The sequence below is a fragment of the Aythya marila genome (genome assembly GCF_965140915.1).
Source record: "Aythya marila genome assembly, chromosome: 1".
NCBI classification, from domain to species: domain Eukaryota; kingdom Metazoa; phylum Chordata; class Aves; order Anseriformes; family Anatidae; genus Aythya; species Aythya marila.
The window spans coordinates 14,723,351-14,774,669 of record NC_139042.1 but is presented as its reverse complement, the minus strand read 5'-3'; the positions used below and the strand labels follow the sequence as shown (position 1 = coordinate 14,774,669).

General features: G+C 39.1%; 1 protein-coding gene across 1 annotated transcript; it reads left to right on the top strand.

The window, feature by feature from the left end:
* The first annotated feature begins 23,786 nt into the window (after nt 1-23,786).
* LOC309891014 (matrilysin-like) lies at nt 23,787-27,754 on the top strand. Its single transcript, XM_082784487.1, has 6 exons — nt 23,787-23,916; nt 24,439-24,662; nt 24,769-24,917; nt 26,230-26,355; nt 26,904-27,065; nt 27,631-27,754. Exons 1-6 carry the CDS (start codon nt 23,797-23,799, stop codon nt 27,651-27,653), a joined length of 804 nt encoding a protein of 267 aa, XP_082640613.1. The 5' UTR covers nt 23,787-23,796; the 3' UTR covers nt 27,654-27,754.
* Nucleotides 27,755-51,319: the final 23,565 nt, after the last annotated feature.

The window sequence follows — 51,319 nt, the reverse complement described above, 5'->3', positions numbered from 1 at the left end:
ATAAGCACTATTTGTTTGGAGCAGTATACTTTAATTGAAATCTCTCAGGAGTAGAAATGCACATATGCACATTGGATAATGAATAAATTGATTTGCTTTGATGCTCAAATTGCACAATTTCATAAGTGTCTTGTGTTAGTCAAACAAAATATTTTGCTTGACTTGAAGTGTTTCATTTGTGTTTTTTAAATTTTAAAAATAAGTTCAGGTAAATGTAGCTTTGAAGCATCATTTTGTAACAAGAATAAAAGTTTTTATGTATATAAAAGTTTATATATATATGTACTTTTTATCTAAAAGTTGTACAAAAAAAAAAAAAAAACATTTGGGAAGGGATGAAATTCTTTAATGAATTCGGGCTGAACTCACAAATTGTTCTATTCAACATGAAAATGAATTATTTTAGTGGATAATTTACTTACCTGGAAAAGTTCCCTCAATTCTATTTCTGTGAGTGTTTGAAATGTATTAGCAAAATGCACCTCTCTATGTTTATGCATTGTACTTGCATTTGCTGAAGATGTATCCGCACATTAGCAGGTTTTAATGGTAAGATTACAAAAGGGGGAAATATGACTGGACAAAATCATGGTTTTGAGTTAGTCACCACCTGTAATGTGCAAGTGCTTTGTTCATCAACATTAAAGCATATTCACAATGTTCTTCCAAAAGTATGTGATCCATCTATTACCTTGTTGTCGTCTCCATAATAATCTTGGGCTCAGGGATAGATTTTAAGCTCTGTAAAATATAAGTAGTTATGAATCACTCACAAGTTTGAATCACATCCACAGAGCCAGAGAAAAGCAGCAAACTGGTTGTGAGAAGTTCAGCTAGAAGATATGAAACTTAGTAGGCCAGCTTTTTTGTTTGTTTGTTTGTTTGTTTTGTTTTGTTTTGTTTTCAGAGCTGTATTTTTGCATAACTGCAAAACAAACCCAAAGGAATAACTCATCATGATTTTCCCTCAGCCAAGGTAACTGCAGACCATTTCACAGACACTGTAAGTGAAGAAGGAAAGATTTCTGGGTCACACGTGTGAGGTGTCAGCTCTGAGGACTGCTACAGACTTTTTGGTCCAGATTCATCTCTCATTCCCTTGACAAAGCTGCAGGACTCTACAGATAGACCACCAAGCTGTTGGGAAAAGTATTGCCAGCAAGAGCTGATGCCTCTTGTGAGGCAATAGCTGTAGTCCTTGCTGAGATAAATCAGATTGAAAGAAGAAGTTGTCTGTTGGAGGGGCCTACATGAGCTCTCAGGAATTAACCTGATTCCAGTGGGTTATTTTGGTTAACTAAAAAAGTAGTTGAAGTCCATATAAGATGAAGTACATGACTGGTATGCTGAAATGAAAAAGCAAAACAAATACCATGTGTGTCAGCTTCAGACTGAACCACCAGAGCAGTAAGACAAGTACTTCTGACATCCTTTTAAATGTCATGGTTTGACTTTGGAATAATCTTTGATAATGTGTCAGCTCAGACTGAACAACCACAACAGTAAGAAGAATACTTCTTGTCATCCTTTGAAATGTCATGGTTTGATGTTGAATTGGCCTTTGATAAATATTTTTGTTTTTTGTTTGTTTGTTTGCTTCATTGTTTCCAGGATTAATGTTTGATATTGCAGAAGCATATAAGAGACTGGGCCTTACCATCATTTAGATGTTAGTAATGCCCTCACTTCTGTCTGAGTGCGAGGTTTCCTCTGTTCTCCAACTTCTGTTACCGGCAATTTCCTGCATGCCACGTTCCTGCATGCCACATTACTTACTCATCTTTCCTCAGTCAGTGCCAATGCAAAGTAGAAATGACAAAGCATGTTATTCTGAAGCTTTTATTATTTATTTATTTATTGGCCTAAAATGTCAATATTCTTAGGTTTTCTTTCAGATGTTAGATATATTACCTCTTGTTCCTACTGTCATATTCCTGACCTGAACAGCTTCTGATCCTGTCACTTTCATATAGAAATATTTGCAACACTTTCATAACATGTACTACAGCTCTTCAGGGAAAGCAAATAGATATGTTCAATGTGTCAGAAAACAGCCTGAGCAACACTTCCTGCACTGTGAAGACACATGTTCCTTTTAACACATTATAATTGAAATATATCTTTTTACTTTCAGAAGTGCTTGTCAGAGGAGAGATGAAATTCTAATGATGTCTCTATTCACATCGTCATGATGAAGACATAATGTGGTGACACCATTCAAAACATTCACAAAGTGACAGAAGTCACAGCTAGACTATTTTACAGAATGGGCTGAACAATAAAATACCACTGAATGTAATCCAAAAGCAAGAACCATTTTGCTCTGTAAATTAGAACAATGTTATTATCATAATTCAAACTAAGTATATGAAATAAATTTGATTATTTTGCTTCTAGATATAGAATAATGAGAGATATGGAATGTGAGCATTTTTAGAAAAAAATAAATTCTAACAATTCAATTTTTAAAAATTTCCTGAAGCCATGTAGTCAGTCAAAATCCTTCTTTGGTCAACTTCAAATGATTGGAGTAATTAGACCACTAAGAATTGTTATTTTAAAATATATAGGTTCATGGTCTCTCCAGAACAGGAGCAGGATTTAAAAAGATGCAGCCAGAAGCCTTTTTTGTTTTGTTTTGTTTTTCCTCATATTAATCAGAGTGCAACCTTTTCTCTCTGATGTGGATAGACTTTGAGCAGTAGTCAATATCTTTGTCTCCTTGATTTTAGGTTGAAATGCACCATTACCTTCAGACAATGAATTCATATTAGAGGGAAAATTAGAGAAAACGTTGTGTCATTTTGTTTAAACAATACTTAAAAGCAGATTACAGTAACTCTTCAGGATCTGCTGAAGGAGGGAAAATACTTGCAGCTTCCTTATGTCTGCAGGCAATTCTTCACACAAAAAGGGAATTTCCAGAGTCAGTCTCTCAAACAAAATATTTGTATATTAATGCAGGTATTTTTGGAACTTTCCTTATGTGCAATGATATAGAACTGCACAAGGAAGAGGTGACTCAAATAGTCAAAACATCTCTAAGAAATTCAGGTGATGTCACACTCTGAACTTTGCGTAGCTGCAGAATGGAGATGCTGGTATCAGGATAACCACTGCTTCTGAGGGTGTTTGCTTTTCCTATGTGTTCTTGTAAATCCCCTGGCCAAAAGGCATTTTGAAGGGATATGTTTCCTTCTAAGAAGAGCAATAAGAATTTTCACGTTCTAATGCAAATGCTGATGAATAAGGAAATCTTGTTTCAGTGCAAGCCCCAAATGAACTTCAAGTGCTGCCTATGGCAAAATACCAAAGCCTAAATCAAAGTAATCTAAAAAAACTCTGTGCAAATGTGCTTAGTGTATGCTACAGTTTCCTCGGGTACTCAAATATACCTCGTATTCCATGTGAATTTTGTATTGTGAGTCTGATGCACGGTACATAAGTATGCCTTTGAGTCAAGCAGTTCCCACTCCTGAAACACTGTCTCCAGTGTGAAAACACAAATCTTGGCTCTCTTCTCCCTCTGGTTGCTGCCATCTTTCCTGCTGTGTCCTGCAGAGCAGGGAGGTCTGCAAAACAGCCAGTGGATGCTCTGCCCTCAGGTCCTTCAGATACACAGTTCAGCTTTCACCCCCAACAGAGGAGAAAGAATGGTTTGGACTTTATACAGTATTACAACATCAAAAGTGCAATTCTACCATGATAGAAAGGAACCTTTATACAAAGTATCACAGAATCATAGAATCATAAAGTTTGGAAGAGACCTTCAAGATCATCTGGTCCAACCATCACCCTACCACCAATGTCACCCACTAAATCATGTCCCTAAACACCACAACCAACCTTTCCTTAAACATTCCCAGGGATGGTGGCACCACCACTTCACTTCCCTAGGCAACTTGTTCCAACGCCTGACTGCTCTTTCTGAGAAGAAATGTCTCCTAAATTCCAACCTAAAACTCCCCTGGTGCAACTTGAGGCCATTCCCTCTAGTCCTATCACTAGTTACCTGCGAGAAGAGGCCAATCTCCAGCTCCCCACACCTTCCTTTCAGGCAGCTGCAGAGAGCAATGACGTCTCCCCTGAGCCTCCTCTTCTCCAGACTAAACACCACCATTTCCCTCAGCTGCTCCTAACAGGACTTGTGTTCCAGGCCATTCACCAGCCCTTCTCTGGACATGCTCGAGCACCTCAATGTCATTTTTGTAGTGAGGAGCACAAAGCTGAGCACAGTACTCAAGGTGCAGCGTCACCAGAGCTGAGTACAGGGAGACAATCACTTCCCTAGTCCTGCTGACCACGCTGTTTCTTATATAAGTTAGGATGCTGTTGGCCTTCTTGGCCACCTGGGCACACTACCAGCCCATGTTCAGGCAAGCATCAATCAGCACTCCCAGATCCTTTTCTACCTCTTCCCATTGACCCATCCTGTCCAGGTCCCTCTGCAGGACCTTTCTACCCTCCAGCAGATCGACACTTCCCCCCAGCTTGGTGTCATCTGCAAATTTACTGAGGGTACACTCAATTCCCTCATCCAAGTCATCAATAAAGATATTACAAAGGATGGGTCACAACACCAGCCCCGGGGAACACCACCGGTGACCAGTCGCCAGCTGGGTTTCAATCCATTCACCGCCACTCTGCATACAGTCAGCCAGCCTGTTTTTAACCCAGCAAAGTGTGTACCTGTCCAAGCCATGGGCTGCCAGTTTCTCCAGGAGAATGCTTTGGGAGACTGTCAAAGGCCTTGCTGAAGTCTAGGTGGACTACATCAACTTTCCCTCATCCTCCAGGTGGGTCACCCGGTCACAGAAGGAGATGAGGTTGGTCAGGCAGGACTTGCCTTTCATGATCCCATGCTGGCTGGGCCTAACCCCCCGGTGTCCCATATACATTGCTTGATTCCATTCAAGATGACCTATTCCATCACCTTTCCTGGCACCAAAGTCAGGCTGACAGGCCTGTATTCCACCAGGTCCTCTTTATGATCCTTCTTATAGACGAGTGTCACGTTAGCAAGTCTCCAGTCATCCAGGACCTCTCTGGATGACCAAGACTGCTGATAGATGAAGTAAAGTGTCACAGCAAACACATCTGCCAGCTCTCTCAGCACACTCTTACGGATCCCATATGGCCCCATGGACTTGTGACAGTTCAGGTGGACCAGCAAGTCTCACACTGTTTGAACCTGAATTGTAGGGGGTTCTTCTGCACCTTGTCCCAGACTTCCAGGTAGTTTAATGGGAAGGCATTTAAATTAGTTACCTAATTCTTGGAACATGCAAAAACTGCTTGCAGTATGTGCTATACATATGAAAGAAAACCTTTTCATAGGAGAAATTCTTACTGAATGTCAATCAGTCATCTCACTCAGGTCTAGGCATGTAAAAGTTTGGTGTCTAGCCTAGACTTCATCAATGGCCAATAGAGAGAGAACAAGATGGAGAGGATCCTTCATCCCACCTTGTGTTGGGTCTGTCTGAGCTGGAGTCACCTTTTCCCTGTAGCAGCCCACACAGTGCTGTACTCTGCACTCATAGCTGGAACAGCACTGATATCACTCCAGTGTTGTGTCTATTGCTGCATAGTGCTGGCACAGCATCAGGACTCCTTCCAAGCCCCCAAGAGCCAGCAGGCTGGGGGTGGGCAAGTGATGGGGAGGGGACATTGCTGGGGCAGCTGACCTAAACCAACCAAAGGGATATTCCATAACACCTGATGTCACACTCAGCAATAAAAGGGGGGGCTCTCGTGGGGGAGGGGGCTGTTCCTCCTGAACAACCACTACGCGTTTGAGGCCCTGCTTCCCAGGACGTGGCCGAACACCGCTCGCTGATGGGAAGTAGAGAATAATTTTTCCTCTCTCTGTGCTTCCGCGCGGACTGATTGCTTCTTTTGTCTCTGTTTTTTCCTCCCATTCCCTTTCCCTTTAATTAAACCTTTCTTATCTCAAACCTCGAGTTCTCTGTGTTGTATTTTCTCCCCCTTCCTCTTTGAGGAGAGGGGGAGTGAGAGAGCGGTTGTGGTGGAGCTCGGCTGCCCACCTGAGTAAAACCACCACAGTCCTTTTTGGCGCCCAACGTGGTGCTTGAGGGTTGAGATAACAATAGCATTGATCGAAGTATTTACAACTAACATATTGGTAGTCATAATGCTCAGTTTTCTGGTAACACTTTTCTGTATAGATATGTTGTATATAGCCCACTCTCTGTTTTCTTTTTTCCTTTACATCCGATCGGAGAAAGTGTTGAAGTCTGTGCTTGTTTTTTTTTATCATGTTGTGCTGTAACATACTGGCCTTCAGTTTTGTTTGGTATTCAAGCCCGGCATTGTTATCCTCCTGGTCTCCTGGAGATTATCTTATTGAAAATATTAAGAATTACAGTGCCTTCTACTTTTCTCCCTGTGGGCTAATTGCAGCAGCCTTTCAGTATCTTGGATACCCCTGGTCAGATATTATCCTCCTATTACTAGGTCTAGTGTTTGTCATCTTCCCCAAAGTAAAGCAATTTATTAAGAATATTATTCAATGACCTGTCCCCAGACAAAGTTGTGGGTGGCAAGGTGTGTGGGGTGATTTGGGCAGGTACCTATCACGGTTTTCTCCTCCAATGGTTCTAAATTTCACCCCTGAACAAGTACAAAATCCAAGAAAACTGGTGGAATGTTTGAAAGATGTATGCCCTGACCCTGGCAATACTAGAGAACTCCACCAGCTGGCTGCACTCTGCTGGGGTCTGGCTTACGCCTATCAGATGTCAATTAACATTGCCCAGCACCCTCAAGGGGATAAGGAGGTTCCTGAATTTGATGATGAGACAGCACACACTGTGACCACCCTAGAGGACCGACCATCTATGGTATCAGTCGCCCCTGTAGTAAAGACGAAACAGTGGAAACAGAGATCAGGTTGTTTATTAAGGGAAGAAGCTCCTTCTACGGATGAGGGAGAAGAGGAAAAGGCAGGCAGCTCTAAAGCAGCCTTATCACGGCAACATCACGAAGAAGAGACTGAAATCATAGATGAATCAGAAACTACTCGGTCTCTATCTCTGAGTGAGCTGCGAGAAATACGAAAAGACTTCAGTCGCCATCCAGGTGAGCACATCATGGGAAGTGTCCCTTTCCTCAATCATCTGCCTCTTACCAGTGAAATCTTTCTGCTGATCTCCATGAGATTTGGATCCCGACCAGGAAAATGATGTGGCAAACAAGGAAGTGCGAAAATCCAAAACCTCTTGCATGCAGCAGCTAACTGTGCAATTCAGCAAGAATATTCACATCAACCATTAGTCAAAACTGTTAGTTTTTTTTGTTGCTTTTTCACCAAGAGTTTTGTACTTTGACATATGCCAAAGGGTTGAAGATCAATCAGTTTACAAGAATCATTTTAGGAATGATTTTTTCTGTTTCCTTCTGTTTCCTAGCTCTGGTCAGAAACAGATTTATCTACTTGTGAGGTTAAAAGCTATGGCACATATTCTCTCTGTCATTTACCCCTCTCAGCTTCCCATCCACACTGCATCTGACCAAAAATATACATTACTTTTGAAGTGCTCACTATTGAAACATATCCCTCCTCTCAATCCCTTCTGCAGATGTGCTCCTGATTTCAGGACAAATTTGACTTTTCCCAAGGAAATAACTACAGGGCTGGTACCCTAGGAAACCACAGACAAAACCATAACAGAATTCAGTGACAATAGTTAAAGACATATTTATTTCAAAACTGATTTTTTCCTTTATGTTGATTTGTGGTGGTGGTGGTGGTTGTTGTTGTTGATGATGATCCAGCAGTAGGATATCATACTGTGTTGTGCACAAAGATTCTCCATAATGTAAGTACTTCAAATGAGAATAAAAAATTAAAAAAAAAAAAAAAAGTTGTAAATAAGATGGTTTAAAAGAAAGGCAAAACATATGTAATTAACTTTGTAAATCCTGAGCAAATACTTCTTTTTTTTTTTTTTAACACTATGAGAAAATTCAAAATAGCTGATTACTGTACCTTCTGCTCTAAAAATCCCAAGGTCCACATGACTGATTTATTGCAATACATCACAGAAGACTCAAATTAACCATCTGTCAAATAATAAACTGTAAATTTATTATTAAACCTGAAATATACTTTCAAATTTGATGTTAAGCCTAATGGATCTTTTTTTCTATAGTTAGGACATGATCTGTTCATTGGGATGTGACTGCTCATGAATTTGACAGTTCTCTTGGACAAGGGCACTCCAGAAATGCAGACTGTCTCATGTTCATAGCATAGAAAATTTTCAGCTCTTATTACTTGTCACTCTGCAGTATTCTGGAACAAATCCAAGCATTTTGGTTCCATTTCAGGATTTAGAGAAGTGAGGGGCAATGCAGTGTTTTCAAATATGTGCACACTTTCCCTAAATATGTAAGTAAGGGCTTTTTTCATTGGAAGTATTTGGCTTCAGTGAAAAATAAATAAATAATAAATTTAAAGTGTGTACAAAATACAAAACAGCCATCTTTTGAATGGCGGTGATGGCGGGAGCAAGAGAGGCAAGAATGGTTTAACATTTCAGTACTTGAGTCACACAGGTTGGTAAATCCAGAACTGTGATGGTCCATTAAATGACACTGCACGCAGACCTATTACTGCTGGTAGTTTTTGAGGGATCTTCATTCATCCTTGCAGCCAGTGAGAGAGTAAAGTGGATCATAGTCCATAGCACTGGGTTAGCATTTTTTCAATATTCCTTATAGCTCCTGCAATGGCATAGTTAATGACAATGAGCTTTTAAGCAAGGCTTCCTTGACCTGGACACATTGCTTAATTGTGTATTTGCTTGGTAAATATCTCTTTTGAACATTTTATTTCAGTATTTAAACCCTGAAGGCACGGATGCTTTCAAGCAAAAGAGCAGACTGATTATACAATTTATATTCTAATGGTCTCCAAGTTTTATTTTAAGATTAAATGGGATCATCTTTATATGATGAGTAAAGCACATTCAAGAATTGTGTTGCTTTTCTGTAACACATGTTAGAAATATAGATTAATTCAGTGTCATGCCTTGTTTATTTCATATGCTTTGCAGGTGTAAGTATTCCTTAGAGAACACAGCCTTGAAAATGAGACAATATATTCCAAAATCTGTCTCTGGGTAAAAAGAATGAAGAAAAACTTATGTCCCTGATTGTGAAAAAAAAAAAAAAAAAAAAAAAAAAAAAAAAAAAAACAACCACAAAACACTAGCAGGTTATACTTTAGTTTAAATTCTTTGTTTTTAAAATTTTCCAGTTTCTCCAGAGAAGAAAACTGAGAAACAAAGCTACTTCATAACATTTGACTATTTTTGGAAATGATCTTTTTCTCAAGATATGTAAAAGTTTATTTTCACAGTATGCAACACTTAGTTATCCAAAACCATTTTCTATGCCCTAGATTGCCACCTAAATGTTTGAAGCATTCACCAGTTACTAAATTGCAGACCTAAATAGATAAATTCTCCACAGGTCATTCTCAGTCTGCAGCAAAACTCTATCCGTCACTATTCTTGTGTATCTTTCTGTGTTGAACACTATAATTTTGCATAAAACGCAGAGGTGACTAAAACAGAGAAAGGGTATATATTTCTGTGAGTAAATTCATACTTACACATATTGATGATATTTACATTACCATAAGCATCCAATAGGAACAAAAGCCAGATGATTTATTCCCACCCATACCTTCTCTATGCTGTCAGTTGTTTTCATGAGATTCTGATAAAGTTCATTTATATATATATTTAAAAAAAAAAAAGATATACACATTTTTATTTCTTTGATGAACTTCACAAAAGTACTGGAGTGTAACAAAACCTGAAAACTTTTCCCATTGATTAAAACTGCTGAAAATGCAGCATTTGAAATAGGAGATGTGTGGTAAATGTAACTTTCCTTTGTTAAGCCACAAAAAAGTTTTAAATGTAGTGTTTTTTTCACATGTACTCTTGACTTTGCTGAATATACCAAGTGATTCCAACAGACAGCTATCAATACAACCTTTAAATTACTTTCATGGTTATTTTACAGCAGTTCTAGGGTCATAAAATGACAAGCAGAGCTTGCTGAGACCACTGGCATACTACAGCCATTTTTACAGAGCACAGAGGATCAAAACAGATGCTCCTCAGCCTTTTATATTGCCTTCACTTTGGTCTGTGGTCAAGATAATCAATACTTGCCATGGTATAGCACACCCATTATTTTCTTAACTTCAGCAAAGTTTATTGTTTTACACATTATTTATAGGAACTGTAAGCAAGTAACGCTAGATTAAGGTTTTTTTCCTATATTTCACTTACCCGTTTACTGACTCTGAAGAACATGCAAGCAACTATAAGTAGGAAAAAGTCCTGTTTGGATGTTGATGTTCAGAGGCATCAAAAAGGCATTGTCAGTGCTGAGCACTCCTTTGCATGCATGCAGCTTTGAGCATGTGTGTATTCATGTAAGTATACTTATATTTCAGTATACTAGCATCTACAGCATTGCAAGAATATAATGCAGGGAATGTATAATTGTTCAAATGAGTTGGTACCTGTAAAATGTTTCATTTCATTTTGTACCACAAATCTAAAGCTCAGAGACTCAGAATTCTGGTTGTCATTCCATATTCCTAAAACCCAATGTGCACTTGGTTCCAAAACTCCAAGGAGAGTAGTAGGTAAGTGACTAATGTCTTTTAACCTGTTTTTCTTAAATGTTTCCAGGAATGGAGATTTAAAGTCTCACCATGTACTCTGCTGCACCACTCAACTACCCTGGCATTAGAGCACTTATCCTAACTTTTCACAGCAGAAAGCAAGAAAACTTCCCTCCTTCTTTCCCCTTTGCCAGTACAACCCATGTATTTGTGGAGTGGTGTCACATCTTTCTTCAATCCTCACCTCTAGACTTAGCGATCCCACTGCCTTACACATTTCCATGTAGGATATGTTTTAAATAGCATTCCTGTGGCTCACCTCTGTGCTCTCTTCAGCTGGTCTCCGCCTTTCTAGATGCATGGTGTACAAAACTGTACTTGAACCTTTCTTCGGAGACTTATCAGAACCTTATGGAGCAGAATGATGATTTCATTTGTTTAACTTCCTGGATGATGTTTGTCTTCTTCAAAAGATGAAAACATTTTTAAACTTGTGATCAACTGTTAAGCAATTCCTCATTCTGCATGGTAATGAGAAATATTCAACCACAGACACAGCATTTAAACTCCTTTATAAACTGCATCCTTTTTTATTCATGTCTTGAAGATCAAACTTAAATGCATATCTCAGTCTGCTTTAATGTGCACCTGTAAATTCCAGAAGTTTTCATTGCACAACACCTGTACTTCACATGCTTAGTTAAAAATTGATAGCTGGTTTTGTTTCCCAACTCCACTGTTTAAAAACACTATTTTAAAAATATATATTATATATTCTTTTGTCTGTGAAGCCTACTAAGAACTGATATGTCCATGTATTTATTCCAAATAGAGATATATTAAGCAATAGTTTATTAACCAAACCTCAGAAAAACAACCACTGCCCTCCATGCTGTTCAGCTTCCCTTGAGTTACTCTGTGCAGGATGATGAAATGGAAACCCTGTTTCCAGCTCTATGTAGAGGAATAAGAAGAATTCACATGTGTTTCTAAGAAAATAAAACTAAGCACTTTGAATGAGATACTAGTACAAATCATCCCAATTTTTAATAACATGGCCAGACAGAACTTGGCTAGGTCTTTGTTAAAATGTGGTAGCTTAGTTAGGTCTAATATTAATCATACCTGGTCATTTAAAGCATTTTCTATAACTCTCACAACAGGCCTTCAGCATTGGATAAGAGCAGCTGTTGAAACCATAATACCAAGTTAAGCCAAAGCACTGAGGAAGAGGATGACTGGTACTACACTGACTTCTCCAAGGACTCTATCTCTGCTCTGGAAGATCAGCAACCACGGCATGCACCGGGGCTGAGCCTGTAAAGGACAATGTGATCCCATGAGGGAAGTGAATGTTGCAAGTTGCTTTGCCAGTCTTTGTCTCAAAGCAGTGTTGCCACATTTCATGTTTTATTACTCAACTTACTAAAATTAGATTTCTTGAGATCTAAAAAAAATGCATATTATTGTTTTGTGACCTCTTCCCTCATTCTACAATGTTCAAATGATTTGGTCAACCATACCAAACTTCCACACACCTCACATGACTCCAGCAACTCTTTTTAAGGACAGATTTGCTGTAGGATTTGTCCGTCATTTTCCTCTCTCTACAGCAGTCACAGGTTAATTTATTGCTATAATTTTGGATTTAATAATACTTGATATTTCAAGCACCTCATAAACACTGAATTAGGTTAATATACAGTATGGCTTCTATTTCTGTGGTTGCCCTTTAAAGACAATTCAGTACACCTTCATCTGTGCAACTTTAGCTATCTCAGAATCACAGAATCTAATCTCTAAGTTACAGAATCACAGACCTCTGAAGGTCATTTGCTCAAAAAGGGACACCTGCACCAGCTTGCCCATGTCCAGGATGCTTTTGAGGATCTTCAAAGAGGAGAATACATAAGCTTTCTGGGCAGCCTGTGCCAGGGCTCCATCACCTGCACAGCACAGAGTTGCCGTCTGGTGCTCAGAGGGAGCATCCTGTGTGCCCGGCTGTGCCCATTGCCTCCTGTCCTAGCACTGGGCACCACTGACAAGAGCCTGGCTCCATCTCCTTTCCACCCTCCCTTCAGGTATTTATAGACATTGACGAGATCTCCCGAAGCCTCCTCTTCTCCAGGCTGAGCAGTCCCAGCTCTCAGCCTTTCGTCACAGGAGAGATGCTCCAGTCCCTTCATCAGCTTGGTGGCCCTTTACAGTATGTCTATGTCCCTCTTTTACACAGGGCCCCAGGACTGGACTGGATACAGGGGGATGGTACAGAATAATAATAGTAATAATAGTAATAATAATAATAATAATAATAATAAAAATAAAAATAAACAAAGCAAGTGTTGTACAATGCAATTACTCACCACCCACCAAGCCAGTCCCTGAGCAATGGCAGCCCTCCCCAGCCAAATTACCCAGCTTTTGTTGCTGAGCACAATGCCATGTATGGGACATCCTTTTGGTCAGTCTGGGCCACCTCCTGGCTGTGTCTCCTCCCAGCTCCTTGTGCACCCCCAGGTACCTCGCTGGCAGGGCAGGACCAGGAGCTGAACAGTCCTTGGCTCTGTGAGCATTGCTCTGCAGCAACTAAAACATCCCTTTGTTATCAGCATTATTCCTGAATCCAAACCACAGCACCATACCAGCTACTAGGAAGAAAAATAACTCTATCCCAAACAAAACCAGGACACAAGGCTGAAGTTCTAAGCCATATTTTAGTGTGTTGTCTAGATCTGATGCAATCTTGAGTTAATTGGTCTGTGTTATGGCTCAGAGTGGTGCAGCAGTACCAGCTAATAATAAGGAAGTCTGCTTGGTTCTCTGCCTGGTGTTACTTATTCTTCTCAAGGAAGGCTTGAGAAAAGTGCCACAAGCCAATGTGCCTCTCTTTTGGAAAAAGGACTGGGGTCATGGGAAAGGGAAAAATGTGACAGTATCTTTGGTAAAGCTAGAGGCTGGGTAAAAAGCATGTGTGTTCTAAGTCCATGTTTGCTTTCTTTCCTACTTTCTACTACACTTTCTTTTCCACTTGTTATAAAATTACTGCATGGCACTTCTGTCAGAATAGTAATTGCTTCATATGTCTCATTTTCTGTTACAGTGATTTTATACCAGATATCTATTATTTAAAGTTATCTTTTTCTGAGTCCCATGGGGTTGTACTCTATAAGCATTAAAAGTTAACTTATTTTTTTTCTTTTATGTTACATGAAAGAAATCCATGTGTAAGGACAAGAAGCTAGAAGCTGTATAGTCTAATTAAAGGTCTAGTCTTACAACACACAATCTGTAAGTACATCACAGTCTGCAGATTTAACAAATCTAGCCCAGCTAAGCTGTGTGCATTGCTTGTCTATTCTCATTCACTCTAGAGCACAGTAATGACGTTATGGTCTATGTTCTGTTAGCAAGGTAAGCATAACTTGAGAACAGGTTGTACTAAGTATTTAGAATGTTGTATATTTCCAAGAAAACTCAGAATTCTGGCAAAAGGCATAAACATGGTTCTGACTTACCACAAGTTTTGCTCCTTGTCAAACTAGAGCAGATATGTAGATTTAAGAAAGCAGGTCTCTCAGATCCCAGTTCTATGAATCCAAAAACTTTTTCTGATCTTGGTCATACATTCAAGAGCAGGTTTAGCTGCCAGAGAGATTAATCTGGCAAATAACTACTAACTCTAGTCTGAATCTTCTCCCATCCCACAGTAATAATAGTAAAATGAAAGCTGAATTTTATTTTCTTTGGTATTGTTCAAAAGACGGTAGCGGCAGTGATGTAGACAGCTGTCTTATGATCTGCTGCAGCTTTCATTCTCGCAGACATAGGCTGGGCTTTTCTGAAACCTCGGAACAGGTATGGCAAACAGGGACAGAGTTTCACAGAATTTAACACTACTCACTTGTAATTGATTTAAGTGACCTCAGTGGTTGCAGTCACACGTCCTGAATGAAAGCTGAACAATATGAAGATTTCATTTTTTTCTCAAGGAACTGCAATAATAAGGCAATGAGTGATGTTGTGTAATGAAGACTAATAACTCCAAAAACACTGGTGTCAGTAAGTGCAAGATGTATCCATTCATTTAAGACCTGGCACTATTGTCCATATTAACCACAAGAAAAAAAGTCCTTTCTTAGCAGGAACATTCACATCATTGAAGTGAGTACTTTTTTTTTCTCAGAGTTTTGGGAGCCATCGCAATTCTCAGTATAATACCTACAGCAGCACGCACAGGCTAACGTCCTTCTGTTGTGAGCTCAATAGAGGACACCTTTCTGGCACAACACCTGTGACTTCACTGTACACCTATGATTAATTTAAACTAATTGCAAATGACAGAAAAAACATCTGTGTGGGAATTGTATAGTGGACTGCTTTTTTGGTCTTCTTGTCATGGTATGGTCACTGATCTGTTAGTGTGGTGGAGTCAAATTCCTTGTGCCCTATTTAGAGCAGTAAATGACAACTACCTCCAGAGCAACCCAGAGTAAAGTCAGGCTGGGGCAGGTCATGTTCAGACTTCTCACTGTGATAAACTAATTCTAACTGTAGCTTTTAATAAATTAATTATAACTGTAGCTGTTGATTTGTAGCAAAATACTTCATTATTTTCTATTCACCAGGCAGGTTAACTAAACTAGTTTCCGCCTTCCATAAAAATGTAAATTTGTATTATGTAAAAATGCAAACTATGAGGCTACAATAAAGTTCTGGGACACAGAACCAAGACTAAGGAGAGTCTTCCTTTAATGTGTAATCTTCCTTTGTTACACATTAAAGTAAAGAAACATAAAGGATTAAAATACACAGCAGCCTTTTGTTCCTGACCTGTGTCCAGTGATAATCACCTGGCAATTGCAATTGTTTCTGGAGAAAATGTAGTGACGTTAACTTGATTTTGAAGGGCCAGGAATGATGGGTGTGCTTCACCCTGGTAGTGTTTCACTCCAGACAAGGCCTGTGCTTTGAAACCAGTTCCCTGATCATCTCCATTCTTTACACTTGTGTTCACACTGGGAGCAGACGGATGTGAGCAAATTTGGTCCCTTTGGGATGGTACTGAGCCAAAAAGTACATTAACTTGCTGGCAGATGCTCAGTCCACTGGACCAAACCTTAATTGGTCTGGAGTATCCCCTTCCCAAATGAATGCCCAAGCCTCAGCACCCATTATTTCACCTTCCACATCTACTTTATTCCTTAATATAGACATAGATTTCAGTGCCTGGAAAGAGTGTAGGCAGGCAGACTTTTGGTAGTGACTGAATTGTGGTGTGGAATTCCCCCTTCTTTCAGCCTGAAAGTTCTCTAGTTGGTGCCTTGTCCTTAGCTGGCTACCAGAAGCCAACCCAGCTGGTCTCGCACTCCTTGTCCTCAAGAGGACAGGGGAGAAAATATGATGAAAAATGTTGTGGGTCAAGACAAAGACAGAGAGATTACTTATCAATTACCATCACAGACTCAACTTGGGGAAGATTAATTTTATTTATTGCTAATAAAAAATAGAGTAGGAAGGCGAGAAACAAAGACAACACCAAAACCACCTTCTCCCCACCCACCTCTTCTTCCCAGGCTCTATTAAACTCTTTCACTCCTGACTCTTCTATCTCTTCTCCCCCACCCAACGGGTGCAAGGGGATGTGGTCAGTTCATAACAATTTTGTCTGTTCCTTCCTCCTCACACTGTTCTCCTGCCCCCTCATACAGGATACAGTCTTTCACCAACTGCTCCCACATGGGTGCTTCCCACCTGCTACATTTCTTCACAAACTATTCCAATTATGGGTTCTCCACAGGCCCTGCCAGGCCTCCTGCTCCAGCATGGTCTCCTCTCTGCACGTGGCAACTTCCTTCAGGACACATCCACCTGCTGTGGCATGGTGTCCTCCATGGGCTGTATTGTGGAGATCTGCTCTGGCATGGTCTTCCACAGGCTGTAGGGGGACAGCCTGCTCCACCAGGGGCCTCTTCATGGGCTGCAGGGGAACTTGTGCTGCATGCCTGAAGCACCTCCTGCCCTCCTGCTGCATTCACTTTGGGGGTTGCAGGAATACTGCTCTCTCAGCTCTCTCCCATCTCCCCCGGCTGCTGTAGCACAGCAGATTTCCCCTCTCTTCAATTGCTCTCCCAGAGGCCCAAACAGCATCACTCATGGCTCGGCTCTGGCCAGCAGCAGGTCCCTTTTGGAGCTGTCCAGAGCTGGCTCTGATCTGACATGGGGCAGCTGCTGGGCTCTGTTCACAGAAGCCAACCCCACTGATGCCCTGACACCAAAACTTCGCCACATAAATCCAATATGTTAGCTTCTACCTAAATTCTCTCAATTTTATTCAAAAATGGTTGTCTCTTAAAAGTTTAATTGTTAAAGTCAAAATCTTATATTATCATGAGAACTCGAATTTTAAAAATATTTTAAATGTGGTTAACTAAAATAGCTTACTTTGGCTTTTACGTTCTGTATTTCTTTTTGTCATGAGCAATCAAACTTTGAAGTGAATATTTGTTTAAACTGAAAAAATAAAAAAAGAATTTTTTTTACTCAAAAAGTCTCAAAATGGATAATTTCGTCACCTTCAAAGTACTTTAATGTAAACCAAAAAAGTGACCACAAGTTTGACAAGCCTTTTTTACACCAAAAATTTAATCTGGACATCTCTATCTATTCAGGTAAACTACTTTTGGTTCAATTAAAAAAAAAAAAAATCTAAGAAGCTTCCGCACATGAAGCAGTCTCTGAGAGCAGCAGTGATATCTTTTGATGTTTATCCTTGTGGTATACTTTTCTACTGGAGAAGCTTACCATACCAGTTTATCAACTCAGCTTTCCAACAGAGAAATATTCCACATTACAGATTTCACTGAGATAAATTATTAAAATCACAAAAAAGAAATTAATTTGGAAAGGATGACCAGAGGTCCTCTAGACCAAAAAAAGAGCTATTTCCTTTAGCTCCTGCAGGTGAACCCCATTTGGGCCCATGGACTTGTGTATGCCCAGTTTGCTTAAGTAGTCCCTGACTGCCTATAGCAAAGGTGATACTCTGTCCCCATTGCCACACTGCCAACAGCCTCCAGGGCCTGTGAAGCACCAGGCTGTACACTGAAAACAGATGAAAAGACAGCCTTAAGTACTTCAACCTTTTTCATGTCCTTAGTCATTAGTTTCCCTGAGCCACCGAGTTGTGCAACCACAGATTCATTAGTCTTCCCTTTGCTGCCAGTGTATTTGTTGCCCTTCACATCTACCACAATTTTAAATTCCAGCTGAGTTCTATTTTTTCTAAATCCACCCCTGCATGCCCAGACAAAATGTTTATACCTCTCCCAGGTAGCCCATCCCCATGCTTATCTTCTGTGAGTCTCCTTTTTTTGCATTTGAGCTCTCTCAGGAGTTGCCTGTTCATTCATGCTGGCTTTCTGCCATGCCTGTTGGAGCTTCTGCACACCCATGTGGACTCCCATGGCTAAGTCCAAAGAGTCTTAAAGGATTCAGACATAAACAAACATCAGCTTGAATTCCAGCCTCAGGGTTACTCTCTCCTCACAGGTGTGGGACTTTGATGCTGCTGCAAAACAGACAGTATGTGTAAAACCCAGCGGAAGAATATAGTCCCCCTAAGGAATGTGACTATGCTTAAGAGGAATCAGAAAAAAAATATATTTTTATTATAATAATAAGCCAACTCAGCACTTCTTGTTGGTATGTGGTTGAACAGACATCACTGACTTTCTAAAATGTCTTCTCTCTCTTTTCCATGTGTTTCTGATTTGGTTAGTCACGTGCAGCCTGGTTAAGCAACCGCTAAGGCTGGTAAGCAGCTACATGAATAACTGTGCTAAAGTTAGCAAGACTGCTTTGTGACTCATTCTTCTCCACTCGAGTGCAAACAGCCCTTATTTGGTTGTGCAGCCTTTTAATGCTTGTGTTGCTTTTTAATGATGCCAAGGTCAAAATGCACCATTCTAGAAAGCTCAGTATAACTTGCTTTGTGTGAAACAAATGCTGCAACGCTGCTTCAGGGAGGACAATTTTGGTGAAAGAAAATCTTAGTAGTATAATGAAGTTTATTAAGAAGCTGACATTATTGTCCTTACACTCAATTATTGGAAATCAGACAGGAGAATAGAAGGACCCAGCCCAAACCCAGGAGCTGCCTGACCAGCAGGCTGTCAGCTTTCCAGACATAAATTAGTGTCATGAATTTGTCATCATTTGAACAAAGACAATAACATGGTCATATCAGACAAATTCTAGTGAATAAAAAAAAAAAAAAAGTTATAAAAAAAAAATACCAACGCATTCACATATGGTTGGGTTTTATTTTTTCACCATCCTTTTTTTTCTCAGTTCTATCCCTCTCAATTTAGATGATGTACACAGTCTCACACATTTTATTCTAGAGCATAAAACCCCAGTGGTATGTCTGTAATTCTTCTGGAATTGCTTTACTGCTTCATTTTATCTCAATGAAGTCTGTAGCCTCTCTGAGGGGTGGTTTATCTTCATGCTAGAAACAGGATTTTGCAAATTATGTTAAATGCAGAGTTTGGGGTTTTACTTATATTCCAGAGACCTATAGAAATCATCCATGCTCAGCACAGGTCAAGATACAAGAGCTTGTCTTTCTGTGCCTACTATGCCTTTCAAAACCCAGTCTCTGTCATCACCGAAACCCAAACTCATTGTGCTGTCCCTGCAGGTATGGACATGTGCAGATCCTCAGGGTGAGTCAGGACTGCCTCAGATTGCTCCTTATTTTGGGTAACTTTTAGTGTTGACAAACTCAGTGCAGCATTTCCATGCAACCAGCCTTTCCATGCTGCTACAGCAGCGAGAGAGTAATAAGGGTCTGCCTGTCCTTGCAGCACCACTACATGACCAGTCTCAGTTTGTTTTGAATGAGACTCTGCCACTTATCACAGAGATTTGCTGCCGCATTACCAGAAACCTGAGGTTACCTTGAGCCAAGTATGAAATTAAAGGTTTCCTGCATGAAGGGATACAGTTTTGTTAAGACAAGACTTTAAATTGCAAGGCTTTAAATTGCATCTTGACCCAGTCCTTTAAAGACAGTGTTAAGCCAGACTTACAAATGGGTGGGAAGAGCTACAAAAAGGTAATTCACAAATGAAAGGTGATTCTAGCAGGTGCCCCTGCTCCTGTGCCAGCAAGATTTGCATACTGCAGCAGGATGCAGCTGACTGACCACCTGCCCTCTTCCCTTCTCTCTGTCCTGTATGAAGGCTTCTGGAGGAAGGAAAGACTACATGCACCCAAAGGTTTTATCTTATGACTTAAATTTAAAGTGAATGATGAATATTATTATATGGATTTTTTTAAGAGATCCATATATCTCTTTTACCCATACGAAAGATATTCTTTATCCATGGCATTGACCAGAGAAGCAGACAAATACAACAAGGTAAGATGTCAAACCTCACAAGTGAATGTAACATTCACAGGAAAGCTATCTCCCTTGTGGTTTATTGCTCAAGGTGATTATTGTAAAATCTTTTCTCTACATTTGCATCATTTTCCCACATGATGACCCAGTCAAAATATTCTAAATACAAAGTCATTAATTGCAAAGTTAATTCTAAACAGCCATATGATGGTAAATCAACAAGTCGAGATATGTTAAGCCTGATTGCTTAATTACTAGTAACCTAAGTCTGTTAGTTCTTATCACACTGTTTGTGCTGCACACAAACCTCTAATCCCTTCCTCAGACCTTTCTTCCCCTAAAGCAGCAGGGCATCAGGTATATCCTGCTGGGAAATAGCTCAATGCATGTTGAGTCAGACAAACAGAATGGAAGAACCGGGTTTCCTCTCTCCAGAAATGGGCTGGCATGCTGCTGAGAGGCCTCAGCAGTGACTGGAGTGCTTTACTTTCACAGAAAAGGGATATGTAGCCCTGGTTTCCCTGTCTCAGGGGACTCCATTGAAGAGATGCCCCTCAGGGGTGAAATACATGGAAATGGAGTGCAGAAGCCATGGAGATGAGACACCCTCTGCAGCGTAGACTTAGCCAAGAAAAATGGCTAATAATAACCATGAGTGAGCTCCAGATTTGTGTTGCTCAGAGGCAATTTTGCATCTAAAAGGAGTGTGCCATGCAAAGATGAGATGAGGAGAATGAAAGATGGTTTGTGGAAAAATAATGGCAAGGTTCTACATGCAGATTGGGCCTCACTGGGCTTAGTCCTGAGAAACTGAGAAACTGAAGAAAAATAAATAAATAAATAAATAAATAAATAAATTAGCCAAGTCAAAGATATGCCAAGTCTGATTTTTTTTATTATTATTATTTTTTAAGTCAAATTAAATAACCGGAACAAAAGGTATTGATTGTCCTAGAGACCTTAAGAGCCCAGGTCTATCCGGTTTGGTTGGAGCTTAAATACAATATTGCATAATTCACAAGTGACCCAAACAAAACATTTCCCAGGAATTTTTGACCATTTGTTTTCCATGGTATTTACTATGGTGGGTTGACCACAGGCAGCAGGTAATCACCACACAGCCGCTTGCTCACTCCCCACCCACAATGGGAAGGGTGAGAGGTTAGGAAGGTAAATGCAAAAAAAAAAAAAAAAAAAAAAAATCATGGATGGAGATAAAGTGAAGAAATCAGAAGAAAAAAGAAAATATGATGCAAAGGCAATCACTCACTACTTCTCACAAGCAGATTGATATCCGGCCAGTCTCCATAAAATGACTACCTCAAAATACAACTTCCATTTCCACCTTCTTCTCCCAGCAGCCCAGTTTTATTTCTGAGCATGGCACTCTATCATAGAGAACATCCTTTTGACAAATTCAGGTCAGCTGTCCTGGCTACATCCTCTACCAGCTTTTTGTCCACCCCCAGTCTATTCAATGAAAACCTTGACCCTGTGCAAGCACTGTTCACCAATACTCAAAAGCCTGATGTGTTATCAACACTTATAGCCACAAATCCAAACACTGTACCATGCAGGCTGCTATAAAGAAAGCTAGCTCCACCCCAGCCAGATCCAATGCATTCACAAAGACAATTTAGCAACTCTTGACCTGCACTAACTCCACTGTTGGCCACATTCAGGTTGGCCAGAGTCCAGCTGAGCCTTCTGTCCAAGTCAAATGACCAGGAAACAATGATCATTCACCACTGAATCATTCAGTTCTACTTCACTTTTTCATCCCACAGCAGGGCACAAAAGTGCTCATGTCCAAAGGAGGCTCAGGTCTTGATTTCTATATTTATTTATTTTTTCCCCAGACCACAGAGACTGGTGCCCATCAATGGGTTCCTCATAGGACATCATTTCATGAAATATCCTTGTTCACAGCGGGGTTACTCACCTCACAAAATGTCACAGTGTAAAAATTTCTGTGGCAATCTTGTGAACCTCCTTAATAGATCTTTACATCAAATATATATACACACACTTTTATTTTCAATTTGTGGCTACAGTTATTCCTATTAATTATTAAATGTCTCTAACAGTGTTTCTTCTGACTTACTTAAAACTCCTCTATTCTCTGGCATAGGCACAGGTTCTCTGCTGAATGCAAAAGATGTGATTATGACATTTGGCCAGTAAATTAGCTTTACCTGACCCACAACAGTTTGCGTCATTCAAAACCAAGGCAAAAACATAAAGTGTGCAAAATTCACACAGAAAAGTCTTTAAATTAGCATTCTATTCTTTTTAATATTGATCTTCATCCCAAAAATAGATTGATTCCCAATGGTTTTGAGCCCAAATAAAATGAGTTTACTCTCAATAAATTATTTTTGTTTCAATTCAAGCCCCACATTCACTTAAAAACTCTCTTGAAAAAAAAGAGTGGGGTGAGTTGACAGATATCCATTAGAAGATAAAATGGAGCATAAAGTCTATAATTTCTCAACAAACTCTTGCACTTACACTCTCCTTTTCAGCTTTGCCCATGGCCCAGTTAAAGATACAAAGGAGATGTTTAGTAGTCTGTCATTTGGAATGCCTTTTGAGGCCTTCAAATTCCACTCATGTATGTGAGGAATTAATCACAAGACTCATGGAGCTTAAACACATCCTCATCTCACCTGCCACCCAGACCCTGGTCCAATATCAAGTAGAAGCCCCATTCTTTTAACAACTATTTCAGACCTTACTGTGTAATGCAGTTCTCTCCTGCATAATTCAATAGTGTTTTGGCATAGATCATTTCTCTCTGAAATCAGAAGTCTTTATTATCAGTCAGGAGTGCATTGGACTTAAGCCAGTAGCTCACAAACTCTTCCATGTACATGTATGTTCACCTACTCCCCTTTTAGCTGTCCTATTGTAAGAAACAGTAACAATCTTTTCCCATTGATGTGCCTTTCCACTTGGGTTAAGGATAACACTGCCACAAAAATACACAGCCTGATTAAAAAATCACAAGCCTGCTTGTGGACTGGTGTTTCCAGCCCTCAAAACCTGCCACTTCCAGTGGGTTTTGGTGGAAAGCAGCTGAGACCAGTGTTGGTCTCAGGGGACCAGGGAGGTTGTAGCTGCCCTCCCCACCTCTGGTTTTCTCTACCAGTGCTCCATGAACCTTCAACACATTGCACTGGTACAGCTGGAGGTAGAAGATGGCTATATATGTCTTAGGGTAAGCTCTTTTCTTTTTCCTGTGGGCTTTCACATGTTCTTGTAAAGTGAGATAGCACTCCCATCCATCTCATCTCTGCTCCAGCATCAACTAACACAGCCAGGTTGTCTGACCAAAATGTTGCAAAATGTCTTTGTGTATAAGGAACTTTGAGAGAGGCACGGTAAGAAGTGATTACACAGTAACTGTATTGATGAAGTTACAGAGGGTGAACTTCCCTGTGACCCTGTGATTTCACTACTGGAATAATATGAAAAGGGAGAGCCAAAGTTGGCTGCTGGTTGTGACATGACATCAACAGGGAAGTCTAAGGGAAGATTTGTTTAACGTGCCTTCCTTTACTTCTTAGAATAGTGATGCCATTACATTAACACCACCAAAAACTGAGTCACGTACATGATTGCTGCATGGAGCTAACAGGATCTATATAAGCATTTTAGCTGTGGTCTTGGGAGACAGAAGGTCAAACACTTTCTGCTGTAGCAAGGCTCCTTGCCAATGCTGGGGACTATGCAATACCTCCTTCTTTGTGCTGCCATTCTCCTACCTCAGAGTTTTGCTTTTCCAATACAACTTAACACAGAACTATGGAACAATGCTGATTTAGAGACTATAAAGGTATGTTACTAGGGGGACAATGTAACTGCATTATGAATAACCTGATTTTTAATTTAATTTCTACATTCCTTTCCTGTCTGTTTATCTTATCTTACATTGCAACGTTTTTTGCAGAGGTGACATAAAACTATTTAAATTTGCTGATTGACTTAGATACCCTAAGTCTAACTTGCAAAAGAGACCAAGTTCCAACTGTCAAATGAAGGGGAACACATCATTTAAAAATATCTCAATGATATTTTATATATTATTTTGGAGGCTGATTGATTTGAATGTTGAATAAATTGCATTTATTTAAAAGAATTGCTTGCTTACTGTGTTGTGCTGCTATTACAATTATTTTCTTGTATGTTAGTCTATGCTACAAAGAAAACATCATTTGTTAAACTGAAATGGGAAGAAAAAAATACTAAAACTAGCTATGACTGCAAGACAATGAAACAATTCAATCAAATGTAAAATGCAGTTACTGAAAAATCACAGATATAAATATTAATGTTTATTTTCCTTTTCCTTTTCCAGGCATATCTCAATAAGTTCTTTCCAATTCTTGATAGAGCCCCTAAACTCAGCTTAGAGGAGAGGATTAAAGAAATGCAGAAGTTTTTCCACCTGACTGTAACTGGAAAATTAAATGCAGAAACAAAAAAAATAATTCAACAACCCAGATGTGGAATCCCTGATATTGCAGATTACAGAACATTTCCTGGAAATCCAAGATGGAATAAGAAACTTTTGACATACAAGTTAGTGATGTTTCAGGTTTTATGGCAAAAGGGGTTATTTTGTGTTTAACTATGCAGGCTTCCTTCACAGACTAAATGCTGTTCTCCTGTTTCCTTTTTCTGCCAGGATTGTTAATTATACACCTGATCTACCCCAACAACATGTGGATGATGCAATTAGAAGGGCTTTTATGGTATGGAGTGATGTGACTCCACTGAAGTTCAAAAAAGTTCCCTGGGGGTATGCAGACATCGTGATCAGATTTGCACGTCGTGGTGAGACTACATCATTTTTAAATGCAGTGCTCCATAGCTTTGACTTGCAGAATCTATTTTTATAGCCAAAGGTTTAAGAAAGAACAATACATTTAAATTTATTATTAATTTCTGTAGAGTTTACCATCTTTTTATAATGCCATCAGTTTTATATATCATAAATCAATTTTACTCCCATGCAAACATTAGAAAATCCCGTAGGGGTTACAGCTGTGAAATGGAGGCAGAATTCAGCTGCAGTCTGAGACACCTAAACTGAGATGTTCGGGGGTATGTCTGCATTGACAAGAGTACAAACTAATGGGAAGAGGTCTGCAGAGCAAAACAGATGATGCTGAAGAATCAGCATCCACAGGCTGGAGTCAGGCAGGATCAGGCAGCTTTACTTTGGAATAGCTCTAGTCTGGTTCTCTGGACTGACCAAACCTTTGGAAGCTGGGGTACATTAGGTTTGGCCCCAAAGAGTATCTTCTGGTTGATTTTATTCTAAAAGGAACCCCGCTATTGCACTCCAAGACTGCAAAAAGGGGCAAGCTAGGGCATTGTAAAAGGGGATGACTGGCAGGGTCACTGCAGAAGCTCATGATCCATAATAACACATGAATGTAGGCATACCTTTTACTTGTACCTGGAACCCAAAATGACTCAGCTCAGCCAAACTAAGATAGAAATGGATATTAATCACTTGTCATGAACTAGGACTAGGGTCTCCTTTGCCTGTATTAGGTCTGCATCAAGGTCCATCCTGTGTTCTGGGGGAAAGGACACAAATCATCATTCAAGTCCCCCCAAACCCACAATCAATCACAGATGATAGCAGTAGATAATAGACCCTACGACAAGGCCAGGGACAAAAGAACTAAGATATTCAGTTACATGGTATTCTAGTCCAAATCATTGGCTTCAACTACAATCTGTATAAGTGAGTGTCTAGAACTAAAGTTGCATAGCACCATCCAACAATAAAAACATTCAGGTGCTTATAATGTTGTCAAGCATTAAGTTTTTATTCTGAAATAATCCCTGAATGCTGCTTCAGAAACACTTTTCTGGCAAAGGCTCAGCTGTCTCTGAAGCTGTCTCAGAAACTTCAATTATCAAGTCTAATTCTTGAATTTAAGTCATGAATTTGGAGAGTGTTTCCTAAAACCTTGCTCCTTGTTTTTACAACCTTGTTGTTATCATAGGATTTTTATTTTTCAAGGAATAGTAATGAAAAACAGTAGGAGAAACAAGCAACATGCTAAAATCTGCTGAATTTAAGAACTAGAGCTGGAGATATCTGGTGACATTTCTTTCTTTTCAAATTTAGAGCATGGTGATGGATATCCTTTTGATGGAAGAGGTAACACATTAGCTCATGCCTTTGCACCTGGAGAAGGGATAGGTGGAGATGCTCATTTTGATGATGATGAAAGATGGTCAAGGTACAATCAAGGTAAAACCCACATTTGTGTATGAAGGGGGAAGGGCAAATATTGTATATGTCACAAGAACACAGTCATAGGAAATGCTTTCCATAACATTTCATGATTCAGTACCATTTTGATACCAACATTTCTTTTCTTCTTTTCAACTACCGATGTGCTTTTGCTTCCTTGTCATAAGCACTTATATAATGCCTGTTCTGTACAGATTTTAAAGAACTTTTCAAAGGCTAAATAAGGACCATGATAGTCTGTTTTCTATATAAAGTATGAAAAGGCCCTATGACTTGCTGGTAGGAGTATGGCTGACTAAAATCAGAGCTGGTAAGAGACTCAGGGTGTCTATATGTGTATGCACAGGATAAACAATATTTTGATTAAAATGTTAAGAGTTAAATGAGAAAGTTCAGTAGTAAATGATTAATAAGTGATCAGCACACCAAGGTTTCATTCCAAGGACAAACCAAGGAAAGACATAAATTCTCTTACTGCTTAACTCTTTGTATGCTGAAAAGAAATGTCCTAACTTGACATACTTTTCTATGCTTTTATGGTGCAGAAGTTAATTTGTTCCTTGTTGCTGCTCATGAATTTGGCCATTCTTTGGGACTCGCCCATTCAAATGTCCGTGGAGCTCTGATGTACCCTCTCTACTCATATGTGAACCCAGAAACCTTCACACTTTCAAAGGACGATAGGCAAGGAATTCAGAAGTTATACGGTAAATTCATAATATTTGATTTTCAAGATAACACCTACTGGTATATAGGTTCCACTGTTCTCCCTGATTGCAAGGGCTTCCTCACACTGCCAAAAGAAAGAAGGGGAGTAACCTGGGAAAAACACATTCCTGTACACTCCATCCACTATGTGTCCTCTGTAACATGTCCCCATTGCAACCAAGAGCTGACAGAGCAGCAGTGCAGCAGCGTGGTGCACCACCTGTGCATAGCCAAACACATCTGAGGGACCTTGCTTTGTAAATGAGCTGTTTCAGCAAGTGGGGCCACAGGCTAAGTAATGCATTGTTCCCTAGGAAAACAAGAGCTACTGTCCCACTTACCAAGTCAATGGAAAGGTTTAGTTAAGGCAGAAACTACCCAGAAGTAATAGTGGGGCTTAACTAGAATTGACTCCATGGGTCAATTGACCCCTTTTGCCAGAGTTATTTTTTTTTAGGCACCATTTTTCTCAGGGCATGCTAGAGGAACACTAGGAATAAAACATAGATGTTTGCCTTGTCTGTTTCTAACATAGTCTCTATATTTTGTGTTTCTTTCCCACAGGGAGCAAGCCAGCAAACTCTTGAAGAAAGTGTTTCAAAAAAAAAAAAAGGATTCAGATAATTTTAATGCTCTGGCCAATTAAAGTGGTAAACTTCTGAATGCCACCTTCTATCCTGAACTTTTCATAGATTTGTTTATACTTTATACAATTTCACCTGACAATTAAAAAAAAAAAAATTAAAAAAAAAAAAAAAAAAACACCTTGTATACTCTTGTTTAATGTTTTGCTTTCTTCTGGCATTTCAGTGGTGTATTAAATAGCTCCTACATGTGCAATAGACAGACAGGCAGGCAAATATCCTTCTGAATAGAGGTGCAGCTACCAAAATAGCCTGTATGCTAGAGCTGCTAGAGCTACGAACCCTGGTCCTGACTCATTTCCAGTTCCCACACAGGAGTCCTTCACACTATAGCACTGCCTTCAGCAACAGCCATCCTCTGGGCCCCACCAGGACTCACTAAGATGGGTCACACAGGGTTTCCATACTCTCACAGTAGCCCCAAGCATTTCTTCTCACACACCACCATCACAGAGGAAGACAGATGAATAATAACTTCATAGAATCATAGAGTGGTTTGGGTTCGAAGGGACCTTAAAAATCACCCAGTTCCAACACCCTGCCATGGGCAGGGACACCAGACCAGGATGCTCAAAAGCCCATACAAACTGGTCTTGAACACCTCCAGGGATGGAGCATCCACAGCTTCTCTAGGCAACCTGTTCCAGGGCCTCACCACCCTCATAGAAAAGAATATCTTTCTTATATCTAATCTAAACCTACCCTCTTTTAGTTTAAAGCCATTCCCCTTTCTCCAATCACTACGATTCCTGAAAATGAGACTCTCCCTAGCTTTTGTGTAGGCCCCCTTTAAATACTGGAAGGCTGCTGTAAGGTCTCCCTAGAGCTTTCTCTTCTCCAGGCTGAGCAACCCCAACTCCCTCAACCTGTCTTTGTAGGACAGGTGCTGCAGCCCCTTGATCATCTTCATGGACCTCTTCTGGACTTGTATTAATACTTCTGTGTCCTTGTGTTGGGGGTCCCAGAGGTGAATACAGTACTCCAGGCACCACTTCCATAGACAGCAAATAGCTACTTTCAAGAAGCTACTCCCAAAGGCAGCATATCAGATGGCATAGCAGAAGGTACATTTAGCCACAAGACTGGTCTTCCCACTTCGAGAAAAGTGGAAAAAAAAATAATAAAAAATGACTGTGACAGTGGACAATGACCTTAAGGGTCCTGGAAAGATGCAATGTTTACATGATGTAGCGTGTTCTCTTGGCCAAGATCCCCACAGGGAACATAGCACAAAACAGAGACACATAATGTTTTTGTTGAGCTCAAGCTGTTTGTTAGTGCTGCTCGAATGGAATGGTATGGAATGGAATGGAATGGAATGGAATGGAATGGAATAGAATAGGTCAGGATAGGACAGGATAGATCAGGACAGGACAGGACAGGACAGGACAGGACAGGACAGGACAGGACAGAACAGAACAGAACAGAACAGAACAGAACAGAACAGAACAGAATAGAATAGAATAGAATAGAATAGAATAGAATAGAATAGAATAGAATAGAATAGAATAGAATAGAATAGAATAGTTCAGATAGAAGAGACCCACAAAGATCCTCAAGTCAAACTGCCTGACCACTTCAGGACTAACCAAAAATTACAGTCTCTTAATGAGGGAATTATCCAAATGCCTCTTCAACACTGACAGGCATGAGGCATCAAGCACCTCTCTAGGAAGACCCGTCCAGTGTTTGACCACCTTCACGGTACAGAATTTTTTCCCAATGCCCAGTCCAGCACAGCCTTGTGCCATTCCCACACATACTGCCATCGGTCCCAGGGAGCAGAGACTGGTGCCTCCCTTGGCATTTCCCTCCTCAGGGAGCTGCAGGGAGCAATGAGGCCACCTCATTCTCCAAACTGGACAACTCTTGGGTCCTCAGCCTCTCCTTGCAGGACATGCTTTCCAGCCCTTTTACCAGCTTTGTTGCCCTCCTCTGGATGCTTTCAAGTACCTTAACATCTTTTTTACATGTATATTGTGGAGCCCAGAACTGCACACAATATTCAAGGTGAAAAATATTCTAGTGTTCAGTTACTTTCCATATGAACTGAGGTGAATGGGATAACCCTCCAGAGGTGTGTGTGTTCCTCAGAAGACCATCCTGACCGTGGGATACATCTGAAAGACCACATCCAGTAAGCTGCCTGCCCTGCAACAGGGTCAGCACACAGTGTGAGAGAAGCACCCTCATATCTTCAAGGAGACATCTCTGAGGGGCAGGAATGCTCCTCCAACACATCCATAGCATGTGGAATATAGTTGAAGCCAGGATCTTCTGCCTCAGAGAGAACAAAGGTACCACTAATGAGCTGTCAGCATCTTATCCCTTGCTGAGCTCCTATCGTGCTTCCATTCACATAACAGGACCTCTGCTTTGGGGATAACAGCTGCCACTGGCTCTCCTCACGTTCAGTATGCTCCTCGTCCTGCTTACTAGATATAACTACGCAATATCTGCCTCCATCTAGTGGTACAGCTCGGCAAACTCTGCACTACACGGTGATGAAGGTGTCTAACCTATTCACAAACCCGCAGCAGTTACAATACAGCTCTATTAAAAGGGAAATCAGGGACAAGAGCAGTTTTAGCAAGGGGCCGCTGCCTCTTCCTTCTTCACTTTGTTCTGTTGCATTCTGTGTAACTTTTTACATGATCTCTCCACTACAAACCTGAGGACTTCTGAGTTAATTTTGTTTTTTAAGTAGCATCTGCTTGCTCCTCTTCCATACATAAGAAATGGGTAATTGTACCAACACAAACAGTATTTTGTGTTGGTAGGACTTCAAAGTTTTGTTGAGTAGCTTGCACTACTGTTCTGTTAAATAAAAAGATATTAAAATGCATCTTTGCTGTTCCAGATAGTATAATGAGCAGCAAATGTAGTCTGCCTTGGGAAGGAAAACTGTCTACATTTATGATGAGTCCTTTGACCACACACATATAAAGGATAATCCTTACTCCTATAAAAAAGTCATGGTTCCTACCCTAGAGGAGCTATTATTTGGACTTTACCCATTTATTCAGGTATCCTGAGCCTACTTCTTCAAACACATGGTGACATTCTGAGAAAACAAAGTTGATATACTTGTGATAGAATTGAAGTACAAGGACATCTAGGGAAAATAAAGATGGTTTAAATTCACATTACATTATTGATTCTACTTCATCAGAAATAGCATCTGCTCTCTAATAAAAGTTTAAGACAAAATGTATGTTTGGATAATTTTAATTGTACCATCCATTCATTTTTCTTTCTTTTTAGAAGTGGTTATAACTATAATTGTCTTATATAAATTCATCTGTACGTATAGATGTATGTACAGGTTAAAATTGATTAGCATAAACTGAAAAAATATCACAAGTTAGTTATTTTATTCCTTTGAATAAAAGCACAGTAATACTACTGTGCTCTAGCTTTTTTTTTCATTTTCCAGAATTTAAATATTTATTACTTAAGAAGTGTTTGAAATAGTTTGTATATCTAAAGATATTAAATGAAGTGATGAAGTTTGATTTCCAAAGCCATAATTTATCATTTGGAGGCAGGGTGGGGAAAGGAATTTATTAATCCCCTTTTTTTAGTTTTAAGTCACTGCTTTTTCCTCTCTCTATCAGGTTAAATAACATATTATTTTCAGATACTTTTAGGTATTATTTAATTATGCATGTAGCATTGTCTCCTCTTCTCTTTAATGACTGTAACAGTGTTTGGCTATGTGGAGGTAATGCACATTCAAATGTGACAGATCCTTTCTTTCAGTCTAGCAGGATACACGATAAAGGAGAATCATCTTTAATCCAGACCTTCTCTGTGAAATGTGCGACACTGTCTCTTTTGGAATTAGTTTCCTCTGGAATCTTGGAAACTAAAGCATTTAATTCTACAAAGAAAGCCAGGAAAGAGACTATAGGAGGCATAAGGACTCTTTCATTTGTCTTTTAATGTATTAATTTTCCTAAAGAACAGCCTCCCAAAAAGAGACATAATAGTAGAATAAAAGATATCAAGACAGTGCATCAAGAATGAAGGGTTGCTTTGACATTGCCCAGATGGATGCAAAATACTAGTTGAAATATCTCAAGGTAAGAAATACATCTTTGGTTCATTGTTCTCAGCTATAGGAAGATGGTCCGCTGACACACAAAGTAACCAAAAGCCCAGCTCTGAAGCTTATCTAGCAGCCTACAACTCTTCATTTTCTGGTTCTCTGTGCCTGAGATTAAAGAAATAAAATGTTCAGGTCATGTCCTGAACAATACATGCTCCCAGAGCTTTGTTTTTCAGTGAGATATTTCTACACATTAAGTGACATTCAGTAGAGCTCGTCTGATTTCAACACATGAGAATCCAGTCCTGGTGTCATAATATAAGGTCTAACTCCTTTTACTTCCTAAAAGGCCATCATTCTTGAGGAAATTCTCAAGTCTGGAATCAAATTATTTTACACCAAGTAGTAGGGGCATGATTTGTGAACTGTTTTTTTAAAGATAGTGGGTGTTCACCAGAAGAGCTTGGTTTATGAACATGAGCCCTTGTTCTAGAAAGTAACTGCAATCAGTACAGCTTTCTAATTACTTAACTCATTCTGAAATTTTAGCTATTAAATACTTTTTACACCATTTCCATAGTTGATGCTAAACTATGTTTGAAAAAGAAAAATAATGTAAATCATCTTGTAGCCTGAAAATGTGACTGCCTCAGAAAATCTGTTTATATGTATAGATGTTAGTTATTTATATGCAGTAAGTAAAACCATAAATAAAAAATACACATTGATTTACCAGGTAAATTTCTTTCACCAGTTGCCAGATTGCATGTTTTAAAACCCTAATCAGAAACACTAAATTATCGGTGTGAACAAAATTCAATATATTCACTTTCTTCATGCAGTCTCACTCTGAGTTAACAAAAGTGTCTTTAGCATTTGCAGTTCTTTGTTGCAGCCAGTCTAGGGTTCATTTTAAATTATGAATAATCATGAATAATAATTTTAAAAATGCATTATTATTACTGCATTTGTACCCCCAAAAGAAATTAAACAGTGTTTGTGGCCTTCTGCTAATTAAGGAGAGCCAATGAGGGGAGAGGGAAGAAGCTGACAAAAGATTCAGAATGCTCTTTATATTATAATCTGAGTCCTTTTACATGGTTCAAATACTGCCTGAAGAAATTCATGGAGGAAAATAATAATAATAATTAATAATAATAATAATAATAATAATAATACAATACTCCTACCCATAAATTACTAAGCCCTAAGCCATTTCTCTGGGTGGGGTGATAAAATTATTAACTTTAAAGATTTGAGAGGTCTGGCTAAAAAGTTATCCTGACTAAAAGCACATTCCTTTTGACTAAAAGCTAGCAGTCTGATTGTTTCCAACCTCCCCACTTCTGAAAACCAAGATGATACTGGATGTGCTGCTCCTATGGCTCCACCAAGATCCACCTCCCCATTCTGTTAACTGCGGCAGTTAACAAGCTACTTGAGGAGCCAACTGCTCCCAGGGATGGATGTTTGGCCATGCTAATGCATAAATGATTGTCCGGAGTCCATCCCTTACAAGGATGGCTCCAACACCTGGCTTTGTTAACTCTGGAATGATTTTTTCCTCACCTCCTCCCTTCTTTTGAAGCAGTATGAAAGCACAATTACTTGGCAGAGAAGAGGGGGGCAGAAGGGGACCTGCTGCCCAAATGGTCTCTTGCTATGATCAGAGTGAACTAAGCTTCTCTCTGACCTGCCTTAAATTGGACTTGTGTTACTCTGTACTTGGAGTCCCTGTATTCTCCAGTATGGGGAATTACTACTGTATGCTCCTCCTGTTATTATATTCTCATCCAGATGGTCCTTATGGGATAAGAAGCACTGAACTACACAGATCTCTCAGTACAGCTGTCCATATGTTTAACTCTTTTTTTTTTTTTTTTAGTCTTTACAGGATATATCCTTAAACCCAACCTGTTTTTTCAAGCCTCTTTGCAGTCTGCCCAAATGCTCTCTCATCTGCTTCTTTTACAAGCTTATTTCACCAACCCAGATCTCCCTATCTTCATCTGGCTATTTGATTACAGTCTGCCTCATTGTTTCCCAAATAGTTCTCCTTTTATTTCTCATTTATGCACAAATCCATCCTTTTTCCTCTTCAGATGAATACTAAAAATATGTGTTTGCTTTTACTGGCTGCTGTTCCTAAGAAAGACGAGGGTATGCCCTCAGCACCCCACCTCCTGTGATGCACTCCGACACAGGGAAAACCAGCTGAGCTCCCAGCCCAGTCCTGCATGGAGCTTGGCTTCACACAACAGCTCCTGTTGTTTCAGCTTTTAATTCCATAATGGGATTTAATTGCTGCATACTCTAGATGAGGTCCAGTGATACTGAGTATTAAGACAGGAATGAGATCTCTGGAGAACAAATTTACTGACATCAGCAGCACCAAATCCAGCCTTAGCAATACATACTAAAGCTGCTGCAAGTAAAAAGCTCACTAATATGTGATGGGAAAGAGCTGGTGAGCTGCAGAAGTATGAGGTACCTCTCACAGTACCATGCTCTTGGCTTTTCTTTGACAGCATCAACTGGAAACTTCATCCAATCTGAAGATGCTTTTTTTTTTCTGTTTTTATAAAATTATATCTTCAGCAAAACCCACCTCAAACAGGATGTTTGACAACAAGATACTTCTTAATAGTATCATAATTATTTTTTTCAATTTCAGCTATGTCAATCTGAAGTAGTGCCAATGACGTCAATGGAATTGTTTTGGACTTATCTGTAAGAGTAAATGTTAGCAAAGAACTAGAGAAAATATTATCTGTTTTGATTATTGTTACAGCAGGAGCCATCACAAGCCAGACAACCACAGATAATCACTGCTTGTTGGAAAAAACAGAGGAAAATTATTTGTGGGTGGAAATTGTTACTGTTTTCTGTCAGCTCTAAAAATAAAGTACACGGATAATAAAACAAGAAGAATAGAGAAAAGCAAAGGACGGATCAGAGATACTGGAAAATACAGAAGTCCATCTGTAACAGGAAAACAGAACATTCTAGAGGTCTTCAGCTTGGCCACGTGAAGGGAGCTGACAGCTGATATGCTGAGTGTAGTGAGATGCTCTTCACGTCTGGTAACTCAACAAGTAGAGCACTGCCAATTAAAAGTTCAGAGATATATTAAGTGAAGAAGGAAGTACTTTTTTTTTTTTTTTTTTTTTTTTTTACATAGCAAATAACTCAGTCGTGGAATTCATTAGCACAGGATATTTGCTAATTGTGGAGGCTCAAATTATAAATGGACTCTTGAAGGTTCAGCCACTTTTGTGTAGGCTAAGAGCTATCAAACATGAGGGTCTGGTGGCGACTGGTGACTCACTACCTTGCTGACTACCAAAGGAAGAATAAATTGAAATTTGCCCAGTTTTGTTAATGTTGCAAATCTTAATACAGGTGAAAGGAAAGACCTTGTCAGCAAAGCCAAGAATTGTAAACTTAGCAGCCTCATCAAAAAATTACTATTATTCCAGATTTAAATATTACAGAGGAAAAAAGGAAAATAAAGAATACAAATACAGAAAAAGTCTCAATGATACAGCCAAAATAATTAACATACACTTCCCACTATTTAACCCTTTCTCTGTTGTTGTTCTCACCCTTCCCCAGCCTCTGTGGATCCTACAGTGCTTTGTGTCAGTCTGAGGGGAGAGAAATGGTGAGGTGCCAGCATCCCAAGTCCTTCCCACAGATTCATGATGTTGTTGATGGTTTCTCTCTTCACTCTAGAGCCTGCCTTTTGTTGAGCTAAACAAAATAAATTCTATCTTTAGAACACATTCCAGTTTTCTACTCAGTCTGCTGAGTCCTCTCCCATTCATCAACACCTTTTTTTTTAATTGTAGGCCCCAGAAATTGATGTATTTAGGTAGTTATTTATCATGTCAAATGGTGAAAAAAAAAAAAAAAAGGAAACCACTATCAACCCCGCCTGCTTCTTTCTGAGACATCTTTATTTATTATACATTTTACATTACACATTATACATTGGGGTATATGAAATGCTTTAGTTAGTTACTGCCTCATACTGGAAGATCATGTGCAACTAGTTATCTACCAAGACTTGTAAGTCATGGAATCACAGAACAGTTGATGTTGGAAGGGATCTCTGGAGGTCATCTGCTCCAATCCCCTGCTCAAACCAGGGCCACCTAGAGCAGATTGTCCAGCTCCATATAAAGCCCTTTACACAATCGGTGTGTCAAAGTGTAGGGACAACAGCATCCTGCTCTAAAGGTCATGTCAGGGTGAAAATGATACGTGGCATTACTGTGGGCTTTCTCTAGATGGAGCTTTGCACTCTAAGAAGAGAGCTCTAGGAGCAAAACTCAGGTGGTGAAGAAATAACATGCGTTCAACACATCAGAACACACCAATCTACACAGTTCAGACATGAATTACAAAATACAGTACATGGGCAAAATCTTTTGCCCATTCCATTAAATGTTTGTGCAAGCATTTTGAAGATAAATTGGAGTGATTAACATTAAGTATCTTTTGTTTCTCAACTAGAGTAAAGTCTTGTGGCGGCATACTTGATGAGGTACTACCCCTCACAAGTAATTCACTAGGAATTTAACTGTTACTCTGACATCAACAGTTACCTGATAACTGTTAGTCCCCAATTTTTCTAGCTCAGCTTCTGCATTACAAAGCCTTGGGCAAACCAAGGACAGTGCAAGAACACTCAGTAGCATAAAGAAACAGCAAATAAAGCAATCCTGTACAGAACAGTATTTAGTGCAAAAGTTTGGCCACAGTGATTGGCTCCAAAATGCAAAGATTTATGCTTATGTGTATAATATAAGTGCATGTGTGTATCTTCATATTTATCAGCTAGACAAATACAGTTATGCATATAAAGCGTATGGATGTATTTTAACTACAGGTCATTAGTTTATATGCCTTTTGTGATGTGCAATTAGTTCTCTAGCCACAATTTCAACAGGGAGATACTTCACACTGAGCTTTGACTTTGAGATCCAGACATAGGTGTATACAACATGATGTAAAAAAAGAAAGGCAGTAAACTGCCACTTTGAAGCCAACTAATCAGCTATTGGAGAGCTTAAAATTGATGTTAAGCCATTGCACAAATATATAGAATATATCTGTTTAGACTCTGAGGATCTGTAGATAAGAGAATCAAAATGATCCCTGTACTATGGTTACTACAGAGAGGTCAATTATCAGCTGATTGTCTTTTTTTAAGGAAGAATTGGTGATATCTGGAACACAAGATCGGGGAAAAAAATATCTGAATTTACAAACCCGTGGTACAAACTCAGGAAACATTCCATTGTGCAAATTCATGCAAATGGAATGAGGGTTCATACTGTTTATGACTAGCAGTGCCTTTCTTTCTCATGACAGTTATGACAAAAACATGTAGAAGTTGAGGATGAAAAGGGAAATTAATGCAAAATACTTTAAGAGACTGCCTAGTCTCTTAATGGGAGCTCTTTAAAGCTCCCAATGCTGTTGTATTTATTTAGTACTTGGGAAACATGCAGTATGAACATCACTTTAAAAATGAACAGTTGAAAAGTTTGTGAGAATAGTGGGTTTGCTATCGACTGGGATTATTAGAAACATTTTTGCAACAAGCTTCTTTTAATGTTTTCTTATGCTTCTGAGTATGGATGGAAAGAGTGATAGAAGACGTGGGAAAGAATCATAATGTGGTGAAGAAATGGTGTAACTTTTTCTCGCTGGCCATGTGCTTTCCTTCATTCTTATTTTTTGAATTAGGTACTTATGAAATTAGAATTTCATCTTTCCATAAGATTTATGGTTTTACAGCCTGGAAATGAGAGGTTAGGTGATAATCTGTGCAGAAGTCATGTAAACTACATGCTGGGACAGCACCAATAACAGCTCAATATTCTTTTAAATGTGCCTTATTTTGCAAATAAGACTTGATCACTTTGAGTTCCCCTTAAGGTAATTTTACAAACCATTTAAAAGATCTGATTTTTATTTAGCAATGAGTAGAATATTGTATGGTAATAAGGAAGACACAAGCTTTTATGAGAAGCCAGAATAATCAAGGAAGAAATTACTTCCTTCTCTTACTTGTGTTTGCTATGGCTACAAAGCAGAATGCTGATATCATGTCACTATCAAGCTAGTTCAAAATGTTCAGAGTTAACTCAGGTTGCAAATTGTGCTCAAGAAGATGGATAAATATTGGTCAGTACTTTCAACTGAGCTATTCAATCCCAGAATATGGCAACTGCAGCACAGAAACACTTTGGATGTTGGACATGACACATATATGTAAGCTGAGAAATGCAACCACCTTTTTTTCAATGTTCCCTATAAAATTTTTAAGCATTAGAAAAGCCCAACACAAGTTCCACCACCTATTACATCGTCCATCTTCGCATTTTGGCTTAACTATTTCTGCTGAGGTTTTTCAAAAACACTCTATAGTGCTTAGGGATCCAGATACCTACTGGTTAATGCACTAATCCTAACCTTTGTATGCTGTCTTCCTGAGAGGTTTATTGCACTTTTATCTCATCTTCTGTTTGTGTTGTAAAATATTTCATCTGCTAACGATGTTTTTGTCCTGTTTATACAGTATCTCATACAACTGGCCCTCAGTCCTGTATGTTTAGCTTCTTCATAATTACAGAAGATGTAGTGGTATAAAATAATACCCTCTCCTCTCCCCTAAATCATCTACATACATCTACATTTAGAGTCACATAACTGATAATCATATTTCTGCTTATACCTTGGTTAAAAATGCTACAGACCTTAGATATCTTACTCAAAGTCCTCATGGGTGACAACTGCTAGAAAGCTAGATGATAGCTAAGAAGCTGCCCTAGGCAGTTTCTGATTTTTCAACAAACTATACAGAGAAAATAGAAAAAAAAAAACACCTGGCAAGTAGTTCAGTGTGAATATCCTGGATGTGCCATATCAGACCAAAAACACTGCTTCAAAGAGGATCCTGTGTCTGGACTCTTTTTCTGATACTCCTCCAGACAGCTCTAGCTTCTGCACATCATTTGTAAAATGTTTCCACTGTGGTGGTTTTTGCTTGTTTGTTTTGTTTTGTTTTACATAAGATACATAGCAGTGCTTTCTACTTATTGTTTCTGAGAATACCACAGTTCTTTCATGAATTCAAACCCATTTGTCTAACGTGCACTTTTGAGGCAAGAATGATAACATCCACAAGAGTTTCCATGAAAAAGGAAAAGGAAAAATATACAAGTAAACTCAAAATATTTTGCTCTTACTAAGTAAACCATGCAAAGAATCTGCATAAAGTAAACAGCAGTTTTATAAACCAAACCTTAAGTTTGGTTACCCAATGCATTCTCATTTAAAGAGTTGAAGCAGAAACATCATCTTTGCAGCCACTATAAATCAAACACTGAAACTTGTAAACCTATTATAGACTTTTTTCAAAATGCCTTTGCTTAAAGTAAGAGAAGTATTTTTCCTTATGGTAATTTGTGCTATCAAAAATGTATAATGAATCTGATATTAGTTACTCTAGGTACCTTACTTCTAGGCTATGTCTATAAAATATCAAAAAAATACGATTTTAATGACTTCAAACTTAATTTCAGGCATCATGCCATGAAAATCTTTCCAATCTGAAAGTGAACTCACAAACTGATGTACACCTTAGACAATTTATATGAGGTACATGAATGAGTTCCCTTTAATTGTAAGACAACCCATGACCCACAAATGTGATAACTCAGGCCAAGCTGAGATGTGAGATGTTCACTAATGATTTAGATAGAGAATCGAGTTCAAGGTGTTGTCTGACTGTTGGCTTCCATCTTGAAAATCAATGTCACCAATTTCAGCTGTCTCCTTACTATACAGGCAATAATTATTATCACTGAAGAGAGTGAAACTTCTTTTATACTCTATGAATTCCATGTGCTTAAATCTCTACTTTTTTTCTTTTTTTTTTTTTTAACCTGGGGATTCACAGGAGTTTGTTTCAGTGAACGACTTAAATGAAAGAAATCAAATGGATCAAATACAAATGCATAGGTACCCATAGTGAGAAGGCCAGATATTTGGTAAAGCTTTTTCAAAATGCCAAGAGTTACTGATTTATTTATTTATTTATTTATTTTTGTGATATGCTTTTGCCTTCTTAAGTTCTACAGCATTTTTTTCAGTTCAGGATCAAAACTCCATGTTACTTTGTCACCCACATTGGTTTATGAGAAAGTGGTTCCCAGGTGCTTTGTGGCCTTGTTACAGTACTTGCCTGAGTGTGCCAATATCATGGTGCTCACAATGAGCACTATGTCAAAGCCTCATGTGAGTTCGCAGCTCACAAACCGTTAATTTTCCTAAGGTGACTCAGTCTACCAAACAAAATGACTATCTGCTTGAACTAACTCCAGTATAAATATTTCATATTGGTATTAAAGTAGATTTTAGAGGAAACAGAAACAGAAGCCTCTGGAATCTAAAACATTTACACAATGAAGAGTTAGCTTCTAGCATACTGCAGCGCTGACCTACTTCACACGCATTTTCATAGCAGCTAGAGACATATGATTAGTGTTCACTTAGAAGACATCAGTAATAATTAGGATCTCAAACAATATCTGCTAAACTGGGTGAAAGCACTTAAAGACCATTAGTAGTGAAAGTGTTGTGATATATGACAGACATCATTTATGGATTTTTCTTTTGCTAAATCACAAACAGTATTTGTTGCTTTTAGAAAGGGTTCAGTTTGTTATCAGAGGTTGATTCACCTGCCTTGACAGTTTTTCATTAACAGAGATAAGAATAATAATAAAAAATAAATAAATAAATAAATAAATAAAACATGTGCTGTACTAGAAAAGCCATCACATTTCAGGATACTCTATAAAATTATAACCAAAAAAAAAAAAAAAAGGAGTAAAACTTGGCAGCCCTGACTAACTGTACACCGCTGAACGCTGTCTTCACTACAGTGTACTGTCACAGAGTGCTAGGCTCTAAATTCATAAAGTCAGAAGAATTCTTTGCAACTGATCTACAAAGTTTGGCTATTTAAAAATATAAACTATTTTACTGATCTGCAAACATTTTATTTTTTTTGTATGAAGTTGAAGGAATGCAAAGCATGTTTATTGTATATGGCTGTGAATAGTTTAATAGTTTGAGGGTTTTTTGGATTTGAGGGTTTGTTATTATATTCAAATAATGTGTCTCCTAAAAATATGAGATGAGAAATTATAGGCACAGATATGTGTCTAAATGTATTACATAAAAAAGGAACAAACAAACAAACAATCAAAAAACTATTCTCTTTAAAACAAGCAATGTTCATTGTTTTTATTACCTCAGTATATCTAATTTTCTTTAAATTTCATACAGTAAACATTATACTTAAATCAGATAAGCCTCCTATGATCCTATAAAAGTACACGTTGAATTTTAATTCTTTTCCTTTCAAGTCTGAACAAAGGCTATACATGCTTTAAATCTATGTCTGTTAGACATGCTCATCTGAGGTTGCTCCCAAAGAATTTGGAGATAATGTTATATACTAGTTTAGTATCTTTCTTACAATGTGTTTTTAACACATGCTTCTTCTCACATTATTGGTCTGATAAAAAGTTCATTTAAATCACGTGTAGTGCTCAAAACTTAGTACTGGAGATTTTTTAACTTAAGCCAGCATGCTCAGCTGAAGCCATGTACCTAAATACTGCATTAATGTAAACATGCAGCAGGGTAATCCATGACTCTTTACACAGTTCTGCAAAAAAAGTCTAAAACACGTGAAAATGATGCAACAGAAACTACCAATTGCTGTTGTGAAGATTTGTTCTGTTTCCAAATTGACAGACTAATATTTAAATATTTCAGGAGAAAAATACATATTTGAAAATAAAGTTATTTTCAAAAACTGTATTTGGATAGCTGTGTAATTAAAAAAAAAAAAAAAAAAAAAAAAAAAAAAAGATCATCTAAGCATGTAGTCACTAAAAAGAAAGCATAAATAGCATTTGGTTTCAGACACCTTTTATCTCTTGACTGAGTTGTTATTCACCTACAGAAGGAGGATAAGGACTCTTATCACTGTGCTTTGTCATATGTGGCAATCACCAACTCTGCATTTATTTTTACCTAGTCTATTTCACCTGAGGATTCTTTAGCAATCTCGATGGATTTTCCTTAGGTTTACCAGAGAATTCAAATTTATATGCTGGAGGAGATTAAAAGAGAGTGCCATCTTCAGATAGATATTCCAAGTGCAAGAACACTGAATCTGCCTCTTCACAATGGATGGGATTCATTAAACTGATCTGATGCATGGCACAACCTCCCCAAATCGCACAGAAATGGTAAGACATGCAACACGAATTTAGGAATGAATGGCCAGAAACTCTTTGAACTGGAACTGCCTGAGCTCCTCACAGTGTGGAATGAAAGCCAGGGTTGCATTCCTCCTTATTGATATGTTTTGCGTACTTTCTATTGCATGTTTCCTACTTTGTTCATTGATTTAAAAAGATGATGAGCATTAGTTCTACACACTGTTAAAGAGCTATCAGTCAGTCCATTAAATATAGCTTACATCCGTGGGGAAATGACACAAATTCCCAAAAAAAAGAGGGGAGCCCTGTTCTCAGTCCTCCCAGGTAATATCGTGGAGATGTTCCTCTCTGGAGAATCGATGCCGTCTCCTTTATTTCTTGGTTCAACCATTTTTGTATTTTCCCAGTGGAATGCAATTAACAACACAGAAGCAAATATGTGTTCAAATTTTTACAGTATGAACCAATTTAGGACCATATTGCATAAGAGTTCATAAACTAAAATAACTCACTCACTGTTCCTCTTCAGCAAAACAGGGGAGAAATGGGATAAAAAAGCTCATGGGCTGAGGTGAAGACAGTGAGATCGATTAAAAATTAGGGCATGAGTTATTGGATTTGCCCTTCCCACTACATTTGAGAAAGGAAAAATATTGACAGACCTTTTCTTCTGGGCAGCCAAGGGCTGGGCCTTCCATCCTGGCACCTGCCCTGGTGATGTGGTGGCTGTGTCACAGCAGCAGAATGTTGGCTGTGGCCCATGTCACAGATGATACAGCCATCCAGGATGGAGGCAAGGAGCACGCAAGCAAGGGCTGAGGTGGGGAGGGGGTCAAGGACAGGAAGGGCTGGGTCTGGGAAGGGATGCAGGGGTTGTCCCTGGTGGGACAGGTGGTGGCTGTTCCTTCTTCATCTTCTAGAGCTGGAGGCTCATGCAGGGACATGACCAGACCATGGCAAACTCCTGTCCTCAGCCACTCAGCTGAAGGGATTTGCTGCTTTCTACAAGGACACCAACATCAAGATAAAGCATCAGAAATGTTATCTCTGGACACCAACCTGAGTGATGCAGTGCCCATGTCACAGCGGGCAGCAGGCTTGTGGTGGCCCACGTGCTCCCTGTGCTTGTCAGCATTACCCAGCTTTGTGCAACCACAGGTCCAGGCCAGGTCACAGCTGGGCTACGGCACACTCCTGGCCCAACTTCCTCAGCCACTCTGCCAGAGGTTTCTGCAGCTTTCTGTGATGTCCTGGACCTAATGGTGAGGAAGGCAGACAGCCCATGCACCGCACCATGGGCTCACAGGCGTGAGACACGTGTCCCAAAGCCATGGATGAGGGGAGCTCCATGCCACCCACACTCACTGTTTCTCTATATGAAAAATCTGAAAAGGATTTTTCCTTTTCATCTCAAAAATATATATATATTTTCATCTCAAGAATATATATATATTCTAGTTCATGAACCTGTTGGCTACTTCTTCTGGTTTTGTTGTCTTTTTTCAGGAAACCTTTTGGGGCTTTCCCTTACTTTCCTTATTTCTGTATTATATTCAACTTAAATATCTTCATGTATATAGATAGATAGATATGTATATTTATGTATGTTTGTATACATGTATGTATATACATATATAAAGATATCTTTATTCATAGTAATATAGATGTATGTGCATGTATATATAAACATATCTAAAGTGTATCTATTAAAATATGTATGCATAACTGCATACTCGTATATATATGTACAGAAGAATCTCTATATAAATCTGTATATTGTTATGGGTGAGCACACACTGATGTATAAGGAGTCAGAAGACAATCAGAAGGTGCTCTAAGATCATGGGAGCATAACAGTTTTCAAATAGGGCATCCAGCCAGAGAGCAGTATGGAAATGTCCTGTGTGAGTGTCCCAATATTTCATTATGTTGTGTTTTTTTTAAGAACCTCAGCTTCTCAGCCAATTGTAGGTCCAAATCAATAATAATAATACCGTACTGGTGTCTTAATGATACCTTAATAACATCTCAAAGTCATGGTAGAATCTTAGTTTAACCAATGTATATAAACTGTTTTATTGTGATCCAGATGTCTCTGGGGTCAGCCATGCCATGAAAGCCAGCACAGTGCTCTTTTAATTCCTATGGAGTGGGATCTCATTTGCTGCCTTTCTACAGATCTTTTTGTTACTATTTGAACTATTAAGTCCACTAATCAGATAATAAGATGGAGCTAACATACAGAATTAGAATATTGTCTGTAAGAGACTCAGAGTCTTAAATTCATTGGTGATTTAACATCTGTGCCATTGTTTCCCTCTGCTCTGATTTTTTGAGCCAGACCTCTCACAAAAATGTCAATGCTTATAAAGAAAGTGCATAGAAGTCGTGTCTGCAAAGCCAAGTGTGACATCCTCATGCTCCTCAAAGTGTCAAGAAGAAATATTGGTTTAACATAAGAATATTGTTATAAAAGGATCTATCATGATCAATATTAGTCATGTTTCAAAATTGTACTATGAAATACTCCTGCTTTTTACTCTTTAAAGGGAAGGGCATGATGACTTGTGAGATGATACATGCTACGGTTCATAGTAAGTTTGAGATAACAAGAACTCTGGACCTAAGTATTTTGGAATCAGGATTTATGTCATTAGGATGAGTGTAAAAAGCATCCAAAAGCAGGATTGGGGAGACTTTACCACGTTAAGCAAAGAGCATTCCAAAGCAAGCAGCTGCCATGACCAGCACACCCCTTTGCAGCTAGACAGCTCCTTTGGACTCTGACATCAGTGAAGGATACTTGCCTCATTTCTTTGTATTAAACATTATAAAAACAATATACTTTATTATTATTTATTATTATTTAATTTTAATGATTTATTATTTACTATTTCCTCAAATCTATATACGATTGCTCAAAATAAAATAAAAGGTAGAAATCATTGCCATGATCATCACAGTATTCAGCTGTGGAAAGAAAGATACTGTATTGTATAAAGAAAGATAATGTATTGTATAAAGAAAGATACAAAAAAAAAAATTGTATAAAGAAAGAATCGTGGAAAGAAAGACACTGTATTGTTTTACAGAACATGCCATATAAGGAAATATAAAAAAGCATCATTTTTATTGAAGTGCATTCTGCATGCTCCTTCTGTCTCTATTTTGAATTATTTTTTGTTTCATTTTAATCTTGAGATTTCTACTCAGTGAATGTCCTTGATGGCATTCATTTTCTAGCACATTTGCTATGAGGTCAGGTTAGTGTCTCTGGAACCAGGATCTCTTCACGTTTTATATGGCGATCATATTTAACTTTCTGGAACATCTGTTTCATAAAAATTAACATAACAGCGTGTTCATAACAGGCCTGTGTGAATGTGTAATGGAAACAAAGAGAGCACTAGCATCCTCCTTTTCCTGAACATGACACAAGCAGCCAAGAATGAACTGTTGAGCACAAGCAGGCACCCCTGAGAGCTGGCAGCCCCAGCCCCAGTACATATACAGAAGAGTGAAATACTCCTTGCAACAGCAGCAGTCACACAAGACCCACAGAGACCACAACGAGGGCTCAGGCCCTTTTTATCTCACAACGCTGTAATAATGCAAAGGCAAACCAACAGATTTACGAGAAAATCAGGACACTTCTGGCAATGGATGCCCATTCTTAGCAGCCTCACTCCGCTGGACTGAATGCTTCCTGGCAACAGTCCCTCTTTTAGTAGAATATTACTGCTTGAATTGCATCAAATCAATGCTGATTTAAAATGTTTTGAAGGACCCCTTTATTTCCATATTTATCTTTCAAACATCACTTACAAAAGCAAGATGGACTCCCTTAATATGTAATAAAAAAGTACTCTGGTCCAGAATTCCACTTACTGGAATTAGAAGGAAAAGCATTTGGATATATTAGTCTCTTGACAAATACCACACAACAGTAAATTCTGTGAGGGAGTACAGCCAGTTTCTCAGAAGCTGTGATTAGAAATGTATTTTTAAGGTTTATCTAGAAACATAAGCATATGACAGTATATGTATCATGAGATTATCATCAAAATGAGAAAAGAAAACAATTATATTTCATGGGAGTACCAAATAGAAACCATCTGACCAAAACAGAGACAGACAAATTAATCCCTGAATCACATCAATGTAAGCCCAGAAAGACTCCAGTAAGATTTATAAAAGTCATCCTGGATTTAATACAGACAACACAGAATAAAATTTAGCCTATAATATTGATAATAAAAACAACACTTCCTGACATTTTTATTCTATATTTTAAAATATTTACAAGGAAATTTTTTTGTACGTTCAAACATATCTCTGTACAATCATGTGTCACATTGCCTATCCTTCCCATGTTTCCCAAAGGTTAATGTACTGTAAATAGCTCTAATTCAGGGGAAAAAGAACTTCCCCCTAGATCTTTCTCCCACATCAAGAGGAAACTATGACTTGCTAGAATTTCTAAAATTATGAAACCCGTTCAGCAAAAAGGAACTTTGACTGATTTTCAGTTAGGTCATGAAAGCACTGACTTTCAGATGTGGTCAGTATCTAGTCCTCTCGTTCAGTCTGTGAAGAGATGAGGATGTTTGAGGCATTTTTTCTTGCCTTTTTTTTTTTTTTCGTAGCACTCTAAACTGAGGCTCCAATACTCAGACTGAATTTTAGACATTAAATTTTAAAAGGCTACTCTTAATATTGTTTTTTATTATTATTATTATTATTGTTTTGTTTTGTTTTGTTTTGTTTTACAAATTGCATTGCTTCTGTTGCTTCTGGCTAATTAGGCAGATTTTTCCCTTCCTTCAATCTGCTCTCCCAGAGGTCCAACCAGCGTTGCTCATGGCTTGGCTCTGGGCAGCAGCAGGTCCCTTTTGGAGCCTGCTGGAGCTGGATCTGATCTGACATGGGGCAGCTGCTGGGCTCTGCTCACAGAGGCCACCTCTGCGGCCACCTGCTACCAAAACCTTACCAGGTAAACCTGATATACTCCCTCTCTTTCCGTCTATGTAGATGCACATCTACGTCCAAGTGTGAAACAGATCCCAGAAGCTAGGTGGGGTTAGTTTTAACCAGCTCTAGGACAGACATGCTCAAGAGGCATCTGCCCAAAACAGAAGGAAGCATCATTGTCCATGCCAGGTAGGTAAACCTCCCCATCCAGGACAGTGTGGAACCAAAGTACAGTTGCACCAAGGGCTGTTCTTAGCTGTTCCTCAATTCCACCAATCTGGCCAGGTTCCAAAATCACCTACTACACTGAAATTCACCTGAAGCTTCAGTTACATGTATTTATTTTGAATATTTCCTGTTCATGTCATTAGAGACAGTTGTGGCATCACCTCTGTAGGTGGCTGCAGTGCACTGAGCCAACAACCTCCTGCTTCCGTCACAGCACAGCAGGGAGAAGTTACCTCTCTTAGACTCCCACTCACCACCAAAGTATCCATGAGCTTTCACTGTAAACTGAATAGTCAAAATAAGATGTCTGCTACATTTGAGTTTTATAAAGTGCTGTGATCTGTACAGAAAAACTGCCCTACATGATGTATTTTTACCATTGAAATTACCCATCAGTTATGAGTGGAAGTGTTTTCCTTCTGATAACCCAGTACATTATACAAGAGGAAGCTAGCTGTTGTAGTCAGTATCTTACTCATCGATATGTAAAACAACAACAAAAAGTGGATAAGAACTAAACAGGTGTGGTTCCCATGTTCCTGGTAATACATAAGCAAGGCTCCTGAGCACCCTCCATAGCAGGCTCCACGCACCTGTACCAGATCTCTGGTTGAAAGGATCCATAGATGAAGGTCCTGCATCAGGACCTGAGTGCAAAGCTAACTGCCAGGCACAGGATTCACAGAGGTATAACAATGTAGGTTTAGTACAGAAATCCATGTATGAGATAGCACCATAGAGTTTGCAGAACAGAAAAGCCAGCAGGAGGTTCATACTTATACTGAATATAACACAGTGATGAATAATCCACTGCATGGCTTGGAAAATTTAAGGCTATCCAGGAATAGAAATTTCATGGAGTAAAAGGCTTTTCAAACAATGATGTGTACAGATCTTTCTGACTGAAATAGTTGCATTATGGTTTGTTTTCATCACAGTTGTTCACTCTTAGACCAACAGAGAGCTCAAGGAAATGTGTTTTCATTCAGAGTGTGCTGGTGCTTCATGTGGGAGCTGCGGCTCAACAAAATATAGCTAATCCTGATAGCATCAATAATAATTGATGAATAATAATTAAGAACAAGATCCCTTACTCTTTAAGAAGTATGAATGAAGAAACACAAGCAAATGCAGATTGGCTAACACTGATTAAATAGTTTTGTCTACTTTGGTTCTTACCTCACTTAAGAAGTAGATTTCAACAGAGCTTAAGTGCAACATTTGTAACACCAAGAAGCATGAATTAAAGTTACTCTTGCCAGTATTTCAGCAAAACATGTTGCATATTCCTGTATTTTCCTAAATAGAAACACTTTGCTGAGCTAGCAAGGTCACTCTGACATCTCAGAATATAAAAGCAACAGGATTTGTAAAGCACGGTGTCATCTATTCTGTTTGGAATAACACCTTTGGGGGTGGGGAATAAAAGCTCGTACATGTTGGATCCAGACAGCAGACATCAAACTAAGTACAGGCTGTGAATGACTGTTCTGGGTGTAACCTAAATTAGGATTACTCAAGCATTGTGAGAGAGGAAGACAGCTGATTAAGTATGTTAACCAGGAGAGATGACACTCTATGAGATGTAGGAAAACTACAGTGGTCATAAAGCTTTCATCGAATAAATACTGAGTCCAAGGTTTTGAATATAGTTTGCTGTTTTACATCCTTACAATCAGTTGTGGCATCACCTCCGTAAGGTGGCTGCATTGTGCTTAGCCAACAAGCCCATGTTTCTGTCGCAACACAGCAGCGAGAAGTTACCTATCTTAAACTCCCACTCACCACCAAAGCATCTGTGAGCTTTCACTGTAAACCAAATAGTCAAATTAAGAAGTCTACCACACTTGATTTTCATAAAGTGTTCTGATCTGCATGGAAAAACTTCTACGTAAGAGGAAAGTGCACTATTGATATTACTCAAAGATCTTGAGAGGAACACAGCTATGACAAGGAGAGATGACAGCCTATGGAATGTTGTTCCACACCTGCCTGAACATCAGGGCCATGAGTGCACTACTGATCCTTAACTGATACCAACAAACCCTGACCAGCCTCGCCTGGAAATTCCATCCACATGCCCTCTGCTCAGTCACCCATGAGCATCACCTTTTAACTCAGACCTGGGCCATCAGTCCTTGCTAGACATACATGATAGCTGTGCCTTTCCCCAGCCACCCTTAGTGACTGACAAGGGGGACAGCATTATGTTCTGCCCTGTCCCCTGCTCTGACCTTAGACCTATGTCATAGCCTTGTTTTTGAGCCATCTCCTGCCATTTCCAGCTGGGCTCCCTGGATCAGGATCATCACCTTGGCTCGTCTGAGACCAGGGCTGACCACCTGGAACCACCCTGCTCAGGTCCTGCCTGTGCTGCGGTCACCCATGGCACCCGTCACCTACACTAGGGCTAGTCCTGTTCTTGCTGCTCCCTGACATGGAATACCACATACAAATGTAGGAAGAGAAAAAAAAAAAAAAAATCACCTATTTTTACTTGGGAATCTAGATGAGAAATCATTTATTACACCATGTACCAAAAGAAGATGGTAACTTTCACTGGATTTTCCCGGAACTTTTCTTTCTTCTCAGCACATGAACAGCTCTCACCTACCCCCAGATATATTGTCAGAAAATCACTTCCCACAGGACTATGAACATCACATGGAACTGGATCAAGCCAAAATGACAAACACCAAGTTTTCCACCTCCTCTGTCTTTACACAGCAGAGCTCATGCTACTTTTCAGCACATCTCAGTTCCTGCTAACTCATCGCTTCTACCAGAGTTATGTTTCTGTCTTCCACAAGTCTATGACTTCTTTTTGTTCTGTGTATTTTGACTACTCTTCTCCTGCAGATACACAAGTTGAGTAATGTTAATTAGGCTGGTCCCAAAATAAGTTGTTTCCAGTCTCTTCTAAGCCTGATGTTTGCCAGAGTTGTGCAAGAGCTGAAGGAGAACTTACATAATTAATACCTTTGTCCTCTAAATACATGTTAGATTAATAAAAAACTCTTATTACAAGCTTTGCTTCTATAACCACAAGCCCTTATACTTAATAACATACGTATTATTAGCTTTACTGGAGTTAGGCTAGCAGCAGTTGTTATTCCTACTGCCAAGATAAAGAAAAGCTTTGGAGAATCATTTCAGAAAATTCACAGGAAAAAGGTTCATGTTGCTCTTCAGTTGCCTCATTTAGGAGAACTACATGGGAAGCAACGCAAAACAAAGGCATAAGAAAATGCCCAAAGTGTAACACATATCATCTACTTTCACCAAATGCAAGGCCTTTATTCAACATTTTAGTTTACCACTCTCTTGCTGAGACTTACAGAGAAAATGGTTGTGAAAGGGTAACTCCGTCATAAGGAAGTGACCCGGGTTTATGCCTCGGTACAATGTCACCACCTGCCTTTCTGCTCTCAGGCCAGTCCCTTTCTCTCTTTGGCTTGGCATGCAAATATCTTTGTGCCACAGGGAACATAAACGTAGTGATGCATGCTAAACATCCTCCTGTGACCTTGATGAAGATGCTACAACCACCCACATTGAAAGTATTTTTCTCCAGCTTATTAGAATGCAATTTGTAGCAGCACACAGTTGTTTTTCCTTTAATGAAGACTTTTCTAGCTGTTTTGATACCTAAGAACATGTTCATAAATTTCCTTTATGGTGCCTGACACCAACTTTATGTTAGTAGCATGCAAGAAAACATACATGGTAGCAGACATGAACAGTTCTTTTACTTTATGGCCCTTGCAGTCAATTTTGTAGCTTTGTTGTTAACGATGTGTAAAACTTTTCCAGGTATGTAGGGAAATTTTAGAATAGCTCTGTGGCCTCCACTCAGGTTACAGAACTGCATTAAACACAATCAGTCTGTATGATGGGTGACCTGCACCGTTACCCACTGCGAGCAGCCAGGCAGTCGCATTAGAAAGAAGCACAGTAAGCTGCGGAGAAGACTAAGTAGATATTATTGAGACAGGCATTACCAACAGCAGAGGAAGACCCAAGTTCACCACTGAGACTTGAGA

What these genes read in the sequence shown, in the direction of transcription:
- LOC309891014 (XM_082784487.1), top strand. Translation starts at nt 23,797, where the DNA reads ATGCTGGGGACTATGCAATACCTCCTTCTTTGTGCTGCCATTCTCCTA. An exon ending in CTGATTTAGAGACTATAAAG is followed by an intron (nt 23,917 to 24,438) that starts GTATGTTACTAG and finishes TTCCTTTTCCAG; the next exon opens with GCATATCTCAATAAGTTCTT. An exon ending in AAGAAACTTTTGACATACAA is followed by an intron (nt 24,663 to 24,768) that starts GTTAGTGATGTT and finishes TTTTTCTGCCAG; the next exon opens with GATTGTTAATTATACACCTG.